This window comes from Cryptomeria japonica, chromosome 5 (genome assembly GCF_030272615.1).
Source record: "Cryptomeria japonica chromosome 5, Sugi_1.0, whole genome shotgun sequence".
NCBI classification, from domain to species: Eukaryota; Viridiplantae; Streptophyta; class Pinopsida; order Cupressales; family Cupressaceae; genus Cryptomeria; species Cryptomeria japonica.
In genome coordinates, this window is record NC_081409.1 from 451,029,608 (window position 1) to 451,101,696 (window position 72,089).

Consider the following 72,089-nt stretch of genomic DNA (forward strand, 5'->3'; position numbering starts at 1 on the left):
TCTCAATCCGAAGTTTGGATCATTTGATAGAGTTTACTATTCTCATAGTTGGTGTTCATTTAGTTGTCAATCCAGGAACGTAAAACTTGAAATGGGTCTGCAAAATATATGCACTAAGCTCCTTGAATGATTATTCTCAATTGCTGAAAGGAATAGGGATAAAAATCAAAAAGACTAAATGAAAGCTTTTCAAAATGCTACTGAAAATGAATTAATGGAAATAACAGGACTAATATTGTTCTGCCTTAGCTGTAGGAACAGTCAAAGGATCTGTTTCCAGTGGCTGCAGGAACATCCCAGTCATGAACTTCTACTACAACTAAACAAAATCTACTTCAATAATCATAAACATAGGATCACTCACCAAGTGGGCCCCCTTGGATGAGTGATATCAAACTCTCAGTAAAGAACTCTTAACAGATCAGAATAACATGTTTTTATTCACTTCTTCCTGAAAGATGATTACATATCAAAAAGATGGAAATCTGGAATACGTGACAGAAAAATGCTCAATCCTTTTCCATTGTCTCCCCCAGAAAGAAGGGAGAGCTTATTTAAATAGAAAAAAAATCTACAACAGACAACTACAATTACGCCCAGAAGAAAAGGTGGATCACTGCTAGACAAAGGGAATAACAAAGAGCTCAGCTGCAGGAACTGTGGATCTGTAACCGAACCATAGTCCTTTTCACGCCAAAGAAATGTTTTTACAATTAAACATGCACTGGTGTTAAACTCCCATAATGAAGCACACTACTCCAATTATGCCTTAGATTGTGCTTGTTTGAATATCCTTTAATTCAACCTCCAACTCCCTGGTGTAATCCTCCAGTCCTTAGGCACGGAAGAGAACTCTTCATTGCAGTGCCAATTATTACCTGCACTAAAATAGAAATACAAGGACACGCATATATGTATTTTACTTTAACTAATACATTCATTAATCCACATATGAAATCATCCTAAATAATCCACATACAACAAAGGTAAACCATATGGCTGCAGGAATATATTGGCATGGCTGCAGGAAGAAATTGGAAAGGTTCAAACATGATTTCTTAAGTTCGGTTTTTAAAACATGGATTACATCTAGTCAATGCATAATATTTTACTATCATAATGCAACCCAAAAGATACCAAAAAGACCTAAAATTCTTGATACAAACATGTCAATACACTGACTTATCATGCCCCCCAGCTCTAAGGGTTTGCTGCTCCTACAGCAAAAGGAAAATTTCAAACTTTTGCTGAGACTCTAAAATCACCCACAGTGTTCTGTTTGGTTCCTTTGAGAGGCAAACTCCAGTAAAATCCCTTCATTTTCTCCAACCTGGACCATCTAGCTGATTCTTGATCATTCACATCATAATTTTGTTCTGTTGGTTGGCATGCCAAAAGTGGCCACATCAGGATAGGAGGCTGAAAGATTAATGGTAACTAATTATTGGTTTTCTCTCTTCCTAATTGTATATATATGGAGGCTCTTTGTATAGCTGCATGAAAATTCTGCAATGAATAGGGTTCTCCCAATTTTAGATGATCTAGTAGATGATTCCAGCATTGAGTTAGTCCCTCTAGTGTTGTTGTCCTGTGGGTTTGGACTAATTGCTCAAACACCTGATATACTTCCTCTCTCATTGGAAGTACTGTCTTTCTAACATCATCTCTTATTAATAATTTTTGCCAGTCATAATACAGAACTCTGGGTTCTACTGCTTCCCTCCTCAATGGCAATGGGCAGTCAAGTTCCAATTTTTCAAACTCCCTAGCTTGTGGTCCTAGAATCATCTCATTCTGTATCCATGACATTAGAACTCTGAGATGAATATCCCCAATGTATAAAAAGGGATTCCATTCTCTGTCTTGGGGCACAACATAATTATGTAAATATAATTCACATAATAGGTTCTTTACAAAATGTGGGGAGTTTTGGAAAGCATGATAAAATTCCTCAGGTGTTTCCAAGGAAGGGCTAAGATCCCTTACTATGCGGTTTAATCTGAAATTCAGATACTGCTCCTTCAAGTGTACTGCATATATTCTTGGAGGAGCTCTACACTGCATTATCTCAAGAACCATACTATAGATTTCTTCTACCTTAGTCTCCAATTCTTTGATTCTATTGTCTTTTTTCTCAATCTCTTTTTGCAACTTATTAATTATTCCATGCAACCTATCCTTCTCTATTTCCCATTGCCTAAAGAATGTTAAAGTAATTGACAAGCTAGTCAGGGATGAAGGAGTTTTTATGGGTCCTACCTTAGACCGTGGAATTTCTTCAACAACCTCCTCATTCTGGATTGGCATATTTCCCATGTTTTCTTCAGGTTGCTATGCAACATCATCAATTGTCTCCTTGGATTGTAATGCCACTGAAGCTAGATTTGCAAGCTTATCAATTACAATTTCTTCCTGAATAGCTTCTTGAATTTCCTCTCCTGCAGGATTTTCCTGAATTTCATCTTCTGTAGGGTTTTCTTGCATTTCCTTATCTGTGGCATCCTCTTCTTCTAAAGTGTCTACTGCAATGACCTCTGTTGGCTTACTCACTGGTTGAGTTTTATGTGTCTTTCTTCTTGTTCTCCTAACATACACTTTTGAAACTGATGTAGGAGTTCTTATTTTTGTCTGATGCCTCTTGGCTGCAGGAGGAACGTGCACTTCCTGTTGCCGACCAACAAATTCCTCATCTAAATCCTCCTTTTCTAATTATTTTCCTTCCCTTTGCAAAATAGGCGAAACTTCATTACAAGAGGTAGAGGGTTGTTCTTCAGTTATCCTTGCTTCAATATTTTCTTCTAAAATTATTGTAGCTCCTTTAGCAACTAACAAATCCTCTTCTTCACTGGAAAGATCCTTTGCAGCCATTCCTTCTTGAACCGGAGGGTTATCTTCAATAGGAGCTTCATCTGCCCTAAATTGCAGAATATCTTCAAAAACACCCCATTCCATCTATGAAACATCTCGCAGGGACCATTGTACTAGCAACTTTATCAGACCATGATGGTTGACAGAGTGATTGCCATATTTTTTTGTCTCCTTAGCACTTATAGAAATGAGATGATATAGGAAATTTGGAACATTAACTTGCCTGTTATGACGCAGATGACTGAGTAGCTTGAAGTGAGGAGAGTGGAGATTTGAATACCATCCTTCACAGGTGATATACTTCATGATATACAGAGCGACCTGGGGCCAGTGTGCTGGCAAAGAAACCCTTCTAGTTCCTTGCCTATCTATCATTAAGGGTATGTCTGTAGCAATTGTGAACTCTACCCTAGCACTTCTTGCGTCCTTCGATTCTGGAAAGAGTTCTCCTTCCTGTAGCGAACCTATGACCTCCACAATTCTCTGCTCTGTAGCAATTACCCTCAACCCCTTAACTGTAGCTTCTCCTTCGTCAAAAGAATGCATAAATTCCGCAGCTATTTCGTCATTGAAATCCCTAATCTTCAAGAAATACTCCAACCAACCATGGTTTTGGAAATAATGAACACAGACAACATCCTACAGCAAAACTTCATGCATAGTCGGTTCATGGTGAATCAGATCACCTCCCATCTTTTACTCTGATACTTCCGCTGCTTCACCAAGATGTTTGAAAAACTCACAAAAAGCCAAAATCTACATATCTAAAATTAGGCGGCAGAACTTATTATTCACTTGCGTGAAATAATAATCATCACAAGTAATGTCAGTTAGGAAATCAATACTCGAGATAATCAATCTTACTGGGAAAAAGGACCATAAAGTACCCCCCCCCCCCACATAACCTAGCACATATCCACACAAGCCGATAAGATGTCAGGATTGATGTGGATTAAAATAGGATTAAAGTCATAATGAACTAATAAATGCAAAATTAAAATAAAGTACAATATATACGTACCTGCAATTGGCAAAAATGATGGTGAAATGAAATGAAGAGATAGATAAGAAAGTGGGATGGAATGTAGTGGATGGAACTTTATGTACGGAGAATAATATTTCACATGGAAATATCTGATTATGATATGGTAGATAAGTTCGCTGCAAAAGCTGCAGGAATATTACCTTTATGAACATGCCCAAGTGCAATAGGAAGCTCATGAAGTGTTACCAAATCATTATTAGTTATTACAGGAATATCACCAGTTGCTGCAGGAACATCACTAATTGCTGCAGGAACTTGTGTTTCTTTTGGAGGAGCAAACTGCTATAGAAACTCTTCTCTAGTAGCCGGCTTGTGATAAAGGCACAGTTGGTGTCTATTCACTAGAAGTTTGAATCTAACAGCATCTATGGTGGACAACCAAACTGCTCCATTGTGAAAAACTTCTTCTATTTGATAAGGACCCAACCACCTTGTATTTAGTTTTCCTTGAGCATCCTTATATCTGGAATCATACAAGAGCGCCCAATCACCAACTTTGAATCTCTTTTCTCTGATATACTTATCATGCCATCTGGCTCTTTGGTTTTGAACCAACTCTATCTATTGAACAGCTATTTTCCTCCATTCATCTAAAGCATTTAACTATTGAATGCGTTCCTTCTGTGCTTCAGATAATGTCATATTCAGTTGTAGGGTTGTTCTTAAGGTTTTATGCTCAAATTCAATAGGCATCATTGCTGTTTTTCCATAGACCATCTCAAAAGGTGTGAATCTAATTGGTGTTTTCCAGGTTGTTTTATATGCCCAAATTTCCTCTAAAAGCCGATTAGACCAGTCTTTCTTATGGATAGACACTGTTTTTGTAAGAATACCTTCAAGTTCTTTGTTGGTAACCTCTACCTAACCATTAGACTATGGATGGTATGGAGTAGATTTCCTGTGTCTTATATTATATTCATTGACCAAAGCTTTTATCAATGTTGATGTAAATTGAGGCCCCTGATCTGAGACAATTTCCCTGGGTACTCCATACCTTGTAAATATTTCCTCATATAGAAACTCAGCTACTTTATTATCTCTTGCATGTTGCATAGCTTTAGCTTCTACCCATTTTGTCACATAGTCTGTACATACCAAGATATAAGATCTGCCATTAGAAGGTGGATCAATGGGGCCAACAAAATCTAATCCCCATTTATCAAATGGTGTTACAGATATTTGAGGATATAGAGGCATTTCATCAGATTTTGTAGGTCTGCCCATTTGCTAACACCTATCACACGTCCTTGTGTACTGAGCTGCATCCCTGTGTAGTGTAGGCCAATAATAACCTGTATTGAGTATTTTCAATGATGTCCTTTTGGCAGCAAAATGCCCCCCACACGGTTCATCATGACATGCATGCAAGATGTCATATGTTTCATCTTCTCTAACACATCTTTGCATAACTTGGTCAGGTCCAGTATAGAATAGACAATCAGCAATCCATGAAAAATTAAAACTTTTTTCAACTAACAACCTTCTTTCCTTAGGAGAAAAAGAAACTGGCATCTTAGCTGCAGCTAAATAGTTGGCAATATCAACATACCAAGGTGTATGAGCCTATATGAGAAACAAATTCTCATCTGGAAAGGTGTCATCTATCATTGTAGAGTCTTCCTACAATTGAAGACGTGAAAGATAATCTGCAACAACATTAGACTTCCCTGGCTTATCAACAATTGTGATATCAAATTCTTGCATCAACAATAACCAGCGAGCCAATCTACCAGTGATTGATGGCTTATTCATAAGATATCTAATTGCAATATGATCTGTATGCACAAATATTGAATACCCTATAATATAGTGTCTAAACTTGTTAAGGGCATATATGACAGCTAACATTTCTTTTTCAGTAACTGTATAATTCAATTCAGGTCCTTGCAAATTCTTGCTGATATAATATATAGCATTTTCCAACTTGTCATTTTTTTGTCCTAACATTGCTCCTATAGCATAATCAGATGCATCAGTGTGGATTTGAAATGGTAGAGACCAATTAGGTCCTTTAAGAACTGGTGCCTGAGTCAAAGCATGCTTAAGCTTTAAAAAAGCTTCATTGCATGCTGAAGTCCATTTAAATTTTGCATCTTTAGTAAGTAGTGAATATAAGGGACTTGCAATTTTGCTGAAATCTTTGATGAACCTTCTGTAATATCTAGCATGGCCAAGAAAACTTCTCACATCCTTCTGCTTCACAGGGTCATTAATTTGTTGAATAACCTCATTTTTTGCTGGATCCACCTGTATACCTTGTACAGATATATGATGCCCAAGAACTATTCCTTCTTCCATCATTATAAAACACTTTTCACTATTTAAAGACAAGTTGTAGTCTTCACACCGCTGCAAAACTTTCTTCAAATTATCCAATGCCTGATCAAATTCAGAACCATAGGTTGTAATGTCATCCATGTAAATCTCCATTATGTCTTGAGAGATACTAGAAAAAATGCTGATGACTGCTTTTTGAAAAGTGGTTGGACCATTACACAACCCAAAAGGAAGAATAGAATATGCATAGGTTCCCCATGGACAAGTAAATGTTGTTTTCTCTTGGTCTTCAGGGGCTATTTGAATTTGATTATAGCCACTGAATCTATCCAAAAATGAAAAGTATTTCTTACCAGCAAAAGAATCTAATACCTGATCTACAAAGGGTAGTGGAAAATGATCCTTTCTTGTGGCTAAGTTCAAGGCTCTATAATCAACACATACTCTCCATTTGCCTCCTTTTTTAGGAACTATCACCAAAGGTGATACCCATTGACTGTCAGAAATAGGATAAATAAATCCAGCTTTCAACAATTTCTGCAATTTTTCTTTAACTATCTCTTTCAGGGCAGGATTGACTCTTCTTTGAGGTTGTCTAAGAGGACAACACTCATCCTTTATATAAATGCAATGTGTACAAACTGCTGGATCTATTCCATTCATATCCTTGTAATCCCATGCAAAGGCATTTTTATGGAGTTTTAGCAAGTCTACCAAGTTGTCCTTTTGAATATCTGCTATATTCTTGTTGATGTTCAAATATTTATTCAATGCAACCTCTATCTTGACAGTAAGATCAATCTGATTTATAGCAGAAACATGAGAATATGATAGCTCCTGTGGCAACAGAGTGTGCAAAATATCTGTGGTTGCAGGAAAGTCTAATCCTGCAATATTTGGAACTAGTTCTTGCAATTCTCTGTCTTCTACTAATTCATTTGTCAGAACCTTTAGAAGGATTGTTTCCTCATCAGATAACTGTATGAGTGGTACTCGATTAATCATCATAAGATGACTAATAGAGTCTATCTCTTCAGATTCCTCTCCTAAGATAGGCCAAACATCCTATTGCTACTCAAGCTGAGGTTGTGTAAGGGAATACAAAGGCAATGTTTTTGTGGAACTACCATCTGAGATAGTCATGTCTCCTGATCTACACCCTATATATGCATCTACTGTGGCAAGCCATGGTCTTCCCAAAATGACTGGGTATCCCCCCAATGTTTCTTTTGAGGATAAAATCATAAAATCTACAGGGTACTCCCAAGAATCTAATATAACCACTATATCTTCTATTATACCATTAGGTCTTACTGCAGAGCCATCAACAAGTTGAAGAACTATAGGTGTAGCCCTTAAATTATCTATCTCAAGATGTTTCATTACTTCACTTGTCATCACATTAATGGCTACTCCTAGATCAATTAAAACATTCTTTAATTGACTGCCATTAATGACTATAGTCACAACAGGACTGCCTGGATCAGAATATTTTGGAATAGCAACCTTTCCCAACATAATATCAGCTAATTGACCCATAACATGAACTGTTTGTGGATAATTTTTCTTTCTACTAGGTTTCTTTATGCATGCCTCTCTCAATGCCTTACCATATATTGGAACATCCTTTATTGCTTGCAACAATGGGATTCTAACACAAATGTGCTTCAGTTGGTCAAGAATATCAAAGCTTTGCTGTTGTTCAGTTGAAACTTCTTTATCAGACAATCTTTGGGGAAATGGTGGTAATATTTGATTCTGAGGTATTACAGCATTAGGATCAAAGGTTGGCTGCTCTTCTGGTACTTCAGTAATAACTAGATGAGAGGGACTAGGCAAGGTTGTTCCAGATCGGAGGTGAATATCTTCTAATGATAAAGAATAGGCTAGGTATTGGTTTGCATCAGCAGAATAAGCTTGTTGTTGCTACCAAGATTTAATATTTGGATTAGGCAACGGTTGAGTAGGTAGCTGTGTTGGCTTTGGAGGTGGTGTTGTGGCTACAAAAAGTGGCATTAAAGCAGGAGGTTGTGGCTGTTGATTAGGAGGCTGATATCCAGAGGATTGGGATGACCATGATGGGTTTCCCCTCCCTTGAGAGTTAGGTTGCCAATTCCCCTGAAACTGGTTCCCTGCACCCTATGGTAGATACTAGTTCCCTTGTGGTTGCTGCCACTGGGGCATTTGATTAGCAAATTGTTGTCCTTGTGGTTGTGATCCATACCAATATGGATAATTACTAAAATGTTGAGAATACTGTGGTTGCCATTGGTTTGGGTGCATAAGAACTATCACTATAACCAGAAAAGGAAAGTGGATCAGGTGGCATACCTTGTCTTGGAAAATTTGGTCTTCTCTGAGCAACATAGAAGACTTGTTCATCCTCCCCTTGAATTGGTTTGAAATCAGGTACTTCAACATTTGCAACCATTTTACATCTACAATCTTTCTTCTGCTGCTTACAATGAGGACAGAATTCTGCAAGGAATGCATCAGCTTCCTCATGCTTCTTCTTAGCCGCCAATGTATCCAACTGGGTAGCCATATTATTTATAATATCTTCTTTGAAATCTTTTAACAAATGACTAAGTTCCAACCTAGAAACTCCATTTCCAGATGATGATGATGGTGCTCCTAGCTTAAATCTCCTATTCTTCTTAGAAGAGGATCAGGAATATTTCTTACAAATCTGTTCTATTTCAGCCCAAGTAGCTTGTGTGATGTCACCTCCCCCCATGAGATCTAAGGAATCAGTGCTTTCATCACTGATACCCCTCAAGAATATCAATTTGAGGGAATCTTCATTCAAGGTACTATGCTTGGACTTCTTGACACTAAACAAAAACCTTTCTAGATAATCCTCAAGGCTTTCATCTGTAGTTTGTGTCATCCTAAAGATTTCATCTCCATGCCGATCAGTGCCTCTACAGTAGTCTTTATATTTTGCAAGAAACAACCATTTCATCTCATCCCATGTATTAATTGTTCTACTATCCAAACTCATAAACCATCTCAAGGATGACTCTTTCAAAGTGGCTGGAAAAATTTTGAGTCTATGGGCATCTGTAGTATAGTCAAAACTCCTACAGAGAACATCAAACTCAAACAAAAATGTATCAGGGTCCTCTGTAACCAACCCATAGAACTTAGGTAGTGAAGATGCTGGAATATTCTTAAGGTTAGCATTATCATGCTGGTTAGAAATGGGAAACTCAAATGTTGGACCAGGTGGTGGTGGTGGATTGTTTCCACCAGGGGGTGGGTTCCCTTGCATTGGACTTTTGGGGGTTATTATAATGGGCAACCCTTCTTCTTACGGGCCAAAAAGAAGCTGAAGACTATCTCCTGTAAATTCAGACTCAGAGTGATTCAAATTTTGTGGATCTTGATATAATTCAGAAAAAGGGTTGATATCTAAAGAACTATCTTCTGCTTGGGTAATATGGGTGGGTAAAAATCTACCTCTGGCATCTCTTCTACGACTATACATGCAAATTCATAAAAGCCAAACAATTAACTAGAAACTAAAACAATCATAAAAGGCTCTTAGTTTGACACCATCCCCGACAATGGCGCCAAAAATGTCTACCCCAATACTACTAACAATAATATCTCTAACTGAGTTCTCAATCCGAAGTTTGGATCATTTGATAGAGTTTACTATTCTCATAGTTGGTGTTCATTTAGTTGTCAATCCAGGAACATAAAACTTGAAATAGGTCTGCAAAATATATGCACTAAGCTCCTTGAATGATTATTCTCAATTGTTGAAAGGAATAGGGATAAAAATTAGAAAGACTAAATAAAAGCTTTTCAAAATGCTGCTGAAAATGAATTAATGGAAATAATAGGACTAACATTGTTCTGCCTTGGCTGCAGGAATAGTCAAAGGATCTATTTCTAGTGGCTGCAGTAACATCCCAGTCATGAACTTCTACTACAACTAAACAAAATCTACTTCAATAATCATAAACACAGGATCACTCACCAAGTGGGCCCCCTTGGATGAGTGATATCAAACTCTCAGTAAAGAACTCTTAATAGATCAGAATAACATGTTTTTATTCACTTCTTTCTGAAAGATGATTATATATCAAAAAGATGGAAATCTGGAATACGTGACAGAAAAATGTTCAATCCTTTTCCATTTTGTCTCCCCCAGAAAGAATGGAGAGCTTATTTAAATAGAAAAACAATCTACAACAGACAACTACAATTGCGCCCAGAAAAAAAGGCGGATCACTGCTAGACAAAGTGAATAACAAAGAGCTCGGCTACAGGAACTATGGATCTGTAACCGAACCACAGTCCTTTTCAAGCCAAAAAAATGTTTTTACAATTAAACATGCACTAGTGTTAAACTCCCGTAATGAAGCGCACTGCTCCAATTATGCCTTAGATCATGCTTGTTTGAATATCCTTTAATTTGACCTCCATCTCTCTAGTGTAATCCTCCAGTCCTTAGGCGCAGAAGAGAACTCTTCACTGCAGCGCCAATTATTACCTGCACTAAAATAGAAATACAAGGACATGCATATATGTATTTTACTTTAAGTAATACATTCATTAATCCACATATGAAATCATCCTAAATAATCCGCATATAACAAAGTAAACCATTTGGCTGCAGGAATATATTGGCATGGCTGCAGGAAGAAATTGGAAAGGTTCAAACATGATTTCTTAAGTTTGGTTTTTAAAACATGGATTACATATAGTCAATGCATAATATTTTACTATCATAATGCAACCCAAAAAATACCAAAAAGACCTAAAAGTCCTGATACAAACATGTCAATACACCGACTTATCACACCGAAGCTGAGCAAGTCTAGTTTCTCTACATGGCAGAAAAGGTAGTTTCTCTACATGGCAGAAAAGGATGAAGTTGCACCTATCAAGAGTTGGAGAATATGTTGTATATTATCTAGAGAATGATTTCGTTACACCTAGCACCTATCCATTGACAATGGAGGAGATGAAAGCAAAGTAAGAACATATTCAAGCAATGAATGAAATGACATCTGCATTGACCAACTCAGAGTTTAATGATCTAGAAGGCTGCAATGATGCCAAGGCAATGTGGGACAAGCTCATATCTATGTATGGAGGTGATGAACATGTTCAAAGAGAAAAAGTGGATAGTCTAAGAGGACAACTTGAATCTATGAGGATGAATGAAGGTGAGAACATAACCCAGTATAGTACAAGACTAAAGGAGATTGTTAATCAAATCAAAGGAGCAGGAGGTACCATTGAAGAAAAGGATGTCACAAGTAAGTTATTGAGAACCCTTCTACTTGCTTATGCAATCTGAGTCTCTACAATCAATGAATTGAGGTTTGTACCCAATATGCCAGTTTCTTTGGATGCTACTATTGGTAAGCTACATGCATTTAAATTAAGTAAATTTGATAATAGTGGGTCTTCAGTAAATAAAGTTGAATCTGCATTCAGTTCTCTTCATCTTGGTGAATCTAATGATTACAATGATAGAATGAGTAAGTATTCTAAAGGGAATCACAGTGGAGCAAGTGAAATATTTCATAAGAACATGGAAGAAGTAAACAAACTGTATGAGGAAATCAGAAAGCAAGAAGAGTTTGAAGCACTATTAGCTAGAAGGTTACTGAGAGGCAAAGGTAAGTATAAAGGAAAACTACCTTTGAAATGTTTCAATTGTGATAAGATAGGACATATGGCTTCTAACTATCCTAAAAAACATTCTACTGAAAAAAGAGATTACCGAGATGACAGACAGAAAAATAATCATTACAGAGGATACCGACACTTCAGAAGAAGAGATAGAAAGTCATGCCTAATAGCCGATGAGGAATCAAATGATGATAAATCAGATGAAACTGATACAAAGGAAGTAGTTTATGTGGCTATCAAAGATGGATCAGATGAAGAAAGGTATGAAGAAAAATCCCTAATATCTCACATAAATACTAATGATTCTTGGATCATAGATAGTGGATGCTCACATCACATGACAGGTGATAAACTCAAGTTTGTTAAATTAGAAGATTATGATGGAGGTTATGTAAGATTTGGTAATGATGCACCATGTCTGGTAAAAGGTAAAGGATCCATAACACTTCTTGAAAATGCTAAATGTAATAATGTTTATGGGTTGAAGGTTTGAAATATAATTTGTTGAGTGTAGCACAACTAAACAACACAGGTTACCAAATAGAATTTCAGAAAGGAATTGTCAAAGTTCATTGCAAGTATGGAAAGTTAGTTGCTACCGGGACTCAAACAAAAGGTAACACATTTCATCTTGACTCAACTAGGAACAAGTGTCTGTATGCAAAGATAGATGATACCTGGTTATGGCATAAAAGGTTTTGTCATGTAAATTTTGATAATCTAATCAAAATAAGTAAGAAGCGCCGAGTAAGAGGTCTACCGAGTTTGGAAAAACCTGAGAATGCTATGTGCTGAGGATGCCAGAAGGGTAAGATGACAAGATAAATCTTTACAAGTAAGTCCTACACTTCTAAGGGAATTTTAGATCTTGTGCACACTAATCTTTGTGGTCCTATGAAAGTTCAAAGTTATTATGGTGATAAATATTTCATATTATTTGTGGATGATTACTCAAGGATGATGTCAGTAATGTTTTTAAAAGAAAAATCAGAAGCTTTTCAAATGTTTAAATGGTACAAGGCAAGAGTTGAAAATGAAACAGGAAGACAACTGAAATGTCTTAGATCTGATAGAGGAGGAGAATTCACTTCTGATGAATTTAACTTATTCTGCAATGATCATGGTATAAAAAGATAAGTCTCTGCACCGAGAACTCCACAACAAAATGGGATAACTGAGAGAAGAAACAGATCTATTGTGGATTGTGCCAGAACCCTGATGATTGAAAAGAAAGTGCCACAAACATTTTGGAGAGAAGCAATAAGCACAACAGTTTACACCCTGAACTGAGTACAACTGAAGAAAGGAACTTTGAAGACACCATATAAAATCTGGTATGACAAGAAACCTAATGTAAGTTACTTCAAAATCTTTGGAAGTAGATGCTATGTACACAAAGATGATAGAAATGGAAAGTTTGATCAGAAAAGTGAAGAAGGAACATTTCTTGGTTATTCTTCTAAAAGTAAAGCATTTAAATGTCTGATCAAATCATCTAACAAAATAGTAGAAAGTGAAAATGTGAAAATTGATGAATTTACAGAAAGAAATGATGAAGGAAACTCCAAAGAACCAGAAGATTATGAAGGATTTGTATATGTTCAACCGAGAAGTCCTACCGAGAAAGCTGCTGAAGAAAAAGAAGATAATGCCCAGTTAACGAGTGATGAAGAAGATCATACAGAACCTACCGAGCCTGTATTAGCCAAGTATGTCAGAAGGAATCATGCATCAAGTCAGATTATAGGAGATAAGGATGATCCAGTGATGACAAGGAACAAACTGAGATAGAACACGTCTGATATCTGAATTTGAATCGAGAATAGTGAAAGAGGCATTTAACAGTGAAGATTGGATAAATTCTATGACAAAAGAGATTGATCAAATCAAGAAGAATGACACATGGACACTGGTCCCAAGACCGAAGGACAAAAATGTAATCGGTACAAAGTGGATTTTCAAAAACAAGCTGAATGAAAAAGGTGATGTCATTCGAAATAAAGCAAGACTAGTCTGCAAAGGTTATGCTCAAGAAGAGGGAATTCATTATGGAGAGACTTTTGCACCTGTGGCAAGACTTTAAGGAGTAAGAACATTGTTGGCATATGCTGCTTTCAAAAATTTCAAGGTATATTAAATGGATGTCAAATCTGCATTTCTGAATGGTATATTAGAAGAAGAAGTTTTTATTGAACAACCTGAAGGATTTGTTGAAGGAGAGAATAAAGATCAGGTATGTAAATTGAACAAAGCTTTATATGGTCTGAAAGAAGCACCTAGAGAATGGTATGAGAGATTGCACTCTTATTTAATTAAGATTGGTTTTATAAGGACAAATGAAAACAACAATATGTACATGAAGAATGATGAAAATGGAATACTGATCTAGCCATATTTGTTGATGATATTATCTTTTGTGTAAATGACTCTTTATGCAAGAACTTTGGAAATGAAATGAGCAAATAATTTGAGATGTCATTAATCGGTGAGATAAAGCATTTTATAGGTTTACAAATATTGCAAATGAAAGATGAGATTTTCATTACTCAATGCAAGTACATAAAGGAAATCTTGAAGAAATTTGGAATGGAGGACTCAAAACCAGTAAGTACTCCTATGACTACCAACTGTAAATTATCAAAGAATGATGAATATGCATCTATTGATGAGACACTTTACCAATCTATGATTGGAAAGCTACAATATGTTGTTCACAGTAGACCAGACATAGCACATGCAATAGGTATAGTTGCAAGATTTTCTGCAGATCCCAAGGAAACACACATGACAACAATCAAGAGAATTTTCAGATACTTGAAAGGTACTGAGGATTATGGGCTAGTATATCAGAAAGGAAATGACTTTGATTTAAAAGTTTATATTGATGTTGATTGGGTAGGCAACAATGATGACAGAAAAAGCACAAGTGGAGGAGCTTTCTTTTTAGGAAAAAGACTAGTGAGTTAGCTTAGCAAGAAACAAGGATGTGTTTCACAGTCAACAACAGAAGCTGAATATGTTGCTACAGCATTGAATTGTACTAATATAGCATGGATCAAACAACTGTTGGAAGGTATAAATGTGAAAGTTACCAAGCCAGTAACTATATTCTGTGACAATACTAGTGCCATTAACATTTCAAAGAATCCTGTTATGCACTCTAAGACAAAGCACATCTCTATCAAATATCATTATCTTAGAGAAGAAGTTCAAGAGAAGAAAGTGGTGTTGGAGTATGTTATCACAAAGGAACAAATAGCAGATATCTTCACAAAGCCACTGCCAAGGGACACTTTTGAGTATCTCAGAAGTAAGTTAGGGGTCCTACCCATATCTTCTACTCACTGACAGAGTTCGGTGAAAGCATCAATTCGATGAATCTACAGAATATTATGTGTGGATTGATGCTTATTTACACACTTTAGGATGTTTTCTAAAGGTGTGTAGGGAAAAATTACAGGGAACAGGAATTGAAGACATAATTCTCTGACCGAGACTAAGTTGACACATAACAACAAGGAATTCACTTCTCAGCAGAAGAAATCATGTTTTAGTTCTTTACTTTTTGGCATTGTTGTCAAAGGGGGAGAAGACTATTGTGTGGGGGAGAAGTTTGATGATAGGGGCAGAGCATTTTAGAATCTCACAGCAATCTGAATCCAAATCAACAGGTCAAATCAATTGGTTTTGCCATCAATGTCGAAGGGGGAGATTGTTGGCATTATAACAGACAATAAGAGATTGTTGGCATTTCAATAAGGATATTGAGAAGGTTGTTGATGATTATAGATATAACTGATTAAGGATGTTTACTATCTTAATATTATTATTTTGTCATTGATGTTAAGAAATTGATTTTCTAATTCAGTATGATGTTGCCATATCTTAAGAAGTATGATTTGATGAGTATAAAGATGTCGGTAAAAGAACAAAAAGATTGTGATGAATAAGGGGAGAAATAAGTTATTCAATGGGCAACTATTACTGAGTTAGACAATGATGAGATCATGATGTTTAGATTGTTTTGATATCCTACATATGTTGTTGATTGTAAGGTTAATACTATACTATGTTGCCGAGCAAAGAACCTAGTCTGTAAACCCTAAGGTTATTGCTATCAGTTAATGAAGGCGGAATGTCTACCGAGTGAATTTTAGTATTTACCAAGTTGAAACCGAGCTGTAACAGAATATTAAATGATTAAAAGTGTTATTTAATGAAGGAAGCTAATGAGCTGAAATTGATTAAATGATTGTTATGTCATGCATGAAGTTTGTTAAGGATCTATGGTAAAGGAAGATCGACAAGAAGATCTACAGCTCAGATTGAACCGCAATACCTTAGCACAAGTTCCAAGAAATGTATGCAAGTTCCAAGGTGAGGTAAAACATTTTCAGATCAAAGGATACATTGAACCTGGTCAATTTTAAAGATCTGATGGCTATGATTGATCATGGGATATGTGATCAAGGAGATTAAGTGGTTAGCAAATTGTTTATAAATAAGGAATTGTTGATAAACAATGCATGTGTGCAAGTGTAAGCACAGGGATGCTACATAGTGATTACCGAGCACAGAAGCTTGAAGACCTATTTGATTAACAGAGTATAGAGCCTAGCAGAGGGACAAGATAAGTCCTATGACTAGATTGTATTGAGAAAATAAGAATCTACTTTAGCATTTTTGATGTGAAGTTGCAGATATATTTTATTACTGTTGTTTTGTAAAGTGACAAAAAATCTCTTAACCAAGTGGACTTAACAATCTTATTTGTAAAACCCTCTAGCAAGGTGACATTATGATTGAGTGTTTGAAACCCTTTAACAAGGTCACCTCTAACAAGGTGAAGATCCTAACAGATCTGAGGGAAATCCCTTAACCGGGTCACATCTAGCAATGTGTTTGTAATCTTTAATAGGATTTGCTTTTAACCGAGCATACTCTAGAAGAGTATATTTCTTAGTGGGTCCGAAATCCCACAGTGGTATTTGGGTTTCCATGTTAAATCTGGTGTTATGAGTGTTATGATGTTTATATGCTTATGAGTTTGCATGTTTAGCAGTTTTGGTTATATTGCTGAAGTATATGTTACCAAGGTTGAATCTATTGTTTTTATGGAAGATTAAGTTTGTATGATTCACCCCCCCCTCTCATCTTGTTAGCTTGACATATGTACTTAACAATTAGTATCAGAACTATTAGTGTTATGCACAATTATGTGAAAGATGTGAAATCAAAAAGAAAAAGAATATCTCTAATGGATTTCTGTACATTATTAATGAAAATATTTTGAATATCACCATTAAGAACAAGGTAAGTAATTTGTACATGCAAATGTTAATATCTACCAATGAAATTAGTGTTGGTATTTTGGTATGTTTTTGTCATTGATGTCAACACCTACTAAAACACTAGCACTTTGGAGATCCAACAGCATTCACCGGCAAGTAAGTGACTACTGCATAGTTACTGGTATATGGTTCACCGGCAAGATATAATGATCACCGATACTTGAAATAATATGGAAGACACTTGGTAATATCGAAGACATCATGTGGACATCTTATCTTAATGAATTAATCATTGGTATATTCATATTTGCATATTTGCTTTTACCGACAAATAGGTCCAGGGTTACCTAGGGTTACACCGGTAGGTTTATCTTTTCCAGATCAGCATGGCACACTATGGAAATGATTAATTATTGTTGTAAATGCATTAAGCCGACATGTTTAATCAATTATTGCATCAAATATTATATTGTTTGTAAAATGTTTTATTGTAATATCTTGTAGAGCTGACCTACTAAAATTGGTCTTAGGTTATGGTATAAATGTAAGATCTTATTTGTAAGATCAAATGTGGAATGCGAAAAAGAATTGTGTGAAGGTATATGTGAGATTAAGCAGAGCTATACACGCAGACATCATTTGAAGGTGAAGTTAGGTTTTTGTGAAAGCATATCAGCATTACACTGATACTGAATCCAGCATATGAAGATGTTATTTTGTGCAGTACATTCTTATTGGATTTAACCATCCAACTGTAGTTAGTGTGACTCCCATTTTGTTATTGAGTAGTGAGCTCTAGGTTGTTGGCCTTTCTGCATGTGCAGACCCCATTTATGTACACTTACTATCTGTAGTAGTATCATCTAATTGAGGTTAGGTTTCCCACCACGGTTTTTCCCCTTACAGGGTTTCCACGTACAAATATTGGTGTTATGTGTTGTGGATGACTTTGTGTTTATGTTTCATGCATTAATCTTTACCGATATAGCTATTAACTATTAACACTTTCTACCAACATACTTAACTGGTTTACCGGTATTAAGCATTAAGTTGGTTAAGTTATTTTTGGTTTGAAATTAGTTGACAACTGATTCACCCCCCCCCTCTTAGTTGTCTCCAGGACCTAACAATTAGATACCATTTCCTTAACACCTTGTTTACAATGCACCAATCAACCAAAGTAACTTGTGGGCTAATGTTATTTTAGAAATGTTCAATGAATGTATCAAACAATTGTCAAAAATTGTCAATTGAATAACCAATCAAGGACAAAAATCATTCAAAATCTAAATCTATCAAGGAACGAGTGAATAGTTTTACAAGGAATATTTGGTCATATTGAAAATAACTACACAGAGTGGAAAATGTTTTCATATGAATGTGGGGGTCACCTTGTCCATTATATTTCTCTAGATGGGGAACCTCGATGTGTTGTGGAAGAGGAGTATGAAGGATGCCAATGGAACGTGGGATAGTTGTGGAATATGTAGGAATAGTGGATTTGGATTGGGTTATGGTGGCCAATTTTTTTGTAAAGATGAAACATTTTTCATCAAATGGTTTATAGTGGCTTTGGTGGATAAATTGGATTGAGAAATGTTAGATTGTGATGGAGGATTTGAAGGTGTGGTATGATAGGTAGGTGGAGGAGATGGTTGAGAAACAAATGGAAGATTGGTTGAAGTTGGCACATAGGCATATCAATTGATAGGAATCCCCCTACTATTAACGTGTGTAGCATTATCATTTTGTGTAGCGGTAGCAATGATGGAAGATGTATATGTAGGAACATTAGGTAGAGATGTAGGAATAGGAATATAAATATCAACTTCGGTTGGAGGATTTGAATGTCCAAACACTTTGGCAGAACTAGCAAATTTTATAGTGTTTTCATCCACTATGTGAGCTACACCATATAACACTTCCACACTATGCTCATCATTTTGAATTAACCTCATTAAACCTTCAATCAACGGGATGGCCTCTCCATCCAAGTGTTCTTTGACTCACATATTGTTGAAAATATTCCAATTGCTTGTCTATCTTTCCCAATTGTTCATTAAACACTTGACTTGAAGAGTCATCCTCATCATGAGAAGCATGAAGGTGATGATTCTAAAAAATTTTAGGCAATTTAGGTGTTGGATTCAGAGAAGAGGATTCACCCAAGCTCCTAGAGAATAAGTTAACCAACTCAGGTTCAACACCCTTAGTGTATAAACCTTGTGAAGCAATAAGTCTATAACTTCTTCTCACCAACATATTGGATTCGAGACAATAGGAGGCAAAGTTATTGGAATAGGTTTATGCTTTGAATGCCTTTTATAAAATTGTAAACTATAATGCAAAAAATTAATAATTGATATGCAACTATAGAAATAAAATAAGCTATTAAAAAATGCAATATACCAATAGAATGATCAATTAACCACTTAATTAAACAAATTGAGCTATAGAAATGTTATATTTCAGCAATTAGTTTCTCTAAATGTAAAAATGATATGCAATTAAATTTAGAGATAAACACCGAAATCAAAAATTATGCAAGCAAAACTCAAGCTCTTCAAAATGTAGGTAGTGTGGTGGAATGGGGTTCACTAGTCTAAGCATGTAAACATGGGAGTTACAAAATTATTCTATGACAACAATAATTCTATTCATGGCATTTCTATGACAAAGGAGTTACAAAATGCATTTTGATAAAATGGAGGAGAATTCAAATTTGAATTTGAATGCATGGTCAAATGTAACCCCCACTATGACAACAATCATTTTTGCATGAAATTAATTTAGAAATTGTTTATTTTCTCAATATGTTAATTTAGCACATGTTGTAGGAGGAAATGAGAAGTTTCTATAAGTGAATTTAAAATTTCATCTTCTTGGATGTAACTCCCCCACTATGTCAACAATCAATTTTGCATGAAGTCAATTTTGGAAAACAATATCTAATTTCAATTAATTCTTTTGATAGTGGGAACGGTGCACCTATTCTATATAATGTATGCTAAACTTTTGAAGAGAGTTCATTTTTGGTTTGGATGAAAAAAAAAAGTAATTTCTTGAATTATTGTAAATTCTTGTTAGTACTAGGATTTTGTAGTCACATTGTACGATAGGATTTTAGAGATTTTGAAGAGATCTTATCAAGCTACAAGGAAGGAGTGAAGAAGGGTAGTTGGGAGATTGGAGGTGTTTCAATAACAAGTGAATCGTTTGATCTAGGTTCCTTCTTGTCTACTCTCATGTTTTGAAATAGATTTTTTATGTAGTTGAAGAAAAATTAGAATTCTATTCACTTGTATGTTTTACCTATTGTAAATTTGTGTAGAATTTGATAGAGAAGTTTTATATGCAAATAGGAAATAAAATTTGAATAATTGTCATTAATTAGTAGATTCCTTTTTAGAATGCAAATGAGAATATCATTTAAGCTATTTTTTTTTCCATTCACATTGATTTTTATCTCTTTACAAAAAGTTAGATTTCAAGGAATAAGAGTGAAATATATTAGGAACAAATTATCCTCTTTTGCCGACGTAAATCAAGAAAAGAAAACCGGATTTTTTTAGAATAGAATAACATGTGTTTGATTATCTTTGTGAAAGATCTTTTCTAAAAAAAAACCATCTTTATCTTTTTCTGAATAAATATCTCAAAAATTATTTATCTTTCTCTGTGTATTTTGTCTCTAAGATTGAATTTGTGAAAATGTAAAATTGAATCTCAAAAAAAAAAAAAAAGATATATATGTTTAGTGTGCAAAATTCAATTATCTGTGAGTGCATATCTCCGATCCATTTATCTCAGAAGATATCCATATTGTGATTTTATGCACCACTATGGTTATCTTTCTCTGTGTAAGGGGAAATTATCTCTACGAAAAATCCTTTCACAAATCTATATTCAGTTTATTTAATTGTCTCTGGGATCAAATATTTATTCCTTTGTGTATTTTATTCCTCAAAGAAATTTATCTTCCTATGATTATTTATCTTTTAGAAATTTATTCCTTTGTGTATTTTATTCCTCAAAGAAATTTATCTTCCTATGATTATTTATCTTTCAGAAATCTATTCAATAAAAAAATAGAGATTTAATTAAGCGAAAAATTATATATATATATATATATGGAAATAGAATTAAAATAATTATAAATTAATAAAGTAAAGCAAAACATTTATTTAATTATAAATAAATAAATATATTAATAAATAATAAAGTATATATATATATTATATATTGAGTTTAGTTTCTAGTTTAGAAATGATATAATGTGAAATCTCGATGTAGACAGTTGTCAGCATTTCGTTTATTTTATTAATTCTAGCACAGTAAGATTCATGCAATTAAATGGACCAGATGAATCTATGATAACAAGGTAATTCATTAGTTATGATGTGCAATAAATTTGAGCACTACAACCATAATACCTCTATGTCCTTTCATCATTGTCAATAATTTTTCATCTGCTCCATCATCACATCTGTAATAGACAAATAAATTATATCCATATTATAGAGTTTTCAAAAAAATAAAAAAATATTTAAATCTCATATACATAATATTATAATATAATAAAAAAAAAAAAAAGCAAGATGAAGATGATCTAAAGGAAAGAAAAAACAAAGAAACTTATTTTTTTTTATATAGTAAAAACATCATGAGATAGTAATGTCACCTGCTAGTTAGTAAATGGTAGTAATTAAAAGTCTTAGGCTTTCTAAATTTTAATCTCCACTTAAATAGGAATTTTCTAATTAGATTTCCTATATCATCAAAAAGATGGGAAAGAGATCCAATATAAAGGTACATGAAATATTTATTAAAGCTTTTTATACATGGCTTTCTTGCTTGGAGTAGAAAGATGCCATTTTTTTTTTACTTAAAACATACTTTAATCTTTTATCTATTATACATTATTATTATTATGATCATTTTAACATTGTCTATTATCTTTTGATTCATGTATTATTAAATGTATAATTATAAGAATAGAGTTAACTTGTTTTTAAAAGGTTTTGAAAAAAAATTGAATTGGAGGTTGACATGGCTTGTAACTATTTGTTCAATATTAATTATTATTATAATACAATTATATTATATTAGTATACAAGTTCATATATGTCTAATATTTTAATAAATGCCTTAGCAAACAAGAAGAAAATGTCATGTTAGAACTTGCATGGTATAAAAGTAAATATATATTAATTTTGGGTGCAACAAATTTAAAACCTCACATAATAATAATACTATCATTTTTTTATTTTTTTTATTTTTTTTACATCTTACTTATATTATTCATTGTAAATTTTATGGCATTTTCCACTTACATACATGTACAACATAATACCTACATGTGAAACTTGAGAAAAAACCCAATGTCTCATCTTAGATATAAGTAAATAATTGCTCATTATCCTAATTACTACTATGGAGGAAATATAAGAAATAGTTAGTTATCTCTTTATAATCTTGCAAAGGTTTTTGCATTAGTTAAAAAGCATCCAGAAGTAGATTGATTAGAATTATTTAGGAACTTTATTGGTTAACTATCAAGTATTTAGATTCTTTTCTAATTTTTTTTTTTTTTCAAACAATTAGTAATTAAAAATAATGTGAGCTTTTTGTTAAATATTTTTTCCCCTTCAAACAAGTAAATATTAAATTTATTTCCAAAATATTATTATTTGATAACTTAATACCTTTAAAGTATTAGGATTCTTATAGGTTATCATTGTAGAGAATGATTGAGGATAGAAATTATTGTTACTCCAAGTGGGATAATTAGTTGGTTTATCAATAACTTGGTTATTTTCAAGCTTACTTTAAAATAGTTTTTCCTTCAAATAGATAAGTGCTAAATTCATTTCCAAAGTCTCACTACTTAACCATTTAATCTTCTTTAAGTAATTTTGTACCTTCCAAGCATTAAGATTCATATTTCAAGAATAATGGTTGTTTCAAAATAATTATATCATATGAGTAGATCGAATCTTTTTCATAAGTTATATTTTACAAGTATCATAGTTTCCAAACAAATAATACTCTCATGTATTTAGTTTGTAAAGACTCACTTCAAAATTATGAATTTTCAATAACTTTTTTTTTTTTAATAACATAACACATTTGCAAACTACAAGAAATAGTAAAATATGTCAAGTAACCATTCCATACAATGCTAAATGTTAAACGTTAACATATGGCTTCTTATAGCACAACTAAATGTACCTTCTTTGTATTAAAGTTTCTCTCACCAATCCACCATTTTGTATTATCCTTTCTTCTAGACCTGCCTGTGCAATTTGTCTACTCATCTAGATGTTCAACACAAGGTCTACAATTATATATATCAAATCATATCAATACTTTAACTGAATCATTCATACAATAGATGACTATTGATTTTATAAATATGAATAAGACATGCATATTAATGGGAAGATATGGAAAGATCAATCAAAGCTTAAAAAAATGAGACCTAAGGGCCAGATCTAATGTCTCAGGGGCTCATCACAGATGGACTTGCCTACATGAAAGCACAAAGACATTGTAGTTCATGAAAACAACTAAAACTCATCTAATATGTTGGAATAAGAGTGGTTATGCAACCCTTTCTAAGGTCTGGTACCCTAGACAATACCCTCGTGGGCTGCCACCCACTTAGGTGAAACAGGGATGAAAGACCTAATCACTTTCCCTTGAGGCTTATCTCTCTTTACTCTATGCCTAAGGAAGTTCCTAAATAAAACACCTAACTGAGATTTATCAAGACTCATGATGAACATGTACTATCAATAGCATATAAAAAAAACTAAAAAAATAATAAAATAAATCTACCTATAGTAATACCCAAATGGTTACTCCAATAACTATAATCCTCATGAAAATGATGTCGTATTTACTTTGATATGCCTTTTTAATGGGCATAATAATATGACTATATGATTTCTCTACCAAATTAAGGTGATTGGCTCATATAAGATGATTCCATTATAATTACCTCTCAAATTATAAAGTAAGGTGGAGAATAGAATGAGCATGATCAAAGTGTTTAATACAATTTATAATTTGCAAATAAGAGTAAGGGTTAAGATGTTCTATAAACAACATATAGAATAATCACAAGTGCACTAATACACTATATACCTTCCATTCCTTAAATCCTAATACATGATAAAGAAGCCCAATTGCACATCGAGATATCATGATAAAAATGCTAATATGCACCAAATGAATAACAAATCGATCATTGATGAATACTATAAGGAACTACTGTACAATATCGAATGAATATTAACAAATATTATAAAGCAAATATTTGATGCAACATGTTTCTCTTACTAAATTAGTTATAGCTTGTATTGAAAATCCCAACCTTGATAATTTATCTCTAATAAAATGACATATTATTATTGGTTACTAACCCTTAGTAGTCAACAACAAATATTTTATCATTCTAATGGGGCAATTCAGTATGACAACATGGTAACAACATAAACTACATGCTTTCTCTTTAATTTTAGAATTGTATGCACCCCTAGCCTATTTTAGCTTTCGTAACATAACTTATGTCATACATCTTTAAGATCAGGACTTGTTATGGCTAAATGATTTACTATCAAAGTTATCCAATATAGCCACGTTCTTTGGAAGAAAATTACCTTGAAACATCATCCCTTCTTATTCCATCATAGTGAAAATTCTATCACTGCGTCAAACAAATTCTTGAGACAAGGTAAGGAATCCTATATCACCAAAATAAAACCCAACTATTTTATCCAACATAAAATTCAGTTGTAGTTAAATTTACCCAAATAACTTAAAAGAGATATTAGTTTACTCAAAATGATAATTAGCCAATGATCACCAAGTTATTAAATGATTCTTATGTCACTAAGTGATAATCATCCATGATAACAAGGTTATTCAGCGATAGTTAAACAACGGTAAAACAAAGACAAATTATTTTATTTAATTAGATATCCACATCAACCCTTTAGTACTAATCTCCATATATCCTATTAACACTATATCCTCATAAGGAAGGCATCCCATTAGCGCTATGATTTCTTGCAACTTATTTAACATTGATATGTATATATTATACATATGTGATATAAAGAGATTCAAACCAATTCATTGATTAATTTAGGGTAATATACATGTCTAGCAACATAAATGGAGAAGCGATTTAATGTGATACGTTCATAATCAATTATGATCATCTGCACTTATGAATATAGGTATGCGCATAGTGGTATGCTACCCCCTTCTATGAGTCTAAGAGGTCTAAGGCTCTTTTTGGATACAAATATAATACTTACCTTTTTACTTCGTTCGTCCATTTTAGTTAATATTATTCCTGTTAACCTACATTTGTACAAGAAGTAGAATCCTACCCAAACCTATGTAATAAGCATGAGAGTAGATTTTTAACTTCTAGTCATAGAAATAATGCATCCTAATAGTTCATTTATTTGGCTAACATTAATTTCAATAGATAAAAAGAATTTTATATCATGCTAAGACCTCATTTAGACAAATATAACTAGTGGCTCATGATTACTTTTCCTAAAATAGAGTTCAGACTACCATTGATAACACAAACACTAAAATAACATAACATAGCTAAATCAATGGAGATCGGAGATCGGACTTCCCTTATCAAATACTGAAATAAAAGAGTAGGGGTAAACTAAACGGGATCAATAGAGTAGGGATAAACCAATAGAGATCTTACTTCCATTATCAACTATCAAATACTATTTAATATCAGAGCGGAGCTAAACCAACGAACATTACACCACAATTGGTAAATTACGAGACTAGTATAATAGTCTTCACACATTTCGCATCACAAGGTAATGAGCATGGGGTTTTCTCCATAGTGATACATATGTCGATATGCTACCGTAAACAACCATCTCACTAAAAGACCATTAAAGTTTATTATGTCACATACAATATATAAGTTATTGCCAACCAACATAATGAGATTCTTAAACAACAATATCACTCAAAGCCCCACTTAGTTTATAAATGATCCACTGATAAAATAATTGCAACTATAAGTTTGATATGAATAAAGAAACCAGCGTAGGAATATATAACGTAGCTTATGGGTTTGGTGCCATTACTATGAGGCCTCACCTCGACTCAGTCTGACGTTTCAGTGATTTTTATATATTGACTATTATGGATACTTTATTTTGATGCATTTTGAAACTTAGAACTTATATGATTTCAGGATTTGGATAACATTGCTATATTTTGATGAGTTACTTATATGCTTTATGAGATAGAACACTACATGATTGTTAGATAAGATGATATTGCGATGATAGATGTCGTTATTGAATTTGAAGGACTTTACTACGATAATAGAACTATGATGTATGGTTTAGTTTATGTGAATTAGGATGAAATTGCTTATGAGAAATTGCTTGATAAAAGATGTATTTAATCTGTTCAGATGTAAATTGTATGCAAGTGATGATGTGCATTGTTATTCCTTTGAATTGTATTATATGTGGATATTTGAAAGTACTAATGTTTAAATTGAGATGCCCAAGAAATTAACCATGTGACCATGGAAAATTTACGGAGAACCAAACCTAGACTTATGTATGTTCGTAAGCCAGGGGTTGTCTATTTGGAGAGACAACACCCCGTTTGTGTTGTATTTTATTCGTAATAGTATATGCTACATGTGTGTTAAGTGTTATTTAAATTTATTGTGTAAAATCCACAAGAGACGATTTCATGTTTTAAATTGTAAAAAGTGTTTTATTTGTGTCACTTGACACATGTGTGGATTTAAGTTTAAATGTTTTATTTATGTCTCTTGGTGGGAAAGTGTTCAACTATAGTTTTTTTTAATTAATATAACGTGATGTCATAAATACCTTGGGAAAAGAATCTTTGGAGAGGTCAACATATGTTTGACCCGAAAATAAACTTTAGAGGGGTTTAAAATGGGTTAAATGAACACCTAGGGGTAGTTTAATAGGGTTTACTAAAGCCCATAAGGTATACCTAAGGGTTAGGGGTAATTTTAGGCAAGTTTCTACTCCTAAGTGACCTTTTAGACACTATAAAATTTGGCTTTTCTGAGTTGTGCGAAAATTGAAATTAGAAGTTTGAACCTAGTTGTAAACTTTCCTATTCGAATGAGAGTTCTCTTTCCCATTCTGTCTTACTTTCCTCTTTAGTTTTTAGAAACTTGTGAGAACTGAGAGAAGGAGCTTCTTAAGCAAGAATTTGAAAATTTGAGGGTAATCACCCACTCTCCATTTTTGGAGACGAGAATTTTTGAAAAGAATAGAATAGATTTGAATAGAAAATTTGGCTAAGGGTAGAAGAAGAAGATCCGTGGATTTGGGCAGCTCTTCCTCAAATACTATCCTACCTTTGGACAGATTAAGGTTGGTTACATTCTTCTTTAAATAACTTCTGTTTGCATGTGTTTTGAAGGTATTTTGGTGTAAGAACTCTATTTTCTTGTATGTCCTTTTTGGGAATTTCATTTGGTATTTTGCATTATGTTTTGTATGTGTTTTTGGGAGTTTTTCAAGACCTCTTACTCTTGGGAGAGAAGAGGATCTTGTGGGTGGTAGCAGTGACAACCCTCGAGTGAGAGACTCTCGTTTTGAGAGCGATCACAAGGGATTTTTGTGTGACCCTTGCTGCATGGCCTGTTTGTGCAATGGGGGTCATAAGGAGGGATATAAGGCTAGAATGTCTTGGGGGGCATAAGGAATAAGGGGTTGAAATTCTTGATGTATTTGTTGTGCCATGAGGTGGCTACATGTTTTTTTCCATACTTGCAGTTCTCCTCAGGGTATTGGTCCACTACAACCCTTGAAAAGGTCATCACCAAAGTGTGGTGCAGTGTAGCCAAGTTGGGAGTGTGTTTGAAATCTGTGTGTTTTCTGTCTTCTATGTGTTTGCATGTTTGTTACCCGTCTAGGGCTTGGTTCTCCGAGCTCGGGGGTGGCAACCAGTTAGCCTAGGCTGAGAGGCGAGCACTCCATGGTCATATTTGTGATTTATTATGCAGGATTGTCAGGAGAAAAGTATAGGACAAGTGAAAAGTTGCAGGAGATTATTGTTGCAGAAATTTAATTTGTAGTTGTATTTATTACTGTAAATATATATATATATATATATATATATACCCTCATTCATTGAAATGAGAGGCAAATTGTAAATTTGGAATATAGACATGAGATTAGTTATTGTATTTTAATAAAGAAACATCTTGTAAACTTGGCAGAATATCTTAAAAATTGTAAAAAGCTAGATTTATTCCTATTTTCTGTTTGAAAAGAATTACTTTTGAATTGCATGCAATAGTCATTGAAACATGAAAAAAATCAGTTTTATTTAATTTTGTGTTTTTCTTTTATCTGTGAATTTGTATTCATTTTAATTGCAGAAAGTTGAGTTGAAGTTGTTGTTAGATTTTAAATAAAAATATCTATTCAGTTGCAGTAGAAATTGCAGAATTAGTAAATGCATTTATTGCAGAAAAGAATAATGTATTCCTAAATTAGTATTCCCTAAGTTCAGAAAAAAAAAAAAAAAAGAATATATTCGATGTGTTAAGATAAATAGTTTAGCAGGAAATTTATTCTATTCTTAGGCATTAAAAATAAAATTAAATAGGAAAGACAATAAATAGATTTGCATGCATATTGTAGATTAAAAATAAATTTTATAATTCTGTTTTCTGTAAAAAAAATAAAGTACATTATAGTTTTGGAAAATATCCTTCCATTAAACAGACTGATTACTATACTTCCTTTCCTACAACTGTAAACCAGAATTTTCTATGATTTCGGTGTTATTTTAAAAAAAATAATAATAATATAAGTTATAAATAAATATATATATTTATATACATGTAGAATTCATGTATATATTTATATATACATATATATAAAACATATCATAAAAATACCCTGCAAAACAAATGAAGATGTAAACCTAAGTATATATATACCATTATATATATATATATATAGAAATATATATATAGATTTATTTAACTTAATAAATTACCTTTGTTTTTTTTTGTTTAAAAAAAATTTACATGTAAAATATATATATATATTAAATAAAAAATTAAAAAAAATTAAAAAAAAAGGGGGAAGGGGTCGAGCACTGTGCATCGCACAATGATCGGCGAGAAAAGTCGCACACTGTGCAATGCACAGTGGATGGCGGAGCCACGCACTGTGCAATGCACAGTGGACGGCGGAGCCACGCACTGTGTAATGCACAGTGGACGGCGGGGCTGCACGCTATGCACTACACAGTGGGCGGCAAGGCCGAACACTGTGCAATGCACAGTAGGCGACCATGGTCGAGCCACCTCCAAGAAACCCCCTCCTCTCCTTGCTCTACCACTGTGTCGCTAAATCTCCCTCAACTCGGCCCTGCATCATAGTGTTAAGCAAAAAAAATATATATTAAACCCTAGCCCGGGTAGGGCTAGGGTAATAAATAAATAAAATAAAATGGTAACTCATTTAGATTAAGGCCATTTTATAATGGAAGATCCCTAAATAGGGTTTGTAGGGCTTATTTGCTATTAAGTTGGGAAATCTTTTAGAAGATTATATATATATATATATATATATATATATATATTTGGGTATGTATTAATATAAAGATTTAAATATTTAAATATCCATATATGATATACAAATAGGAAGTTGGGAAAAATTTAAAGAATAAAGCCTAATCTTATATTTTTAAATGTATTTAGTGTGGTAGATACTTAATCGTGCCCTAGTTAATTTAATTAGAGCATTTGCTTTTAAGTTTGGATTTAAAAGGGATTAATTTAAGCACCTTTCTTTTGAGGTTAGAATGGATGCTAGAAAAATAACTTCTCATTAGCTTTCTAAAAATCGATTAATAGCTACCCGTATTTAATTTTGCCATGTAAATTAATTATCTAAATTAATTGACACTTTAATCGATTATTTTAATTAATGATTTAAAAATGGATTTTAGACAATATAGTCTTATTGGAGACTCAATTTATCTTCATCTACTATTTTTAATGAGTTTGTTTTAATTAAACTATTGACTATGTTTGATGAGAAAATAAATTAAAACATTTAGTTTTCCGCAAAATAAATTTTAATTAATTTCGTTACTTAGTTTAGTATCAGAGTTAGCTCGAATATTGATATGGCAAACATTTTAATGCATGTCGGGTTAGTGAACTTTGTTAATTAATTAGTATTTAAAAAAAAAAATCATTCTGTTTTTTGCCCTAAATTTTGGGCATGACATTTTGGTATCAGAGCAAGGTTTCCACACTAGGAACCTTACTCCACTTACGTTTCGCCTTAGATTATTTAAATTATTTTGTTAAATTGATTTTATAAGACATTTAAATTTAATTGAATTAATATTATTCTAAAAGAAATTAATTATTTATTTTGCTTTATTTTCCTCTTAGGATGCCTCCGACAACGCGATAAGCTCGCAAGCGTGGACAGGGTCCTAGATGTGTGCGCATAGCATGCGAAGAGGTAGTGAGGGAGGCATCGATTCTAGAAGAGAACCCAGGAGCACCTCCCGAACAGCTAAATGAACCTAACCAAGACCTCTTAGCAGCAATACAGAATCTAATTGGCATAGTTCAGGAAAGGATCCCAGCAGAGAACCCTCAGGTTAGAAGTCATGACTCTGGGAGTCATAGATCTGTTGATAGAGAATGAAGCAGGAGCCCAGCTCCTATTCTTGTAGAGAGTCAGGGTGGAAATGAGCCAGAGTCTGTGCATATGCCAGGACCACCTCCAGCGGTGGAACCAGTTTATTTTGAGAGAGCTCGTCGAGATCCAGGGGATCTTATCAGGGAGGTCATGCGCCTCCAGCCACCGTCCTTCGGAGGTTCTATCGATGGGGTACAGGCCGAGGCATGGCTTTTGAGTCTTGAGAGGTGCTTTGCGTTGCGTTCTTACGAGAGCAACCTAAAAGCACGTGTCGCAGTTCATCTACTGAGAGGGTCAACCTCCACTTGGTGGAGATAGGAAGAGTACAAATGCGGATTAGTTCCTGATACTCTCACTTGGGAGATATTCACAGAGAGGTTCCATGAGAGGTACCTATCAGAACACTTCAGATAGTGTCGTATAGATGAATTTCACGATCTCCAACAAAAAGGCTTGTTAGTAACCCAATATGAAAGCAAATTCTTTGAACTATTGCCTTATGTAGATTATCTAAAGGATGAGAAACTTCTTGTAAACTGCTTCGTCAGAGGGTTAAATGCCAATATAGTCAGGCCTGTTAGGATGTCCACTCCAGAGAGCCTTCGGGTTGCTGTGGAGAAGGCACTAATTGCCAAGGAAATTCAAGTTAGACCACAGGACAATAGGGATCGGTTTCAAAACTGAAATCCCACACCTCAGACTTATGGATTCCAAAAACCACATTGGAAAGGAAACAATCAAAATTCTCAGGGGTTCTCCAAACCCCCTCCTCCGCAACAGGCACCACAGAACCAGAGGCAGAAGCCCCCACAGTATCAGCAGGGCTCCAAGCCCAAACAGTGGCAGACTCAGGGACAGAGACGTGATCAGAGAGCACAGGGGCAGTACACATAGCTAGTGAGGACTCAGCAGTCCTCCAGGGGTGGGTACAGCAGATCTAGTAGGACAGGAGGTCAGGCTTTCTCTAGGCCTCAGGGCGCACAGTTTTAGGCACAGGGTGCTTGCTTTATGTGTGGAGCCATGGGGCATATGGCGAGGGATTGCCCTCAGGGTCAGGTGGCAGGGAATCAGCGGATGGCCACTTCAGAGCCGATAGTTGGTGATATGGGCAGGTCCCATAGAGTATTCGCAGTGGTTGACAACCGCCAGGCAGAGCATCAGGCCACGGTTATCGAATCTACAGGTATGATCAAAGGTAACAATGTATCTATTTTGTTTGATTCAGGAGCTACTGACTCCTTTATATCTCCATTGGTTGTGGAGCGTTGCGAGCTAGTGGCAACTAGACAAGGTGTTAGTTGGGAAGTGGAATTAGCTTCAGGGGCTAGAGTGTCAGTGGAATCAGAGGTTAGGGCATGTCAGCTACAAATTGGCAAGACCACCACTTTAGTAGACCTTAGAGCGACTCCACTTGGATCTTACAGAATCATACTTGGCATGGATTGGCTTTATGCCCACAGAGCCAGGATGGATTACCGCCTAAAAAAGATCGAGTGTGAGGATGATCATGGTTCGCCCATAGTTATTACCAGGATTCAGAGGCCCGTGTCTCTTCGTATGATCTCCGCAATGCATCTTAAGCGGAGCATGCGAAGGGATGTCAGCTTTTTGCTATCACTATCAGTGACAAAGGAGAAGAGGAAGAAAAAGAAACATCGCTTGATGACCATCCTATCCTTAAGGGATATTTAGATGTATTTCCTTCAGAGTGACCTGGAATGCCACCCCGTAGAGAGATTGATTTTCATATAGACCTAGTACTAGGAGCCAAGCCAGTTTCCAGAGCACCTTATAGGATGACCACAAATGAGCTAAATGAACTCAAAATACAGCTTGAGGAACTCCTTGAGAAGGGTCATATTCATCCTAGCATATCCCCTTGGGGTGCACCAGTCATCTTCATTAAGAAGAAGGATGGATCTCTCTGATTATGTATGGATTATCGGCAGCTAAATAAAATAACCATCAAGAACTGATATCCTTTTCCTAGAATTGATGATTTATTTGACCAGCTTCAGGGTGCCAAAGTCTTTTCCAAAATAGATCTGAAGTCAGGATACCATCAGCTAAGAATAGTGGAGAGTGATATCCAGAAGACCGCATTTCGCACTAGATATGGTCACTTTGAGTTCATCGTAGTCCCATTCGGACTTACGAATGCCCCAACAATTTTTATGAGCCTCATGAATGGGGTGTTCCGTACATTTATGGACCATTTTGTTATTGTGTTTCTTGATGATATACTGATATATTCTCGAAATGAGAAGGAGCATGAGGAGCACCTGAAATAGGTATTGCAATGTTTGCGGGATAACCAGTTGTTTGGTAGTTTGTCGAAGTGTGCTTTCTTTCAGTCAGAGGTCAAGTACCTTGGGCACGTTATTTCCAGTGATGGGATCTCAGTTGACCCATCAAAGATTAGGGCTATTATGGATTGGCTAGCGCCAACCAGTGTGATAAAGGTTAGGAGTTTCATGGGCTTAGCAGGGTATTACCGACATTTTGTCGAGGGATTCTCTAGAGTCGCACACCCTATTACTTCTCTTCAGCATAAAGGGAAGAAATTTGAGTGGACGGAGAAGTGCGAGAAGGCCTTTCAGGAACTCAAAAAGGCACTTACTAGCACTCCTATCCTTGTTGTACCAAATCCCATAGCTGACTTCATGGTTTGTACAGATGCTTCACTAGAGGGTTTAGGAGCAGTTCTTATGTAGGATGGTAGGGCCATAGCTTTCGAGTCTAGGAAACTTAAGACTCATGAACTTAATTATCCCACTCATGACCTTGAGCTTGCAGCAATAGTGCATGCACTTGTGAGGTGGAGACACTTGCTTTTAGGTCATCACTTCGAGTTGCATTCAGATCATCAGAGTCTTCAGTACATCTTCACTCAGCCAAACCTTAATGCACATCAGAGGAGATGGATGGAGTTCTTGTGTGAATATGATTTTGACTTTCACTACATCAAAGGAAAGGAAAACGTAGTTGCAGATGCCTTGAGTAGGAGATGTCACGAGGTTTACATCATATCTATGGGCACGGATTTGACAGATCGTATACTATAGCACTTGCTAGAGGATGGATGGTATGCAGAGGTTGGTCAGGTAATATGATCTCAGGCTACTCTAGAAGGGAAATATGTGGATTATTCTTTGGAGTCCGATGGACTGTTATGCCACAGAGGGCACATTTATGTACCTTCCTCTGAAGGGTTGTGAGAGTTCATTGTCACAGAGGCTCATAGAGATCCTTATACAGTGCATCCCGGAGTTAAAAAGTTGCATGCTGACTTGAGGCAGTTATATCATTGGCTGGGAATGCGACAGCTCATTGCTGAGATAGTAGCTCGATGCCTCGAGTGTCAGAGAGTAAAGGTGGAGCACCACCATCTAGGTGGGTTGCTCTAGTCTCATGCTATACCAGAGTGGAAGTGGGATACTATATCCATGGATTTCATCATTGGTCTTCCTATGTCTTCTCATCGCCATGATGCTATCTTGGTGACAGTTGACAAGTTGACCAAAGTAGCTCACTTTTCACCAGTTCGTACTACATTCACAGCTCCAGCAGTAGCACAGGTATTCTTGTGAGACATTGTTAGACTTCATGGCATGCCCCGCAAGATTATTTCTGACAGGGACTCTCTTTTCACTTCTTCCTTTTGGAAGTCATTACAGGAAGCTATGGGCACTAAGCTCAATTTCAGTACAGCCTATCACCCGGAAACAGATGGTCAGATAGAGAGGGTCAATCAAGTGTTAGAGGATATGCTACGCATGTACGTCATGGATCATCAGACCCAGTGGGAAGATTATCTTCCCTTAGTGGAGTTTGCCTATAATAATGGGCATCACACTTCTTTAGGGATACCACCCTATTAGGCATTATATGACAGGCCTTGCAGGATGCCCTTGAGTTGGGATTGCATAGAGGATAGAGTTGCTATTGGTCCTAAGATAGTTCGGGATATGGAACAGCAGGTGGATTTGATTAGGCAGCGTCTCAGAGAGGCTCAGGATAGACAGAAGAAATATGTTGATGCAAAGAGGATAGATCATAGCTACTTGGTTGGAGATAGAGTCTTCTTGAGAGTACGACCGCATAAGAGTCCAATCCATTACAGAAAGGGTTCTAAGCTTGCACCTCGCTTTGTAGGACCTTTTGAGATTCTTGAGAGGATAGGCCCAGTTGCCTACCATTTAGCATTGCCACCTAGCCTGTCACGCATCCACGATGTGTTTCATGTATCAGTTTTGAGAAAATATATCTATGATGACTCTCACATTTTAGATTGGGATACCTTGCAGGTGGAGTTAGATGGGCAACTAGCTTTGGAGCCCATTCGCATTTTGGCATGCCGGACGTAGGCCATTTGAGGTCGAGAGCTGGACCAAGTTAGGGTCTAGTGGGATTGCTATGATGAGGTCATGGCTTCATGGGAGGATGCAGCATGTATGAGATCAGAGTACCCCCACCTCTTTGATGAACTCCAAGAGGTAGTTCATGCCTAGAGGGGGAGGGTGTGAGGCCTCACCTCGACTCAGTCTGACATTTCAGTGATTTTTATATATTGACTATTATGCATACTTTATTTTGATGCATTTTGAAACTTAGAACTTATATGATTTTAGGATTTGGATAACATTGCTATATTTTGATGAGTTACTTATATGCTTTATGAGATAGAACACTACATGATTGTTAGATAAGATGATATTGCGATGATAGATGTTGTTATTGAATTTGCAGGACTTTACTACAATAATAGAACTATGATGTATGGTTTAGTTTATGTGAATTAGGATGAAATTGCTTATGAGAAATTGCTTGATAAAAGATGTATTTAATCTGTTCAGATGTAAATTGTATGCAAGTGATGATGTGTATTGTTATTCCTTTGAATTATATTATATGTGGATATTTGAAAGTACTAATGTGTAAATTGAGATGCGCAAGAAATTAACCATGTGACCATGGAAAATTTACGAAGAACCAAACCTAGACTTATGTATGTTCATAAGCTAGGGGTTGTCTATTTGGAGAGACAACACCCCGTTTGTGTTGTATTTTATTCGTAATAGTATATGTTGCATGTGTGTTAAGTGTTATTTAAATTTATTGTGTAAAATCCACAAGAGATGATTTCATGTTTTAAATTGTAAAAAGTGTTTTATTTGTGTCACTTGACACATGTGTGGATTTAAGTTTAAATGTTTTATTTATGTCTCTTGGTGGGAAAGTGTTCAACTATAGTTTTTTTTAATTAATATAACGTGATGTCATAAATACCTTGGGAAAAGAATCTTTGGAGAGGTCAACATATGTTTGACCCGAAAATAAATTTCAGAGGGGTTTAAAATGCGTTAAATGAACACCTAGGGGTAGTTTAATAGGGTTTCCTAAAGCCCATAAGGTATACCTAAGGGTTAGGGGTAATTTTAGGCAAGTTTCTACTCCTAAGTGACCTTTTAGACACTCTAAAATTTGGCTTTTCTGAGTTATGCGAAAATTGAAATTAGAAGTTTGAACCTAGTTGTAAACTTTCATATTTGAATGAGAGTTCTCTTTCCCATTCTGTCTTACTTTCCTCTTTAGTTTTTAGAAACTTGTGAGAACTGAGAGAAGGAGCTTCTTAAGCAAGAATTTGAAAATTTGAGGGTAATCACCCACTCTCCATTTTTGGAGACAAGAGAATTTTTGAAAAGAATAGAATAGATTTGAATAGAAAATTTGGCTTAGGGTAGAAGAAGAAGATCCGTGGATTTGGGCAGCTCTTCCTCAAATACTATCCTACCTTTGGGCAGATTAAGGTTGGTTACATTCTTCTTTAAATAACTTCTGTTTGCATGTGTTTTGAAGGTATGTTGGTGTAAGAACTCTATTTTCTTGTATGTCCTTTTTGGGAATTTCATTTGGTATTTTGCATTATGTTTTGTATGTATTTTTGGGAGTTTTTCAAGACCTCTTACTCTTGGGAGAGAGGAGGATCTCGTGGGTGGTAGCAGTGACAACCCTCGAGTGAGAGACTCTCATTTTGAGAGTGATCACAAGGGATTTTTGTGTGACCCTTGCTGCATGGCCTGTTTGTGCAATGGGGGTCATAAGGAGGGATATAAGGCTAGAATGCCTTGGGGGGGCATAAGGAATAAGGGGTTGAAATTCTTGATGTATTTGTTGTGCCATGAGGTGGCTACATGTTTTTTTCCATACTTGCAGTTCTCCTCAGGGTATTGGTCCACTACCACCCTTGAAAAGGTCATCACCAAAGTGTGGTGCAGTGTAGCCAAGTTGGGAGTGTGTTTGAAATCTGTGTGTTTTCTGTCTTCTATGTGTTTGCATGTTTGTTACCCATCTAGGGCTTGGCTACCAGTTAGCCTAGGCTGGGAGGTGAGCACTCCATGGTCATATTTGTGATTTATTATGCAGGATTGTCGGGAGAAAAGTATAGGACAAGTGAAAAGTTGCAGGAGATTATTGTTGCAGAAATTTAATTTGCAGTTGTATTTATTAGTTTTAATATATATATATATATATATATATATATATATATACCCTCATTCGTTGAAATGAGAGGCAAATTGTAAATTTGGAATATAGACATGAGATTAGTTATTGTATTTTAATAAAGAAACATCTTGTAAACTTGGTAGCATATCTTTAATATTGTAAAAAGCTAGATTTATTCCTGTTTTCTGTTTGAAAAGAATTACTTTTAAATTGCATGCAATAGTCATTGAAACATGAAAAAAATCAGTTTTATTTAATTCTGTATTTTTCTTTTATCTGTGAATTTGTATTCATTTTAATTGCAGAAAGTTGAGTTGAAGTTGTTGTTAGATTTTAAATAAAAATATCTATTCAGTTGCAGTAGAAATTGCAGAATCAGTAAATGCATTCCTAAATTAGTATTCCCTAAGTTCAGAAAAAAAAAAAAAAAGAATATATCCGATGTGTTAAGATAAATAGTTTAGCAGGAAATTTATTCTATTCTTAGGCATTAAAAATAAAATTAAATAGGAAAGGCAATAAATAGATTTGCATGCATATTGTAGATTAAAAATAAATTTTATAATTCTGTTTTTTGTAAAAAAAAATAAAATACATTATAGTTCTGGAAAATATCCTTCCATTAAACAGACTGATTACTATACTTCCTTTCCTACAACTGTAAATCAGAATTTTCTATGATTTCGGTGTTATTTAAAAAAAAAGAAATAATAATATAAGTTATAAATAAATATATTTATTTATATACATGTAGAATTCATGTATATATTTATATATACATATATATAAAACATATCATAAAAATACCCTGCAAAACAAATGAAGATGTAAACCTAAGTATATATATACCATTATATATATATATATATATATATATATATATATATATATATATATATATATATATATATATATATATATATATATATATATATATACGTATGAAATTGTATATATATATATATATATAGATTTATTTAACTTAATAAATTACCTTTGTTTTTTTTTGTTTAAAAAAAATTTACATGTAAAATATATTGGAAAATATATATATATATATATATATATATTAAATAAAATAAAAAATAAAAAATTAAAATTAAAATTAAAAAAAAGGGGAAGGGGCCGAGCATTGTGCATCGCATAGTTATCGGCGAGAAAAGCTGCACACTGTGCAATGCACAGTGGACGGCGGAGCTATGCACAGTGCACTGCACAGTGGACAGCTGACGGCGGAGCTGTGCACTGTGCACTACACAGTGGACAGTGGAGCTGTGCACTGTGCACTGCACAGTGGATGGCGGGGCCGCACGTTGTGCACTGCACAGTGGGCGGCAAGGCCGAACACTATGCAATGCACAGTGGGCAGCCATGGCCGAGCTGCCTCCAAGAAACCCCTGCCTCTCCTTGCTCCGCCACTGCACTACTAAATCTCCCTCAACTCGGCCCTACATGATAGTGTTAAGCAAAAAAAATATATATTAAACCCTAGCCCGGGTAGGGCTAGGGTAATAATTAAATAAAATAAAATGGTAGCTCATTTAGATTAAGGCCATTTTATAATGGAAGATCCCTAAATAGGGTTTGTAGGGCTTATTTGCTATTAAGTTGGGAAATCTTTTAGAAGATTATATATATATATATATATATATATATATATATATATATATATATTTGGGTATGTATTTATATATAGATTTAAATATTTAAATATCCATATATGATATACAAATAGGAAGCTGGGAAAAATTTAAAGAATAAAGCCTAATCTTATATTTTTAAATGTATTTAGTGTGGTAGATACTTAATCGTGCCCTATTTAATTTAATTAGAGCATTTGCTTTTAAGTTTGGATTTAAAAGGGATTAATTTAAGCACCTTTCTTTTGAGGTTAGAATGGATGCTAGAAAAATAACTTCACATTAGCTTTCTAAAAATCGATTAATAGCTACTCGTATTTAATTTTGCCGTGTAAATTAATTATCTAAATTAATTTACACTTTAATCGGTTATTTTAATTATTGATTTAAAAATGGATTTTAGACAATATAGTCTTATTGGAGACTCAATTTATCTTCATCTACTATTTTTAATGAGTTTGTTTTAATTAAACTATTTACTATGTTTGATGAAAAAATAAATTAAAACATTTAGTTTTCCACAAAATAAATTTTAATTAATTTTGTTACTTAGTTTAGTATCAGAGTTAGCTCGAATATTGATATGGCAAACATGTTAATGCATGTCAGGTTAGCGAACTTTGTTAATTAATTAGTATTTTAAAAAAAAAATCATTCCATTTTTTGCCCTAAATTTTGGGCATGACAATTACTATTAATAATAGTAGTAGTAGACTAGTATTCCTAAGAGGGGATTAACAAATGCCATTCGATGGTGTTGAAAGAATGACAGAAGGAATATAAAAGTGATTGAATATATGAATGGGCTATCATGATGAAAGGAGTTGGAAGAAAATGTAATGCCCCGCCAAGAAACCCCGAAGGGATTAAGCCATAACACAAGAATAGAGTGCAAATTTTTTTTTTTTTTAAAGTTACCACACATAAGATGCAACAAGATATCAAAGATTCAGATTACATAGCGGAAGACATCAACTAACACCTAAAGATTTTCCCAACGAGATTACTTAAATTTCACAATTCACTTAACTCACACAATTAATCCAAAAGCTGAATATCTTAATAACGAGATAATTCATAATCAGGATAATTCCTTTCAAAAGAGGGAAATATAAATCACAAGCGAAGATTCATCATTAAGATCCATTCATAATATTCATTCAAGCTTTTCATTTAAAATTACAAACCATACATCTAACATTCTAATACACTAGGATATCATCATAACATAAGAGATCTTTCCAAGCATATTTAATTTCCTTACAACAACTGAATATATCCATTACTCTAAGTTACATTCTTCCATATTCCAATTCATTGCATTAAAGAGATGATTACATAAAAGCATCTACGATGATTCTCATCTAACTACCTATGCATTCGATCAACATGGCATACAAGAAAGAACTGCAAATAAGCATTTAAAGCTAATTCCATTTATCCACTTAACCATTCTAACATAAGCTAATCATACATGATAAAGCTGAATAAAGGAAACATAAGAGGATACATCACATAACACCATAATGATCTCAGAGTTCACCCCTAAAGGGCTACATCTCCGGGTCTGCTCAACTGCAAGACCCCTCTGATAATTAATAAAGTTAAGAATACAGGAGGTTACACCATACAATCCAGCCATCAAGGCGATACATAAACAATATACAAACGACCGCATCGGTCTATTAATACATAAACGATCCTTGAAAAGAACAGGATCCAGCTGAACATAATCAAAGATAAAACAAGAGGTCCATGAGAGCATCCATAAAACTGAGCCATCACCACCCAAGGTCTAACATGAAACCGATACTCACAAGGGCAGAGACAAAAGGACGACTCACAAAGGTACTCCTAACAGGACAAAACGACAACACACTAGCGAACGTAGGGACAAGTGTCATCACACAACCTGGTATGGTTACCATGGCAAGTCTTCATAGGTCCCGGCCCCATACACTGGGTTACCCTAGCAACCTAATCCGAGCTTCCAGCCCATCCAAGTCTCATGTGGACCCACACATCCTCTCGTGATGACAAGGATGGTAGTTTGCCATTTCAGGCCTTCTCACAGCATGTCGAGTCAATGTTAGCACTCGTCCCATGTGTGAGGCACATTATCTTATTTAGAGATTACATTCTAATTTACTGTTAGGTTATCACTTATTAGACTCACTTTCGACGGGTTACCCAGCAGCCACTTTGGGCGTGGCCCCCAATCGAAAGCCACTTTCCCATACGACACTAGACTATACTCGGACGAACTCAAAACAAAGGGATACACATGGTCAGACGAACGGAGTTCAAGAAGAGAGAAACAATCATCTGGTCAAACACGACTCAAGGGTAATCACTTACTGACAGTACTCTAACTAGAGACCCGACCAACAACGGTCAACCACCATCATCATTCGACTCACACACAAGGAGGATATGATCAAAACGACACTACCACAATACAACAGTCAACTCGGAATCGAGGACTGAAATAGGTACTCCAAGTCAATCCACACGACAGGGTCCTACTAAACAAAGCAAAACATGCCATTTCATAATTAAAGGCGAATTACAGAAATTAAACTCGCAAGGCAATAATCAGAAAAGACAATATTTCCTCCAATTGATTTAACATTAAAATCGATCAAGTTTTCTACAAGATCCAAATCAGATTACAGTTATCTACCTCAACTAGGGATAAGTTGTTCTTGGTTTTCTAACTCCTAAGGTTCAAAGCATCGAACAGGCATATTAAGCCATAATGAGTTTTAAAACCAATTCATATTAATAAAATTCAGACAACCATTAATCAACTAACATAAGATATTTAATCTCCAATCAAAACGTCATAGACATACTGGTTCAAAATCAATCTCTACAGATTCATAATTTTCAATCCCAGATGCATTATACGGATTACGGAAATATAAATGTAGAAAGAGAATCTAAATGGAGATAGTCATTTCCAAAGCATATCGTTTAAATTTCTAATGCCCAACGATAAATATTTCACTACTATTCAATTTCTCAAATGATTAACTTACGAACTCCATTATAGGATTAATCAATATCAAATTATCGTTTATCATTCCTATGCTACCTAATCAAGATTAAGAACTCATTAAAACTCAACATTAAAATACCATACATTAAAATGATATTACAAATCATATGCATTTTCCTTTTTTTGAATGATAAAAAAAATACATTTAAAAAAAAACCATTTTATAGACTAATTTAAAACAACAAAAAAAAATGCATTAAAGAAAATGGAGGCGAGGGCGGGCCGTGCCTTAACCCTAACACCGTCCAACATCCAACCGCAGGGGATACCCTAACGGGTGGCACCTCTGCGGTGCCCGCAGGTCCGCGGCGCCCTGCGGCCACCGCGGCCCTGTGGCCACCACAGTGTGCCGCGGGCATAGCAACCCACATAAGCGAGCGGGGGAGGAGTACAGGAACGGGGGGAGGAGAAGGGCAAGCGGGGGAGAGGGGAGGAGGAGCGGGTGGAGCTCCGCTCCCCGCCTCCAAACCCCAAACCCACGTTTCGAACCAATAAAAAAATACGCCCAGTTCGGTGATTAAGCGTTTAACACAACGCTAACCAATACAAAACACAGTTCGAAAATGATAAATTTTCTTCGAACACACAGTTCGGTGCAAACAAACAAGAACGCCCACCACAAATTTCATCATGAATATAAATTTCAATTTATTATGAGTTCGGTTTAAACGAACTGGTTTTGTTATCATATTTCTTGATGGTTTGCTCAACCTTAACATACACCCAAGGGTTTAAACGCCCAAAAGCAAGGAGGGATTAACCACACCACATATACACTTCTAGCCAAGCTAATCAATTTATTAAAATTCATTCATAATCATGGCATTCGATGGAAAATCTTAAACCAAGATAAAACCCCCATTTCCATTTTAAACAAAAACTAAAATTGAGAGTTGGATCCTACCTGATCTCGCGTTCCTGGCAAGATCGGCTGATGAGTCCCAATCTCCAGCTGTCAAAACCTCCCATTTTCATCTCCCAATTTCTTTCCAACCAAAACTTCTCCAAAAAATGTCCATCCCCTCCCAATTTCCCCAAATTTGGGTTATATGGAAGAGTTGACCAAAAAAATTCTATTTTTTTTTTTGGAATTAAAAATTTTATTTACAAATAATTCTCAAAATAATACTTTTCTAACTATAGCAACAATTTAACTTGCTTTTTCAATTCAAGATCAATTTTCTCATTTAATCAAATTTAATCTTTCTAATCTCAGAAGTCAACAGAATACAATTAAGTCTATTGCGATAAAATACATAACTTTCTTTTTCAACAGCATATATAAAATGCATTTCATAGTCAAAATCAGTTATTTAATCGAATTCACTCCCAATTTCAAACGAGCAATCCAATATCAATGGGAATCACATAACGGAAACCAGATTAATTTAATCCATTAGTCTTCAATGCACAAACGCATAAATTTAATTCAAATAATTACTAAGGACTAATTAATCAATTTAACCAAGCACACCAAGCACGCAAATCAAGAAGGTCAACCAAACAAACGACTCGCAAACCCAACAAAAGGGGATTACCGATGATGACTAGCGATCCTCACTAGAGCACGACTAAGGTCAACTAGGGTCCTACGACCACCTAATCCAACTCTAAGGATTAAAAAGGCACACTCAAACCTGCACATCCAGGTGAAGATGAACCTCGTACTCATGCGGCGTTGTACCTGAAATCTCCTGCAACCAAAGATCATACATGCATACATATATAAAATCTAATGAAAGCGTTAGCCCGATATTGATACCACGAAATAGGTACACTAACAACTTGCATACAACTAGTGAGAAAACCACATCAACAGCTATGCGTTAAATCAAACATCTGACTATAACATAATATTAAGATAAATTGATCAAGATTAAACCAAGGTTAGAAATAGATTAGGGCAGGGGTACTATAGAAAATTTCGCATGGCAGGATTGGTGAAAATGTTCTTTGTGAATCTGTAGTTATGTATAAATATAAGAATATCTACACCAGTAACGTACACTATTGTAGTATACCAAAGACGGTAAGAAAGGGGTGGATGAGAGACTAAGGGGGCACGCCATTGACTAACAAGAGAATGATATCCATAGAAAAAGAAACATGCAATCAAACTCAAGACATTGACCATCCGTGATATGCCAAAAAAATAAGAGAGAGGGAGATGGATATACAACACAACCTGAAGTGGAGTAGGAGCAGTCGAATGTTGATCTAATGAATCGAAGACAGAGAAAGAGGTACCGATTGTGCTAATTGGTCCAAACTCAAGCAAGGGCGAGGTCGCATAATGACAAGCCAATGTTTTCAATATACCTTCTTGGTCAAACATGCATATCCAGGCTTAAGGAGGAAAGCAATGATACTGAAAACATGTTGAATATTGGTATCCGCATGAATAAGGAGATACCCCAAGAAAACCTACAACTGATACACAAGAACTAGATCATGAAATTAGCACCACATTGATATCCTTTGATTTAGCATAGTTAACAATTGAGTTCACCTGATTCCATAGTTATAAAGATGACTCGATACAAGAAAATGATTTCCAAAGGGACAAATAAAAGTGTGCATCTTGAAAGTGTCAATCAGATAGTGAGACACAACACACTAATTTTGTCAATCGGAAGGTAAACATGACAAAATCAACATGATACTCAATCACAAAGAGCCAACCAAAAGCATTAGTCAGATGATAAATAATAGGGCACTGGTTGTGTTAATCGATCAACAAATAAAGAAAAAAGAATACAAACATATCAATTGCACATTGCATACAGATATAGAGTAGCATATGTCTTGCCTGAGATGCGACAGAGAGTAGGAAGAGTTCCAAGACCCCCATCTAGCTTGATTTGATCGGTTCAACCACAAAATCAGCACACTACCCCTAGTACCTCCCCCAATGCTTGTGCTAATACCCACATACCATCCACCCTTCAACTAGCACTAGAATCAAAATCCCCCATCCCTAAAAAGCCCCCCCCCCCCCCCCACCTATTCACCTGCATTTGATGCTCCATATTCTACAAGAAGGCTTCTTTGACCGTTTTTCCCTCCCAAAATTTCCCCATGCATACCTTATACCCCAAGAAAAGTAACGAACCCCCAAAATGGATTTTCCTCTCCTTTCCCCACCTTTCCCCCAAATTACACCTGCCTATAACACACTAGTTCACACCCTTCCATGATCCCCCTTAATTCGTAACTCCCCAAGCTTTAAATAGATAATCAAATAAATGAAATAATCAATAAATCTTAAGAATGATACATATATTAATTATTTATTAATAGTTTGCTATGAATTATCAAATAAATATTTCATTTATTCCATTCCCTAAATCTATTTATGAATAAATGTTAATTATCCATAAACATTATTTTATTAGAACATCAAATTATTTAGTTAATAAAATTAGCTTCATCTAATGTTGATTCTATTATTTACCATTAATTTTATTTTATTTTATTTTTCTTTCATTCACCATAGATAAAATCATAAATTATATCAATTAAAAGTGTTTAGTCATTTTAAGTTGATTGTACATATTAAGGGTGATCATTCCTACCTCACACATATGAGATTGAAAGCATTTTATGCTATTTTGCATCCATCAATAAACATAATCAAGTAAGTTTGTAATTTTATGTTCATATTATTCGAATCAAACCTTAAATAACTCAAGATAAAATTTAAACTCTGAAGTGTCTATATCCGCTGATAGGCGGGGTTCGACACAGGGGGTTGTGACATAGTTCAAGTTTTAGATTTTTAGATTACTATCATAGTTTTCTTTCATGATAATACCACTCCAAAGTAGTTGATTTGTTTATGTTCTTTTATTTACGTAAAATTTATACCTTAGTTTTAATCTCAAGTGATAATTCCTTTCGAATAATAGTTTCTTTTCATAGTTTGTATTAATGTATTGCTTCATTTAAGATTCATGAATTCAAAGTTAAATTACTAGTTTGACAACTAAACAAGAGGAGTTGAAACAAAAAATTAGTAGCATTCGATATCTATGGTGCCTCTGGGTCACACTTACAAGTAATGTTGTCATGTTGAACTACTGCACTTAATGCCTAATAAAGCTGCAACAATGGTGTTTGTGGCATCATCCCTCTAAATCATCGGGGAGAAATAAGGGTCATTTGGAAGTTAAAATCCAAGGGGTGGGTAATCCCCCTTGGATCAATAATCTAAAACGATAAATTTTGAAATGAATTTGCATCCGTTCAATTAAACCTTAGAAAACCCCATTAGGGTTTGGTTGTGTGTGAAATTTTGGAAATGATCTATCTTGATGAATTTTAGTGGTTGATAATGGGTCAAGGGTGACACATATGATAGGAAATAGGACCTAGTTGTTTTAGGCCACAAGCGGAAGGCCACCTTGAGCCTTTTTGATATGGAGCTACCATCGTGGGTAGCAACCGCAGAGAAACTATCTAGGACATTGACCCTAGAAAGGGTTGCATACCCACCAAATAGTTTACATTAAACCATAGTTAGAAACCAGAATTACATACTTTACGCCTTGATCTCGTGCCAAAATGAGTATGTAGGCAGTCTAGGGATGGAGTTGTCCCTTGTACTTAGGCATTCAGGGATGGGGATTAGGATTTGGTTAAGGATGAGTTGATCATTTTTTATTGAAGTTCCTTGGTCTTTCAATGAAAGGGTATAGTAACACTAATTGGAAGATTACAAGTAATTTAATGCATACTCGGAAGGGATCCTGTATGGATTCGCTTGAATTCTCGAGGCTTTGGGCCAAATTCCGAGGCGGAACTCAAGCTAGTTTATTTGAATTTTTTTTTTTATACTCCTAAAGACGGCAACCTCAGTGCATTCCTAGTAGGGGGGTGTAGTCTTTAGAGAGTGACTCAGGACCCGAATGGTCCCAATGAGTCTAAAGTCTCTGGCCAAAGCATTACCTATTCTTTGAATAGATGCCTACTCCGTTTGGGTAGATGCATATCCTGAATTGGATAGATGAAACTCCTTGTCCCATATGGATAGATGCCTATCCCAGCTGGAAGGATGCCTATCCTATTTGGATAGATGCCCAAAGTATGTGATTGAATCAAACACAATTAAGAATTAGTAAGAATAAGAAATCAATATTTTTATATCAAAAAAAAAAATAGTTGAGATTTTTGGATTAAGTTAAGTGGGTCATTACACATTCACATCAATATACATTAGAGAAATAATCAATAGGCCCAATTACAAACTCTTGGGAGAGTTGGGCAAAAAATTTGATTATTACTTTTTGTACTATTAATATGATTGGATTAGATAGAATGATAAAATGCAAAACAAGGTCTAAAGATGTAAATTTGACAATAATCATAATAAATAGTAAGATACAAAAAGATATGTAAACTTAGAGAACAGATCTAGATATAGGAATTAAAAACCAACCTATGTTTGCAATTTGAGCCTTAAAGTACTGGACTATGGGGCTAGGTGTCCTAGTCTAGGAGGTGTCTGATGCAAATATTGTAAACATATTCTAGATCAAAATGTCACGTAGATTATTTCTCTGAAATTTTGTCAAAAAACTGTGAGACTATGGGGTAAGCCCTAATGTCCAAGGTAATTTGCTTCTTCAAAGTCTAAAAATATCTTGTCTTTATATACATTGTGAATCTATAATCCTTCTCTGTCATATCTAAATCATGTAAATAGAAGAGGGAGAAAAATGGTGTTGGGTTTTACAAGGGTTTGCCTTGGACAAACCCCAGGTTGGAATTAAACTTACAAAAATGATGATGAAAAAGTGAGCTTACCTTTGCAAAGTAGAGGTTGAAAACCTTAATGAAATTCAAAATTGAAATCTTATACCTTTTCTATGAATCTCCTTTCCTTGAAGTCTTCATGAAAGTTTTATGTTTCTGGGTAGAATATAATCCATGCCTTCACATAAATTTGATCATGGATGCCATCTTGAACGCTTGAAAATATAAATACTTGATCTCTCTTTCACTGCCTTAAGAATTCTTGATTGCTTTCTCAATTTAATTTCTTTGTGTGAATTGAAATTCTTGATGAAATATGATTTAGATAAATTCCAAATGAAAGGGTAAGAATTCCTTTTATACTCAACCTCATGAAACATGTTGGAATTTTTAAAGAAGGTCGACATTGGGAGCAATTTCCCTCTCTACATTTTCTAACTATTGGAGGGTTCAAATTTGGGCCCCTTTTGGCTAGACTATGGCACTAGGCATCCTAGTCCGAGGGGACAAGATACAAGGTGCCATAGTCCAGTATTCTTGGGCTAAAGACAAGGCCATAGAGAAAAGATAGGTGTTGAATCTTCAAAATTAGGCATTATTTGAGTATAATCAATCAATTTTGAGGGAAAGGAAGGAGAAACACCAAAAGTCAGCCCCAAATTAGTGTAAAATTGTATGAAGATACAATTTATGACACTATATAAATATTTCGCTAAGTGGTTGAAATCTATTTCCTCACCCTCATCGCTGGCATCTAGATATCTAAATTAATCCTCTACATATTGTTTGTTGTTATGGTATTCCATCCATCATCATCAACAACAATGGTAGACCTTTTAAAAATAAATATGGTCACAATTTTTTTGAAAAATTCCATATCTAGTATTATTTCTCTACTCCTTATTACCCTTGAGGTAATGTCTAAGATAAGAAATCCAATAAAACTTTACGTAAAATCCTCAAAAAGGTTGTCAATAAAACTAGTCATGATTGGTATATTCACATTAACCCCACCTTATGGGATTACCCTACTAGAATCCATACACCCCTTTGCACTACACCACATTCCCTTGTCTTATGGTGGTGAAGCCATCTTGCCAATTATGGTCAAAATCTCATCATTGTGTATCTCATTATTAAATCTTATCAGTGACAAGTATGGGGGTTGCATGTTTGATTCAACTAGAGATCCTTGATGAATGACACTTCAATGTCTATAATCATCTTCATGAATAGTAGAATCTCCTTTAAAAAAATTTATAAAAAGTTTATCAAGCCCCAATATTTATAAGGTGGTGATATTGTGCTAAGCAACAATTAGAATAATTAACACAAACATGAGAAGAAAGGAAAATTTGAACTCAATTGGTTAGATCATTATGTCATCACAACAAAATATAGATATGGTGCATATTAGTTGGCTACATTTAAAAGGGAATCTTTGGATGAACCCCTCAATATCATCCATCTCAAGCATTTCCATGCCTAAATCTATCTAGCTACCTCACTCTAAAAAAAAATTAAAAATAAAATAAAATTATGAAAATAGAAAAACTAGTAAAGAGGAATAATTCATCCTATGGTGTAAACCACTCCTTGTGGAACCTTGGAAAATTATTGTGGTGAAACCTTGGCAACAAGGTCAATGTGTCATTGGTAGTTCTATTATCCTACTTGTCCTCATTTAACATTAGTGTTATCCATTTCATCCTACTATCTTTCACTATCCACTACCATCTCACTATTTCTTCAAGATCATCCAATCCATCCCATGATATTTTTAGTTGATAATTTGATGAGTTGTATTACTATCCCAATTTCTAAGCTTCATGCATATATTTATGGATATGTTCTGAGAATCCTACAATATGATCGCAATCATCACACCGTAACAAACCAAGATATCACATAAATAGAATCCTTGTATACAATACCTTTTCTAGATATTGTATATCCTATAGATATCATGTCAGTCTTGTGTCTTCACCTAGGTTTATTTGTATATATATATATATATATATGTGTGTGTGTGTGTCCTTAGGTCTTGTCTGTATATTCTTAGGAATCCCCTATCAATTTGGTGATTCAACAAACCTATTAGGATATATCTTTCCTCGCATCTAGCCACATCAATCATGTTAGATGCTAGGACAGTCCCAAATACACTAAGAGGGGGGGTGATCAGTGTCTAACTGGTGAATGAAAGATTTAAACCTATTTGCAACTTTACAACCCAAATTAATATACCAGTAAACAAATAATAATGTAGAAGAGAAACAAAAGTATAACCATCAATGCACACTATAACACAAATATTTTTGGCGAGGAAACCCGGTAGGGGAAAAACCTTGGTGGGATTTGTGACCCACAATATTTACTCACTCGCCAATATGAATAAATATTACTTGTACAATAGGGGCTTGCACATGCAGGAAGGCCAACTGCTTAGAGCTCACTACTCAATACAAAAATGGAGTCACACTGACTACACAATTGGATAGTTAAATCCAATAATAATGTACTGCTCAAAATAGCATCTGCAATGCTGGATTCAGTATCGGTTTAAGCTCTATTTGATACCTTTGCCATAAACCTTGTTTTTCTCTGCTCTACTCTTATTCGCTCATAGGATAATTACATCAAAATGCATATATAGTTCATTTGCTATCATAACATAACACATCTCATATATTGCTTCCTTACATTACCTAATTACACTTTATAATGACCTACAAGATCTCATACATATATGAGTCTTTACAATACATCATGTCGGCTTTACAAATAATATTGAAATACAAAACAATATTATTTTAAGTCGGCTTAAAGTGTCGGTACAATCTGATGTCGGTGTAGACTGGATGCCGGTGTGAATAAACTTGTTGTAACTGTTGGTGCTGGTAGATGACGTATGGTGCCGGTGTAACCTTTGAAGCATGTTACCAGTTGGTTGCCATCAATGAAATGTCAACTATTCTCATCTGAGTGTATAATTCCAACAAATTCATCCATCATTTATTTAAAAGAGATACTTGAAATGTGTGTTATTTCTTTGGTACTTTTGGATATTTTTTTATATTTCTTTTGTGCTTCCTCTTTGTCCTACTTATGGTTGCCACAATATATCATATAATGTCTTGACTTTTTTGTGCTACATTTTCATGGTTTGTTTCTTATTGCTTCCACTAAGGTCCTTTGTGATCTTGTGTTACGTTGGGTGTATCCCTTCTATTTGTGGTTTTTGAACATCATTCCCACCAAATTTCCCTATGAATTTGTGAGATGTTGGACTAGCATTCTTGTTTGTTTTGATGAAGGTAAGAAGGGGTCATTTTGAAAAGGTCCAAAACCTTGTACAAAAAAATAAAGAAAAAGAATAAATAAATTTAGAGACTAAGGTCACAACCCTATAAAAAGATGCCAAAAGGTAGGGAAAATAATCCCAAGCTTGTCAGATATGACAAAGCGCTAATAACAAGAGAAAAGAAAGAGTTGGGACACTGAAGGTCTCACTCAAAAAATACCAAGCCTAGAATGGGTTGGCCTCTCACCCAAAACTCAAGGATGAGTTTGGTGAAGTGTTATGGGAGGACCTTTCTTCCTCCTTACAACAATATAGGAGACATCATCCTCCAAATCCTCAAAATAAGGTGGAGCAAGAGGGGTTTCCCCCACAAAGGAGCACATGAGGTATTACAGCCCGCTCTCGTGAAATAATTTCAATTTTATTTTCTTGCACAATAGTGATGTGATGGATATATGTGAAGCTATGTGAACACATCAATTAGATGATTAAATTGAAATGAATGAATTTTGATTCAAATGAATATATGATCTAATGTTTTAATATTTATGTTCTCATTATGGATTTAAGTTATGGCTTAACTACATTTGTGAATCTAAGTGGATGCAAGGATTTCACTACCCTCCAGTAGGAGAGGCAGAGAATCATTGGGGAGAGGGATGCAAACATAAGAAGAATTTCAGTTGTTGTTGGATCCAAAACATACTCATTTTGAGATAAGTCAACCTTGCTAAGGTTGATTGATGTTGAGCTAGTGTCTTAGTGAGTAGTTTCAATATTTTGATGATTTTAGTGTCTAGACCTTGTGTTGTCTATTTAGACTTCTTTAGAGTTGCCATCTTGTAAATACCTTCTATCATTATTTTTTACTTTATTTGTCATGATTGTTGGTATCTTGGTATGGTTTTGTCATTGATGTGAACACCTACTAAAACACTAGCACTTTGGAGATCCAGCAGCATTCACCGGCAAGCAAGTAACTATTGCACAGTTATTGGTATATGGTTCACCAGTAGGATATAATGATCACCGGCACTTGGTAATGTCGAAGACATCATTTGGACATCTTGTCCTGGAGTTTTGTTCATTGGTATATTCATATTTGCATATTTGCTTTTACTGGCAAATATGTCCAGGGTTACCTAGGGTTACACCGGCAGGTTTATCTTTTCCAGATCAGCATGGCACGCTAAGAAAATGATTAATTGTTGTTGTAAATGCATTAAGACAACATGTTCAATCAGTTATTGCATCGGATATTATATTGTTTGTAAAATGTTTTTATTGTAATATCTTGTAGAGCCGACCTACTAAAATTGGTCTTAGGTTATGGTATAAATATAAGATCTTATTTGTAAGATTGAATGTGGAATGCGAAAAAGAATTGTGTGAAGGTATATGCAAGATTAAGTAGAGCTATACATGAAGACATCATTTGAAGGTGAAGCTAGGTTTTTGTGAAAGCATATCAACATTACACCAGTACTGAATCCAGCATATGAAGATGCTATTTTGTGCAGTACATTCTTATTGGATTTAACCATCCAACTATAGTCAGTGTGACTCCCATTTTGTGATTGAGCAGTGAGCTCTAGGTTGTTGGCCTTTCTGCATGTGCAGACCCCATTTATGTACACTTACTATCTGCATTAGTCTCATCTGATTGTGGGTAAGGTTTCCCACTGTGGTTTTTCCCCGTACAGGGTTTTCACATACAAATATTGGTGTCATGTGTTGTGGATGACTTTGTGTTTATGTTTTATGCATTAATCTTAACCGGTATAGCTATTAACTGTTAACATTGTCTACCGGCATACTTGAACTAGTTTACCGGTATTAAGCATTAATATGGTTAAGTTGTTTTTGGTTTGAAATTAGTTGACAACTAATTCACCCACCCCCCCCCCCCCCTCCTCAGTTGTCTCCGAGACCTAACAATGATAATATTCCTTATTTTGGAACGTTAGTATTGATAATTTAAGGTATGATATAATTTTAATTTTAACTGGATAAGATACAATCTATTCTATTAATAATAACCAACTCTTGGCCTAATAAGAAATCTGTGGACATGGCAATATACTTTAACATAAAACTATATTAATGGGGCACATCATTTCATAACCTCTATGTCTTTCATTAAAGATTAAGTCAAGAATTATTATTTCCTTTTGATATTTAACAATGAGCTTAGAGAGTCTATGTATTTATATAATGATCAATTCTAATCAATTTAAGATTGTCATAATACAAGAAAAAGAGCATATATAAGAAGCATATTAGTTCTTTTACATCAAAGATTTGTACTTATGAGGAGCACATCAAATATTTATAGCTCTTTTACATCAAATATTTGCAATTCTTTTACTACTAATAGCTAAATGAATGCATGTTGACATAAGGTATATCCCTAAAATAAATTTTGAAAGGTAGATTTTAATATATTGGTTCTTTTTTGATGGATTAATCTTTCATCTATGAGTATAACTTATAAATTCAATTTAACTTATACTTTATTTCATGTGTCTAACAATGAATATCATTGCTTAGATTTTTTAAAATGATCGAGATGCATGCTACACCTTAATTCTTTTATCATTGCTTCTTTTTTTGAAAATGATCAAACCACAACCTTAACAATATCCCGAATCTAAACCTAATTTAACCCTAACCCTAATTGAACCTTTAAGCTAACATAATCATAACCATAACCTAACCCTATACTTAACTTTAACACTACAATTAAACCCTAACTACAAATTGTACACTAATCTAACCATTATTGACCCCTATCCCTAAGCTTAATCCTAACCCTAATTAAACTCTAATTGTAATTGAACCCTTGCCCTAAAACTAACCCTAACCTTAATTGATCTCTAATCATCTAACCTTAATATACTCAAATTCCTAACCCTAATTGAACCCTAATCCTAATTGAATCTTAACCTATAACACTAATTAACCCTCAAACCTAATTCTATTTAGTAATACAAAAATATTGAACCATAATGCTAATTAAACTATAACTCAAACCTTATTTAAATACTAACCATAACCTTGGATTTATTGTACAATAGTAACCTTAATAGTAACCAAACATTAATCCTAGCATAATATAATATAATATAACATGTATCACCGTACATGAGCCAAATTAGAAGAAATATGTTTGAACATAAAACATCAACTTGTCCATACAACTAAAATAATGAGTAATAATAAAATATTATGTGAAACTAAACTATATGATTACTATAATTAAAATCAATAACACAAAAAAGGTAGGTCTTCTTAATGAAAATGATTCATATGCCATGATTTATCAACATACATCATCAACATATCCATGCAACTAAAATAATAAGGATAAATAATAAGAGATTAAATAATTAAAGGGTAAAAGAAGGAAAAATTAGATATAAGTTATAATTATAAAATGTATGACAAGGTAAGAAATTATTAAAAATATTAATTTAAATTCAAGATGAAGTATAAAAGAAATATCATCATAAATAATAATGGTTATGATTTAATCGGGATTAATTCTTTTGACCCTAAGAGTAAACAAAGTTGAACCTTAATCATAAAAATAAACTGAATTGAACTTTGACCATTAACCTAATCAAACCCTAAGACTTATAAATGCTAAATTCAAAATTCTAATTCTACAATACTAAACTTTAAATTAAATCATAATCCCAACACAAGTCAAATTGAACCAAAATTTAACTCTAACTCTATACCTATTGAACACTAAAGCAATGAAACCCTAGCATAATATTTTTTTTATTGAATTTATTTATTATTTATAAACCAAATAGAACATTTATCATAAGAATAAAAAAAACTAAACCTTTATCATAAGAATAATTTAATTTATTTTCTGCTCTATTCCACTTGAATATTTATTACATTATTATATTTGAATTAATATTAAATTATTACTAAGATATGATTATATTATTATATTTTAATATATTATTATTTTAATCTTTTAAAATTTAATATAGTTCAATGGTTCTATCCACTTTTATAAAAAAAAAAAATATTACTAAATTATTATTATTATATTTTTATTCTACATTCCTTCTTATTCATATCTGTAATGCCCCGCCAGGAAACCCCGAAGGGATTAAGCCATAACACAAGAATAGAGTGCAAATAATTTTTTTTTTAAAGTTACAACACATAAGATGCAACAAGATAACAAAGATTCAGATAACAAAGCGGAAGACTTCAACTAACTCCTAAAGAGTTTCCCAACGAGATTACTTAAATTTTCACAATACACTTTACTCACACAATTAATCCAAAAACTGAAAATCTTAATAACGAGATAATTCATAAACAGGATAAACTTCCTTCAAGGACGGAAATATAAATCACAACAAAGATTCATCCATTAAGATCCATTCATCAACCTCATTCAAGCTTTTCAATTAAAATTACAAACCATACATCTAACATACTAATTCACTAGGATTTCATCATGACATAAGAGATCTTTCCAAGCATATTAAATTCCTTAACAACAACTGAGTATAATTCATTACTCTAAGTTACATTCATTCATAATCCAATTCATTGCATTAAAAGGATGATTTCACACATGCATTACGATAAATCGCATCCCAACCAATTATGCATTCGATCCACATGGCGTTCAAGATAGAACTGAATATAAGCATTAATAGTTAATTCCAATTATCCACTTAACCATTCTAACATAAATTAATCATACATGACAAAGCTGAATAAAGGAAACATAAGAGAATACACCACATAACACCATAATGATCTCGGAGTTCACCCCTAAAGGGCTACATCTCCGGGTCTGCGCAACTGCAAGACCCCCTCGGATAAATAATAAGTTTAAGAGTACAAGAGGTTACACCATACAATCCAGCCATCAAGGCGATACATAAGCAATATACAAGCGACCACACCGGTCAATAAATACATAAACGATCCTTACAAGGAACAGGATCCAGCTAAACATAATCAAAGCTAAAAACATAAGAGTCCATGAGAGCATCCATAAAACTGAACCATCACCACCCAGGGGTCTAACATGAAACCGATACTCACAAGGGCAGCGACGAAGGACGACTCACAAAGGTACTCAAAACAGGACAAAACGACAACACACTAGCGAACGTAGGGACAAGTGTCATCACATGACCTGGTATGGATACCATGGCAAGTCTTCATAGGTCCCGGCCCATACACTGGTAACCCTGGCAACCTAATCCGAACTTCCGGCCCATCCAAGCCTCATGTGGACCCACACATCCTCTCGTGAAGACAAGGAAGGTAGTTTGCCATTTCAGGCCTTCTCACAGCATGCCGAATCTATGATAGCATTCGTCCCATGTGTGAGGCACATTATCTTATTTAGAGATTATTTTCTAATCTACTTAGGTTATCACTTATTAGACTCACTTTCGATGGGTTACCCAGCAGCCACTTTGGGCGCGGCCCCCAATCGAAAGCCACTTTCCCATACGACACTAGACTAACTCAGACGAACTCAAACCACGGAATACACATGGTAAGACGAACGGAGTTCAAGAAGAAGAGCAATCATCTGGTCAAACACGACTCAAGGGTAATCACTTACTGACGGTACTCTAACTAGAGACCTGACAACTAAGGTTAACCACGAATCATTATTCGACTCACACAACGAGGATATGACCAACTATGACAACATCACATTTCAACAATCAACTCGGAATTCGAGGACTGATACAGGAACACCCAATCATCCATACGACAGGGTCCTACTTACAAAGCAAAACATGCCATTTCATAATTAAGGCGAATACAGAAATTAAACTCGCAAGGCAATAATCAGAAAAGACATTATTCCCTCAAATTGATTTAAACATTAAAAACGATCAAGTTTTCTACATGATCTAAAAACATATAACAGTTATCTACCTTGTCAAGGGATAAGTCGATCTTGGTTTTCTAACTCCTAAGGTTCAAGCATCGAACAGGCAAATTAAGCCATAAAGAGTTTTAACCAATTCATATTAATCAAATTCGGACAGCCATTAAACAATTAAAATAAGATATTTAATCTCCAATGCATATCGTTAAATCTTTAATGCCCAACGATAAATATTTCACTACTTTACAGTTACTCAAATGATATGTTCTACGATAAAATTTAACAACATCAATCGGTAATTACATCGTATATCAACGATTAAGATCTAGATTCATTAATCCAAGATCGATCAGAATATATTCAATGATATTTAGTTGCGAAGTTAATAGTTTTAGAACGTACTCAGGAAAGGAGCATCAGACAAGAAATGAGATTGGATAATTAATTCACTTATGAACTCCAATATAAAATTAATCCGTATCCAATAACATTTACCACTATATGCCACCTTAATCAAGATTAAAACTAATTAAAACTCAGCATTAAAACAACCTACAATAAAATGGTATTCCATAACATATGTTTTTTTTTGAATTATAAAAAAAACATATTAAAAAAAAACGTTTTTATAAACTATAATTTTTTTTTTAAAAAAAATGCATGATAAAATAGGGCGAGGGTAGCCGTGCCCTAACCCTAGCCGCAGCGCAGGGGACTCTCGTGGGCGGCGCCACGGTGGTGCCCGCAGGTGCCACGGCGCCCTGCGGCCACCGCGGCCCCTGCGGCCACCGCCGTGAGCCGTAGGCAACGGTCTGCGAGGGAGGGTAGAGGGGAACGTGCGGGGGAGAGGGGGGAGGAGCGGGTGGAGCTCCGCTCCCCGCTCTCCAACCCCAAAACACAGTTAACAAAAAAAAACAACGCACAGTCCCGAAACAAAGACAAACGCCCAGCTCAAAAAAAAAATGAATGAATTTCTTTTTAACACAGTTCGGAAATGGTGAAAACCAAAACGCCCACACTATGATAATAAATGATTAAAGACGCACAGGCTCAAAATAAAAATAAATGTTTTTCATTTTTCCACTAAAACACAGTCCAATACAGAGACTAACAATATGATTCCCAGCATGGTAAATTCTCCCAACTCCAACCCAATTTTTCAACAAAAACTCATATAGAGCCAACAGGATCCATTTTAACCCAATGAAGCAACTAAATATTGTTTTCTTGAAGATCATAAGCAATTAAACATAGATCCAAACCCTTAAATCCAAATCAAAGCTGAAAGCAATCAAAGATTGGATTTTGGCAACAAGCAACCATTTTCATAAGAACGAGGAAGAACAATGCGGTAAATCCTACCTTCATACGCATTCCTGGAGTAGCTGAAGGAGAGCCCACCTGCCAGATTCAGCAACTTGCCTCTTCTCCAAAACCCCCAAAAATCTTTCCAACCAAAATCTCCTCCAAAATGTCCCCCCCCTTCCATTTTTCCCCAAATTTGGGTTATATGGAAGAGTTGACCCAAAATTTCTATTTTTGGAATTAAAACTTCTATTTACAAATAATTCACCAAATAATTCCTTTTCTCACTATACAACAAATTAAACTTGCTTTTCAATTAAAAATCGATTTCTCAAATAATCAAATTTAACCTTTCTAATTTAATAATCCAACAGAATGCAATTACGTCTATTGCGATAAAATATAAAACTTCATTTCATCAGCATATATAAAATGCATTAAATATTCGAAAACAGTCATTTAATCGAATTCACTCCCAATTTAAAACGAGCAATCCGAAAACCACGAAAATCACATAACGGAAACCAGATTAATTTAATCCATTAATCATCAATGCACAAACGCATATTTAATCAAGATAATTATTAAGGACTAATTAACCAATTAACCAAACACACCAAGCACGCAAACCGAGAAGGTCAACCAAACAGACGACTCGCAAACCCAAACAAAAAGGGATTACCGACGACGACTGGCGATGCTCACTAGAGCACGACTAAGGTCGACTAAGGTCTTACGACCACCTGATCCAACTCTAGGGGTTAAAAGGGGTACACTCAAACCTGCAAAACCAGGTGACGACGAACCTCGCACTCATGCGACCTCGTACCTGAAATCTCCTGCACCAAAAGATCATACATGCATACATTTATAAAATCTAATGAAAGCGTTAGTCCGATACTAAAATCACGAAATAGGTACACCGAATAACCTGCATACAACTAGTGTGAGAACCACATCAATAGCTATGCGTTAAATCAAACATCTGACACTAATCATAATATTACGATAAACTAATCCAGATTACACCAAGGTTAGAGATCGATTACGGTAGGGGTACTACATTCTCCCCCCCCTAGATTCCGACTTACTCCTGGAAGTCGTAAGGCTAGATGAAGAACACGTCGTACGCATCAGCCCTGAAACTCATTCAACAAAGATCAAATTGCACATAGAAAACTTTCCATAAATAAATGAAATATAATTGCAAAATCCTTTACAAACGCCATTATCCATTGGCAAGATACATCTAAATCCATACATTCCTTAAAATATTCTAGGAATTATCCACAGTCATAGCAAGGAAACAAGAATTTTCTTCCTTTCATTACACCAAATTAAAGCATTACAAAGAGGTAAACCACAATTACCACAATCATCGAACCAAAAATGACAAGAAGACATGCCATCATGATCAATTTCCTTTACCAATCCATCTTTTCATAAAATTTAATAACATAGAACTAGCTCAAAATATCAATTTCTACAGCCAAATCAACTTTCATGAAATAAGAGCAACATAAATAACTCAATTGGTTACACTTGCCAGGCATAAGAAAACCTTTCCAAAGACTATGTCCCATAACATAGCGACAAGCTAACACAATTTACTCCATGATACAAATAGTAACCATCCACATGACTGGAATGCATAACAGAAAAGGCCACATGTGAGCATGTCTAATGCTCGGTCAATGATAACATGCACGATCAGCATCTCTATGCCTGATCTCATAACAACAATATGATCATAAGAATCCAATATCTCACTCAAAGGCTTGATGGTGCTAGGCACACCATAGCGGTGCTACCTTCCATACAAGACCTTTGTGAATATCCCTTGTTGTACAAGGTGGTTAGCCTCCAAGAGATAGTCACCACACATAGGTAGGTAGTGGGTACTAGCTGCGTCACAGCCTCACATACCCCCTATCCTCACGGTTCCCTACAACAACTTCCTCGCACACACTCTACCAATTCCGTATCATACGTCCTTGGAGAGGAATTTCACATCTCGACACAAGACCAGCATCCAAAAACAATAAGAATAAACCAGCTTAGCCACCAAAGCACAGATGAATAAAGATAATAAATCATCAATTCCAACAATAAAGTAAGAAAATAATCCGGAATTTCAACACCAAATCAAAGTGCAAAAGATCACAAGATCGTGGCCAAACCTTCAAAATCAAAGTAAAATAAACTGCTGATCCCCAAAGAAATATAAGGAATATCACAACTGCACGTAACAGCACTGTGTGACTAGCATCTAGCCACCAACGAGGAAGGAAGGAACAACTGACTAGCTATTGCAGTAGCTCATCATGTGGTGCGACATAGTCACACTATCCACATGGCATGGCGGTGTGCACCTCGACATCACCCCGCATCACGTCGTCACGTGGCATGGCAATACCCCAAGTGGAGAAAACACACAATGGACGTATCCCGCATGGTAGTGCACCTCGCGGAAAAAGCACGCGCAGGGCACATCCCGCATAGCGACGTATCTAGAAGGATACTCGCCGTAAGTCAGAGGTATACATGACTCTGGTCCACCCACAAGTCTACCAACACAGGCCAGTTGGCATTTTATGTAAGAATAATAACACGCCTCTCAAGAAGACAAGGCAACAGATACTCCAATAGAATCCAACAATATGCACAAAAACTACCATCTATATGCTCAGATAAGGAAGAGAATAGGCTGACACACACAAACCTATAAATAGATTCATCAAAGGGAAAGTATTGAGTACACCTTGATACAGTTTAGTAGTACAACTATATCATTCCTCGAAGTAGAGAAGCTAAAGTCGCTTCGCGTCGACATTACTCGCACGCCAATCCATACTATTCAAGGAACGGTCGCTTCGAATACTACCCCTTAACATACTGAGTTACCCACAACCCGAGGTTTGGTACTCAGCAGGGAAACAAATAAGCAACATCACATAAACAGTATGGTTTCCCATACTCATAAACAACATATCCTCCATGGTTGATTACTTCACCAATCCATGGGCACATAAGATAAGCACTGGTTTCTTACAATACACACAATTACACCAATACTGGTTTATTCACATTTACGGGGAGTACTTTTTAGTACGCTAACATCTATACAAGGAAGATTCCAATTACGCTTTTTACATAATTAACTGGGTCAAGTTTACTCTAGATTCAAGTACTGAAATCATAAACAATTCATAATCTTATGAGGAAATAACATCCTTCCTATATCTTTATCAAATTTCACTAAGCATTCATAATTAAATTACTAGCTAAGCAAATTCATTTTTAAAGCTTAAAACTTTCATCTATCACTATGAAGCCAAAAAGCAACATACAATTTCACATGTTTTATAAACATTCTATTTAAATCAATGCATTCTTAATACCATTTCTAAAAATCTTAGGATTAGGCAAAGAGAAGGGAAAGAGAGTTTGATAACCAACCATTTCCTACAAAAACGCAAGATCAACAGATCACGCTACATTATTAAATTTCTCACTTATAAGCCTATCAATTCAATTACACGGTTTTCATTTCGCTATCGATTAGAAGGATGACAATCAGCCTAACAAAAACGTTTCCGATAATTATGGTTGCAACAGGAGGTTCTAGTTTTCCAAACAAAACAGAGATCAAGAGAAGCAATCTTTTCGATAATGCAAGACCTCTTAAGAACACTCACTTATAATAATACAATATAGACACATGTCCTAATTTGCAACCTCTTAGAAGATCATATTACGATCCAAGATAAGCAAGGAGCTATTATCCAAATAAACATACTAATGCATGCACACCAAACAAGCTTTTTCCATTCACACTTTCTAAGCACATTAAGGTAATTCCACATACCCAAAAGCGAGTTCAATGGAGCATTTGCTAAAATACATCTTCAGTCAAACTGGTTTAATGAAACACATAGGACAATCTTACGGAAAACACATTATTACTCTCTCGAAACTACAATAACATGCTCTTTTTAACACTTCTTCTACCAATCAAGCAGTTTCACATAATTCATCTATTCGCATAGCAATGCACCTTACTAAGGTAGAATTTAATCATGCTACTCCTACAACATACATATGGAGAATTCTTTAAACGAAACACATACAGTTTTCTCCCATCACCCAATATAGATTTTTAAACCCATAGCCCTCTTATAATCTAAAAACATAGACGACATAAGGCTCACACAAGGGTACAAGAAATCACAACCTTTCTCTTTCAAACAAGAACTCAAATCAAAGATAATTACACATATCTTAATCATTTTAATCTCCAGAAAGAAGAGAGAAGGAGAAATGGTGATAATCATTTAATTTCTATAAAATAAGCATACAACAATTGCCATATTAGTCCTTCAAGTGGACAACATTAAGCTAGATCATAATCTTTAAACAATCACATTTCGCACTTTCAAATTCAAGACAAGCACGGTCCAATCCAAATGGATTAGTCTAAAGAGTACAACACTCAAAAAGGGAAGGTACATACGACTCTCTATCAAAATTAGAGTAATCGTAGACCAAGACATCAATAAGCACAATGCACATATAAGCACTCAAATACCAACATCAAGAAGGCGAAAACAAGGTGTGAACACACACGTTACACACCCGACAAGGTCTGCTCAATCACTCACATGCAAAAGGAGGACAAGCATACACATAAGGTCGATAAACCTCACACCAATAGAGGGCACACGCGACACCAGAGATCCCAATGTTTGCAAACTTGGCTCTGATACCAAATGTAATGCCCCGCCAGGAAACCCCGAAGGGATTAAGCCATAACACAAGAATAGAGTGCAAATAATTTTTTTTTTAAAGTTACAACACATAAGATGCAACAAGATAACAAAGATTCAGATAACAAAGCGGAAGACTTCAACTAACTCCTAAAGAGTTTCCCAACGAGATTACTTAAATTTTCACAATACACTTTACTCACACAATTAATCCAAAAACTGAAAATCTTAATAACGAGATAATTCATAAACAGGATAAACTTCCTTCAAGGACGGAAATATAAATCACAACAAAGATTCATCCATTAAGATCCATTCATCAACCTCATTCAAGCTTTTCAATTAAAATTACAAACCATACATCTAACATACTAATTCACTAGGATTTCATCATGACATAAGAGATCTTTCCAAGCATATTAAATTCCTTAACAACAACTGAGTATAATTCATTACTCTAAGTTACATTCATTCATAATCCAATTCATTGCATTAAAAGGATGATTTCACACATGCATTACGATAAATCGCATCCCAACCAATTATGCATTCGATCCACATGGCGTTCAAGATAGAACTGAATATAAGCATTAATAGTTAATTCCAATTATCCACTTAACCATTCTAACATAAATTAATCATACATGACAAAGCTGAATAAAGGAAACATAAGAGAATACACCACATAACACCATAATGATCTCGGAGTTCACCCCTAAAGGGCTACATCTCCGGGTCTGCGCAACTGCAAGACCCCCTCGGATAAATAATAAGTTTAAGAGTACAAGAGGTTACACCATACAATCCAGCCATCAAGGCGATACATAAGCAATATACAAGCGACCACACCGGTCAATAAATACATAAACGATCCTTACAAGGAACAGGATCCAGCTAAACATAATCAAAGCTAAAAACATAAGAGTCCATGAGAGCATCCATAAAACTGAACCATCACCACCCAGGGGTCTAACATGAAACCGATACTCACAAGGGCAGCGACGAAGGACGACTCACAAAGGTACTCAAAACAGGACAAAACGACAACACACTAGCGAACGTAGGGACAAGTGTCATCACATGACCTGGTATGGATACCATGGCAAGTCTTCATAGGTCCCGGCCCATACACTGGTAACCCTGGCAACCTAATCCGAACTTCCGGCCCATCCAAGCCTCATGTGGACCCACACATCCTCTCGTGAAGACAAGGAAGGTAGTTTGCCATTTCAGGCCTTCTCACAGCATGCCGAATCTATGATAGCATTCGTCCCATGTGTGAGGCACATTATCTTATTTAGAGATTATTTTCTAATCTACTTAGGTTATCACTTATTAGACTCACTTTCGATGGGTTACCCAGCAGCCACTTTGGGCGCGGCCCCCAATCGAAAGCCACTTTCCCATACGACACTAGACTAACTCAGACGAACTCAAACCACGGAATACACATGGTAAGACGAACGGAGTTCAAGAAGAAGAGCAATCATCTGGTCAAACACGACTCAAGGGTAATCACTTACTGACGGTACTCTAACTAGAGACCTGACAACTAAGGTTAACCACGAATCATTATTCGACTCACACAACGAGGATATGACCAACTATGACAACATCACATTTCAACAATCAACTCGGAATTCGAGGACTGATACAGGAACACCCAATCATCCATACGACAGGGTCCTACTTACAAAGCAAAACATGCCATTTCATAATTAAGGCGAATACAGAAATTAAACTCGCAAGGCAATAATCAGAAAAGACATTATTCCCTCAAATTGATTTAAACATTAAAAACGATCAAGTTTTCTGCATGATCTAAAAACATATAACAGTTATCTACCTTGTCAAGGGATAAGTCGATCTTGGTTTTCTAACTCCTAAGGTTCAAGCATCGAACAGGCAAATTAAGCCATAAAGAGTTTTAACCAATTCATAATAATCAAATTCGGACAGCCATTAAACAATTAAAATAAGATATTTAATCTCCAATGCATATCGTTAAATCTTTAATGCCCAACGATAAATATTTCACTACTTTACAGTTACTCAAATGATATGTTCTACGATAAAATTTAACAACATCAATCGGTAATTACATCGTATATCAACGATTAAGATCTAGATTCATTAATCCAAGATCGATCAGAATATATTCAATGATATTTAGTTGCGAAGTTAATAGTTTTAGAACGTACTCAGGAAAGGAGCATCAGACAAGAAATGAGATTGGATAATTAATTCACTTATGAACTCCAATATAAAATTAATCCGTATCCAATAACATTTACCACTATATGCCACCTTAATCAAGATTAAAACTAATTAAAACTCAGCATTAAAACAACCTACAATAAAATGGTATTACATAACATATGTTTTTTTTTGAATTATAAAAAAAACATATTAAAAAAAAACGTTTTTATAAACTATAATTTTTTTTTAAAAAAAAATGCATGATAAAATAGGGCGAGGGCAGCCGTGCCCTAACACTAGCCGCAGCGCAGGGGACTCTCGTGGGCGGCGCCACGGTGGTGCCCGCAGGTGCCACGGCGCCCTGCGGCCACCGCGGCCCCTGCGGCCACCGCCGTGAGCCGTAGGCAACGGTCTGCGAGGGAGGGTAGAGGGGAACGTGCGGGGGAGAGGGGGGAGGAGCGGGTGGAGCTCCGCTCCCCGCTCTCCAACCCCAAAACACAGTTAACAAAAAAAACAACGCACAGTCCCGAAACAAAGACAAACGCCCAGCTCAAAAAAAAAATGAATGAATTTCTTTTTAACACAGTTCGGAAATGGTGAAAACCAAAACGCCCACACTATGATAATAAATGATTAAAGACGCACAGGCTCAAAATAAAAATAAATGTTTTTCATTTTTCCACTAAAACACAGTCCAATACAGAGACTAACAATATGATTCCCAGCATGGTAAATTCTCCCAACTCCAACCCAATTTTTCAACAAAAACTCATATAGAGCCAACAGGATCCATTTTAACCCAATGAAGCAACTAAATATTGTTTTCTTGAAGATCATAAGCAATTAAACATAGATCCAAACCCTTAAATCCAAATCAAAGCTGAAAGCAATCAAAGATTGGATTTTGGCAACAAGCAACCATTTTCATAAGAACGAGGAAGAACAATGCGGTAAATCCTACCTTCATACGCATTCCTGGAGTAGCTGAAGGAGAGCCCACCTGCCAGATTCAGCAACTTGCCTCTTCTCCAAAACCCCCAAAAATCTTTCCAACCAAAATCTCCTCCAAAATGTCCCCCCCCTTCCATTTTTCCCCAAATTTGGGTTATATGGAAGAGTTGACCCAAAATTTCTATTTTTGGAATTAAAACTTCTATTTACAAATAATTCACCAAATAATTCCTTTTCTCACTATACAACAAATTAAACTTGCTTTTCAATTAAAAATCGATTTCTCAAATAATCAAATTTAACCTTTCTAATTTAATAATCCAACAGAATGCAATTACGTCTATTGCGATAAAATATAAAACTTCATTTCATCAGCATATATAAAATGCATTAAATATTCGAAAACAGTCATTTAATCGAATTCACTCCCAATTTAAAACGAGCAATCCGAAAACCACGAAAATCACATAACGGAAACCAGATTAATTTAATCCATTAATCATCAATGCACAAACGCATATTTAATCAAGATAATTATTAAGGACTAATTAACCAATTAACCAAACACACCAAGCACGCAAACCGAGAAGGTCAACCAAACAGACGACTCGCAAACCCAAACAAAAAGGGATTACCGACGACGACTGGCGATGCTCACTAGAGCACGACTAAGGTCGACTAAGGTCTTACGACCACCTGATCCGACTCTAGGGGTTAAAAGGGGTACACTCAAACCTGCAAAACCAGGTGACGACGAACCTCGCACTCATGCGACCTCGTACCTGAAATCTCCTGCACCAAAAGATCATACATGCATACATTTATAAAATCTAATGAAAGCGTTAGTCCGATACTAAAATCACGAAATAGGTACACCGAATAACCTGCATACAACTAGTGTGAGAACCACATCAATAGCTATGCGTTAAATCAAACATCTGACACTAATCATAATATTACGATAAACTAATCCAGATTACACCAAGGTTAGAGATCGATTACGGTAGGGGTACTACAATATCCTTGAGAAAAAAATAGGCTTTATGTAGGGATGTAGTGCACCCGCCAACAACCCCAGGGAAACTTACTACAATTAGGTCTAAAAGAGTGCAATAATTTTTTTTTGTTTACTAATAGGTTACATCTAAAACAATCTAGACATAAGTGTTAACTAATGTTCATACTTTACTCTAATTACACAAGTGAAGTTAAGTTACAGGACTTAATAGCTTACAAGATTTCAACATTTCCCCAGGGTATTGACATCACTATGATGTCCTACGCTAACTATGACTTACGGTCAATCCATTTAAGTTACCATTAAGGTAGTGATTCACTTTAAAGATCTTAATGCTCATAATGCTACCTATGCAATATTAGTTTTATGGCAGCCATAACATAATGGCATAAATTCATGTTTAAATTACCATGGTGTCTAATTACTAGGTTTCAAGATTGCTTTCAGCCTTAGAGATAATCTAGTACAAGCATTTAAGTCTTATCTTTAGTGGTTATGTGTTTTCCATGCTTTAGAGTTGATAGTCTAATTTTTTGTTTAATGTCATTATTTATATAATTGATTTCATAATTAAATACAAAAAGAACTACCTAATTGCAACTATAATCATCTAAAAATAATGAGAGTACTAAATCTTAAATCATTTCATTGATAAGGAAATAATATGAAAAGAGTAACAACATCCATTTTCAATATATATCCACATGTCAACTTTCTACATGTAAATATCACATAACATTCATATTGTTGATTTAATTAATTGGCAATCTACATTACAATCACAGATAACTAATCTAACTCATATGATAAATGTAGCAAATCATTCATGAACTATAAGTTTAAATCAAGGAAAGGTGCATGATTAACAACTAATCAAGACATCCCTAGTGATGGCATGGCATTTTCTCCTATCTCTTTCTACTTGCTTGATTAACTCATATAATCATTATCATTTCCATTTGAATGTACTTACTAATTAACTCATAACATAGATTATTTTACATGGCATTGTGTTTGTGAGTAGTCACTCACTTTATATACATCATTCTTAATTTAAGGTATTCATCATATGATATATAATACATGAATCTGCTCCAAAGGTACATGTCAACATGAAGATGACTCCAAACCACGTGCAAGGACAACATCAAGGAAGAGGAAAGAAGGACCCCAATGGCAAAAAGCTCCAACCACCCAACCAATGTGGAACCTAGAAGGAACCACCCCTCGAGCTAGGAGATGTCGCTAGGTCTCAACCCACATACTAAACCAAGGTTAATGCTTAACCATAAGGTCTAACACCAACCAACCTCCATACACAAGACCATGCATCAACACACATAGGAAAACAAGAAGCTTCCAGAGGCTGATAAAAATACATCATTAAGAAATACAAGAATAAGTAAGGGACTCACATGTACGAGGGAGTGTCATTACACGCCAACCAAGAAAAAGGCGCTAGCCTATGGCATGCAGAGCCATCTCAACCTTGAGAGATAAAACAAGGGAGATTAGCTTACCATCTCCATGGTCTTCCCATGCTCAGCCTAAAACATCCTCCCTAGGACTGAGTCATGAGGCACTAATAAATTTTATCTTTTTTATTATCTAATCTACCCATACCCATTCATTAATTTAGTTATCACTTAATTACATTATGGTAAACTTCCTTATGCCCAAAGGTCTAGACTTCACGCATCCTTACAAGGAACCTCGTGAGAGTCTATCTCTCGTGACCCCCAGATGTCATAAAGAAGCCCACTCCCTCTACATGAATCCGAAAAGAGTAAAACAAGAGGCTCATACACAAGGCAATAATCTGACATAACACCAATAATGACTTACCACACATACACATATCCACGAGACTAAAAAAGACATAAAAAAATGAGCCTCTTAGCATAAGGGCACAACCAAGCCATACCACTGCTGAGATCAAATACATTTTCAATGAAGTGAGGTCTTCATGCTCGCTTCCATAAAAATACGGCACAATAAATATTCCTCTAAACCAAAATCATCAAGAGGGTATGTTGAAATGGGCCAATAAATCTCATGTTACGAAACTAAAATAAAAACTCACATTAACCATTGGTCAAAAGGAAAATGACACAAATGGCCTCCGGATGCAAAACACAAACTTAAAAGATTATAATTGGGAAAGGTGGACTCAATGGACGATTCACAATTACAATGTCATACACACGTGTATAAGTATAAGTTGTACGATATCCATTATCAATTAATATTATCCAATACATAACAACAATAACAATAATGTTATCCAATTTGCTCTAGAAGTATTAGTCTTTTAAGGCAATTAGTCTCTTTGGCTTCTTTTTCTATTTTGATTAATGGATCTCCTTCCCCTTTCTTCAAGTCCTCAAGGGGTCTCAGGCAGGGAGATCCTCTTTCTCCGGTTATTTTTATTATCATGGCGAAATGTCTAGGGAGAGGTATAGGGAAGCTGGTCAAGAAGGGGGAGTTTTGTGGTCTGAAACCATCTTCAGTGGATCAAGTATGTTCCCACCAGTAGTTTGTGGATGACTCTATAATTATGGGGAGGGCTACAGTGCAGGACTCTAGAAGTTTGAAGAAAGCTTTGGATAGTTATGGATCAGCTACTAGGCAACTTATTAACTGGTCTAAAAGTTTTGTTTATTTCATCAACACTCCGGAGAGAAGAAAGATTAAAATAAGAAATATATTGGGATGTCAATTGGGGAGTCTTCATGCGTCCTACTTGGGGCTTCCCTTATGCCATGATCCTCTTGACACTTTTTGGGGAACTTTGGTGTATAAATTCCACAAGAAGCTAGCTGGCTGGAAGGGCTCTCTTCTTAGCCAAGCTGGTAAGGTTCAACTGTTGAAATCAACTCTCCAAAGTATTCCTCTTTATTCCATTAGCCTTTTTAGAATTCCTACCAAGTATGCGGAGGCTATTGAAAAGATCCAAAGAACTTTTTTGTGGACAGGGGTTGAGGAGAAGAAGAGAATGAATCTGATTGCATGGGACAAGGTCTGTAAGCTAATAAGAAAGGGAGGTGTGGGTCTTAGAAGAATAAGAGACATGAATGAATACCTTATGGCCAAGCAGATTTGGAGAGGGTATAAAAACCAAGGAGAATGGAAATTGATATGGGACAACTAGTATAAAAGGCAATGTCCTACACTTCTAAGCTTCCTCAAAGTGGAAGATATCCCAATTGGTTCCAATCTAGAAAAATGTCTCTAGAACAAGAGATTTAATTGTTAGAGGTGCAAAATGAAAGATGGGGAAAGGGAACCTTATCAAATTATGGGAAGATGCAAGATGGACAGTGGAAGGATTTATCTCAGGTGGGTCAGTCCTTGGGAAGTCTGAATAAAATAATGAATTCTATGGTTGTGGTGGAAGATGAAGATCAATTAATTTGGAAACTCATAGAAAATGGTCAATTCATTGTGGCTTCTCTTTATTATCATCAGTATTCTAAAATGGAGAGCCCATGTTGGGCTAAGGCCTGGGTGAAAGGCCTTATCCCTAAGATTAATATTTTTTTCTAGACAGCCCTTTAAGATAAAATTCTAACTATTGAGAACCTCAGAAAAAGAGGTATGTGTATGCCTAGTGTTTGTGTTCTTTGCATGCAGAGTGAGGAGACCACTAACCACATGTTCTTTCACTGCCCTTTCTCTATTGATGTCTGGGGAAGATGTCTGGATCACTTCAAAATTAGTTGGAATTTCCTAGAGTCAGTTCAAGAGGTTTTTAACTCTTGGTATCATCCATCAAGGAACAAGTTTACTATTTTGTTGTGGAAATTATGGAAAGAGAGAAATGAAAGAGTTTTCAGAGAGAAGGTGTCTAAGGCTCAAATTGTGTCTGAGAAAATCAAAAGAAATATAGTAGAAAATATGAATATATTAGGTGGTATTGCTAACCCTCAAGACAAGGATGATCAATCAATCTTCAAGAAGTGGAGATTAAAAGGTTGAAAACACTTTCAGAACAATCCTAGAGAGGGTGTGACATGGGTAAGCCCACCCAATGGATGGATGAAAATAAACTTTGACGGTGCATCAATGGGCAATCCTGGTATTGCAGGATGTGGGGTAGTCCTTAGGGACGAATGGGGTATATGCAAAATTATAAAATGCATACCCATAGGAAATCGGACAAATCATGTAGCTGAGGCTATGTCTGCATACCATGGGATGGTCCTTGCTAAGGAAGCCAACTACACCAGAGTCTGGTGTGAAGGAGATTCATTGAATATAATCAATTGTTTGAATAAGAAGTTCCCACCTTCTTGGTCAATAAGCAATGCTATCAAAGCGGCTAAGAAAATTAGTGAAGAATTTGAAATGTGTGTTTTCACACATGTGTATAGGGAAGCAAACTCATGCGCAGACTAGGCAGCCAACCTAGCTTGCCAAATGGAAGATATCATTACTACTTATGGTGAGAGTGAGCTCGCATGTGAAGTGAAATCCTTGCTCAATCTGGACCGTATCCAGACAAGGCAACATGACACTATCAACTATAATTTTAAATGCCTCTTCCTCTTATTTTGAAGCAAGGTTATTACAAAGGTAATGAGCATTTATTTAAGTGTCTTTTCATAATTGTTTGGCACGGATTCTGGGTTTTTTTCAAGGCATCCACAGAAACCAGAGAAGAATATTTGGAGCTGAGAGAAGGAAACTCAGGGATAGTGAAGGAAAAATGGGAGGAAATAAAAAAAATTTTGAACCTACCTCTTGCTCAAAATGGAGGAAGAATAGGGAAGTGTGGGATATCCTTCAGGAGGGGGGTCTGAGTGTGTTTATGGAG